Source organism: Cannabis sativa, chromosome 4 (assembly GCF_029168945.1).
Source record: "Cannabis sativa cultivar Pink pepper isolate KNU-18-1 chromosome 4, ASM2916894v1, whole genome shotgun sequence".
Taxonomy (NCBI): domain Eukaryota; kingdom Viridiplantae; phylum Streptophyta; class Magnoliopsida; order Rosales; family Cannabaceae; genus Cannabis; species Cannabis sativa.
This window is the reverse complement of record NC_083604.1, coordinates 63,116,152-63,188,240: the sequence shown is the minus strand read 5'-3', so window position 1 is coordinate 63,188,240 and position 72,089 is coordinate 63,116,152. Positions and strand designations below refer to the sequence as shown.

Below are 72,089 nucleotides of genomic sequence, written 5' to 3'. Positions count from 1 at the left end.
AGAATCGCAGAGACCCGTTGGGGTGAGGCTTTCACCAAAACAGAAAATGGTACATGGGGCAAAGAAGGCGTGCTTAAGGGAGCAGGAGAAGATGAACAATTTGGGAAATATGGGTCTGATATCAGTACCCAATTCTAAAAAACACCCTATGACTAAGATAGACAATAAGAGAAGAGATGAGGGTATCATAGCAAGCCTAATGGCTGACATAGGGCCCACACGTGATTAAATGGTTGATAAACCACATGAAGAGGTTTGTAAATCAAGAGTACCCCACCAATTTCCTGAGCCCACTTTCATTACTTGGCCCACTGATACAAACCTTGAAAAGGTTATTGATAAAGTCTTAAGCCCGACCCAAAGCAAAAAAGGGCTTTCTCAGGTTGTTGTATCCCATGACAACATTGAGTTCTCCTCTAATGGGCAGGCTTTTTCTGGTGCAAAGAAAAAAAGGCTTGTGTTAATGTTATTCCTGTGATTACATCGGGAGAAGAAGTGCAGGACCTGGGTGATAAAACCCCTCAATCGCCGGTGACCCTGTTGCCCAGCCTGGAAGTTGAAACCTTCACGTCGGGTAGTTTCAGTCGCAATGGTGAATGCTCCAAGAGGAAGAGTAACTCTCGTGGCCGTGGAAGGGGATCAACTGGGAGTAAAAGAGGCACTAAACACGGGAGTAGAAGTGCTGGCAGTAGGCTGGTGGAAAAGGGGAAGACCATTAATGAAGGTACGAGTACTCAAAACTTGGAATGCAATTTAGTGAATGTGTCAATTTCTGAGGTGCAAAATGTTCTTTCGGGTGGGGAGGCTGCCCTTATCAAGCCCCCCCATCCCCATGAGGCTTCTATCGTAATACCCCGGCAACCTAAGCACTTAAGTCTTGGGTAAGGCGCTATAAACCGGATTGCATCTTTTTAATAGAAACGAAAGAAAATGAGGAGGAATTATATGGTGCCAGCCGTGGGTATTGGAGGAGGGTTTGCTCTATTGTGGAATGAAGGTGTGGATTTGGAATTGATAAAAGTTAGTAATGGAATTTTCCAAGAGCTAATTAAAGAGCCTTTACGGAAGGTTCATTGGATGTTGTTTACGGTGTATGGGAGACCCTATGAAACAGAAAAACAATTATTCTGGGAAGAGTTGGAAAAAAGGATTATTAAAGTTCGTGTTCCCTGGGTGGTGATTGGTGATCTTAATGTGATTGCGCATCCTTGGGAGAAGAGTGGTGGTAGAAGAGTAACTGCTCGGGACACTTGCATCCTTACAAACTTCTTGCAGAATACAGGGGGAGTTGATCTTGGATTTCATGGTTGGAAGTTTACATGGCAAAATAACAGATTTGTGGGTGGTTTGACTAGAGAGAGATTAGACCGTGCAGTGGTTTCGGGGGATTGGATCACATATTTTCCCGAGGCAAAAGTCACTAATGCTCCAATCTCCGTTTCGGATCATGGATATGTGCTTTTGGACAGTGTCGGGGGAAGGAAGAGGGGGTTTAAACCATTTCTGTTTTTTTGAAGCTTGGTCTCGGGACCAGTCGTGTGAGGATATTATAAAAGATGCATGGAGATTGAGGGGAGTTAGGGGTAAGAATGTATGTGGAAGATTGAATGATACGAGGATTGCCTTACAAAAATGGAAAAAAGATATTTTCGGGGAGTGCGATACGATGATTAAAGTTGTGGAGGAGAGACTAGGTTGGATTCAAGGCTAGATTTCGAATGCCTCTCTGTTACTTGAGGAATCGGGATTACAAGCCAAAATTTCTGAGCTTTGGATTCAAAAAGAGTCTATGTGGAGGCAAAGGTCTAGGGAGATTTGGTTGAAAGTTGGCGATCAAAACTCAAAGTTTTTCCATGCGTCTACAATAATTCGGAGGAGAAGGAATGAAATTTCTGCGGTGAAAAATAATAAGGGTGGTTGGGAAACGAGTGAGAGGCAGATTGGGAATGTGTTTAATGAGTTCTTTAGTGACCTCTACAATTCTCAAGGGACGAGTCTGGATGAAGATTTCTATGCTCTTCTCTCCCCAACCATCTCGGATTAGGAGAACAGAATGATGAAGAGTGTTCCTACGGCTGAGGAAATATGGAATGTGGTGGCTGGCATGCACCCTTTGAAGGCCCCGAGTCCTGACGGAATGCCCAATTTTTTCTATAGAAGATATTGGAATATAGTGGGGAGTGAAGTGATTGAAATGGTCCAAGATTTCTTCCATTCTGGGCAGCTGGAGAGACAGGTAAATTACACCTATATTTGCTTGATCCCGAAAGAGGAAAATGCGAGAACGGTGGATAAATTCAGACCCATAAGTCTTTGCAATTTTGCTTACAAAATTATCTCTAAGATATTTGCGACTAGACTGAGGGAGGTTATCAACAAGTTGATCTCCCCGTTCCAATCGGCTTTTGTTCCGGGAAGATGGATTGCGGAGTCCTCCATTCTCACTCAAGAATTGGTCCACACGATAAAGAGGAAGAAAGGAAAGGGTGGGCTTATGGCGATTAAGCTAGATATGCTCAAAGCGTATGATAGAATCGAATGGAACTTTCTTCATGAGGTGCTTAAAGGTCACGGCTTTGACCAGCAACTTTGTAATCTGATAATGGAATGTGTACAAACGGTCTCCTACTCTATGTTAATCAATGGAGTACCGCAAAAAAAATTCTTTCCAAAAAGGGGATTACGCCAGGGCGACCCGTTGTCTCCCTTTCTGTTCTTACTCTGCCATGATGTTCTATCCAAATTAATCACCAAGCAACAAGCAAGAGGCCGGTTTCATGGAATCTCAATCTCAAGGTCGGCCCCAGCAATATCTCACTTGATGTTCGCGGACGATACAATCCTGTTCACCCGTGCTAATGTGAGTATGGCGTCCAAAATTTTGGACTCTGTTCATAAGTATGAGCTATGGTCTGGTCAACAATGCAGCTTGGTGAAATCCAGTGTACTCTTCTCGAAGAATGTGGAAACCCCTTTGAAGACCAATATTCTGAATGTGCTGAAAGTTAAGGAGTGCGATGGTAATGAAAAGCATTTGGGGAACCCCTTTGTATTCAAAAGGAAGAAAAGAGATGAATATATGTTCTTGAAAGAAAAGGTGTTGAAGCGGATTGAAGGCTGGAAAACAAAGTTGTTATCGTTTGCGGGGCGTACCACCTTGGTTAAATCGGTAGCACTTTCGATTCCATTATACGCGATGTCAACAAACAGGCTGCCTTTATCTACATGCCGGGACCTTGACAAGGTTATTAGGAGATTTTGGTGGACGGGGGACTCGGAAAAGGAGCGATTCATGGCCCTTGTGGGGTGGGAAAAGCTCTGCTCGCCCATAATGCAAGGAGGTTTGGGGTTTAGGAAGATGGAGGATATGAATAAGGCACTACTTGCTAAATTGGCCTGGCAGATGGCTTCGAATTTTAATAGACCGTGGGTCAAATGTTCTCGGAGAAGTATTGCAAGAAGGATTCATTTTGGAGTATACAAGCCTGAGATAATGATTCCGCCTTTTGGAAAGGCATTCTCGCTTCTGCTGATATTATTCGTTAAGGAGCCATGACTCTAGTTGGTAGGGGGGACACGATCGAACATATGGAAGCAGCCATGGGTTCCATGGCTTGATTACTGTGACTTCCTCAACCTCATGAATCAAGTTAGGCCGAGATTTTCTAACCTTCGATCCATTGCAGATATTACTCTGGATAATGGTAATTGGAATATGACTCTTCTCAAGGAGATGTTTGGGGATTCGGTGGGTGACAGAATTGGTAGAATTGCTCGTTTACCGCTTGACAACAGGGACGTGGTGGTCTGGAAAGAGGCCAATGATGGAATGTTCACCGTAAAGAGAGGGTATGAAGCGTCTCAAGGTAATGGGCAGAGAGTTGAGAGTGAACTGTGGAAGAAAATTTGGAGCTCAAGGGTGCATTTTAGACACTCGATCATGTTATGGAGAGTGATTTCGGATTGTCTTCCAACTAGAGAAAGGTTAGTTTTCTTACAGGATAAAACTTGCTCTATGTGTGGGGAAGCAACCGAATCCAATACGCATATCTTTTGGGACTGTCCTTGTGCACAGGCACTCTGGTTTAGTAGCCCCTTCTCCATTCGGGGAGGGATTGGTTCAGATTGGGTAATAAAGGATAGATTAGAGTGGCTGCTGGACAGAACCCCGAGTGAGCATTCTGCTAGCTTTCTTTCATTCATGGGCTGTCTATTCAAAGGAATATGGAAGGCTAGAAATGAGCTTCTATTCAAATGAGGTGTGGTGAACATCCAGCAGCTTAGAAACTCCATTATGAGATGATACTCGGAGTCCTTATTATCAATGGAGACGGATGCGGCTTTAGATGCAACAATGCCTGGTGCTGTCAGTAGGCAAACAATCTGCAATAACGTGGAAGTGTTTTGTGTCTCCGATGCGTCGTGGAAGGAGGATAAGGCAGGCCTTGCGGTTGGTTTGTTGGATAGACAACGCAACAAAACGGAGTGGTTTGCAAAGCAGGTGGCGGCCTCATCTGCGGCTGAGGCTGAGTTATTAGCAATCCAATGGGCGATGCAGCTTGCGGTTCAGAGAGGATTTAAGATTTATGCTGGTGCTTCAGATGCAAAAGTTTTAATTGATGCTTTGAAGAAACGAAGATGTCCCCCTATTTGGCAATTGAAACCTCTGGCTACGGAGGTACTGAATCTTTGTAAGTTATTTGATGAATGTAATTTCTTTTTTATTTCTCGTAGAGACAATATTGCTTGTGATGATTTAGCAAAATGGGCTAGACGAAATAGCCAGATTAGTCAGTGTAATGGCTACATTTTCAGGGAGGGATCCCCTATTGTGATTACCAACTTTTTATTGCAATGAACTCCCTTTAGTTCTTTCAAAAAAAAAAAATAATAAATAAATAAAAAAAAATAGATAAAAAAATAAGAGAGATTTATGAAGTGAAGAAAGAACGATACTTTTATTATATAGCCATATTTAATATAGGCTAATTAGGATTTTTACCTTCCAAATTTTAACATGTACCAAATCATGCTCCTTGAACTTTTCTGGCTGTTAAAAATTTCCCCTGAACTATTGATGAGATTGTTAGATTTAAGGACTTTTGTTTAATTTCATTCAATTTTACTATTTCAGCACTTTGATATCTACCAAATCATGCCTCTCAAACTTTGATATATACTAAATCATGCCCCCTGAACTTTTATCCATGTTAGACTTTTTTTACTAAAATTAGTCAAAAGTTCTTAAATCCAACAATCTCAATAGTTTAGGGGGTATTTTTAACGACTTTAAAAGTTCAAAGAATATTATTTAGTGCATGTCAATTTTCGAGAAGTAAAATTCCTAATTAACCTTTAATATAATATAAATATAAAAGTATATTCAGCCCATTTTGAGCGATCAAGAACTTAATTATATTAAAATTATTATTATTATATAATTTTTTTAACGTAGTTTATTCACAATTTGATTAGAGAATCCATTAGAAAGAGATCCTATAAGCTATAATATGCCTTGGTAGTGGAAACTACAACCTATTACAAAATCTTAGAATGTGTCCATGAAATATTTCGACTTTACATGTTTGAAAAGCTAAGCAAATATATGTACATATCCTTTAAGATATCCTCGGCCACTCACTTACTAAAGATATATACATTAAAATAAGCTTTCATTACAGCAATAATAAGAGCATGACATTACTTTTTTGAGTCTTTATTCTTGTGGTTCTTATAAGAGATGATTTGGTTCACAACTTCACATGTTTAATTTTGTATAAATTAAAGTGTTAATAGTTTATCAATACATATAGTTAGTGGCGCCTATTAAAATCCAGCTCTCTATGTTCCACCTAAGCCTTGAGTTTTTATAAATTTATAATTATTATGATTATTATTTAGACGAAATATAAATGAATATTAAAATAACTTTACTATAAAAAAGAATAGTTAAGATTGAGTCGATCTTTGAGTACAAATCACAATTGATTCAAGAATTGGTATCAATATAATTTTGCTGAGATATTGGGATAACATACTTTATTACCACTAAACTCGTCAATTTTTATTATTATTATTCTCAATTTTTAGGGCATGGTCTTGATTCATGTTAATTTTGAATTAGTTTATCTTTTTGTCCCATTAAATGTTTGGAGGGACAAAACAAATGTCCATGCTTACAAATTTTTAATGAGGAACGTAGATAAGGTTTCTTGTTTTTTTTTTTCTATTTTTTTTTTTGGTAGGAATGTAGATAAGGTTAACACTTGTTAATTATTTACCAAAAATATGTTACTACAAATATGTTGCTTTACACCCAACAATAAAGAGAAAAAGAGCTAGAAAAATAAACGTTTCTTTATCGCTTTTCAGTTCTGATGTACACATCATTACTTTCTTTTATTATTATAAAAATTTCTCCATACAACTTTAGAATTAATTGATCAGTTGGTTTGTTATTATTTATTGATAATAATTAAATGCGTGAGATGGCAGTGTTTTATTAGTGTGTTGATTAAAATTTATCAACGTGTTTTATTATGTTTTATAGTGTATTAATACGGAAAATTATAGCAAATATTTATATTATATTATTTTTTGTTATATATAAAAATCAATAATTTCTTTTCATATTATTTTTAGAATTTAGAATAAATTACTTAAAGATTATAGATTATGATATATTTATATTAATTATATTTATTTTAAAATTATGTAGATTTTTTTAATTTTGTATGGATTGTTGTGGGTTGTTGGCTAGTATATAAATTTTATTGTATAATTCTGTTTTGTTGTATGGTATATTATTATTTTTATATTATATATTTTTTTTTATTTTACTATGCATAATAATGGTATATAATTTTGTTAGTATAATATAAATATTTTAATGTTATATCATTTTATTGGCATGGTATATATATTTAAATAATATTTGTATATATTTTAATTGAATGATATAAAATTTATTTTAAATAATATTTAATTAGTTTCTATTTTTTTATATACAATGATGGTATATAATTTGGTTAATATAGTTTATATATTAATAATATATATTTTATTATTATTATTAATGGTTAGTATATATATTTTGGTGAATGATATATGTATTTTTTGTTATATATAGTATATACTTTTTTAAAAATGATATTTAAAAAAAAAATTTAAATTTTTTGTTGACGTGACATAAATATTTTTTAGTACGGTATATATTTTTATTTTTATTTTTATTTATTATTATATATATATATATTTCTATTTCTATTGTAAGGTAGTTTATTTAGAACCTCACTTTGAGGTGTGATCTCTCTATATAATTTGAGATGTTGGATTGAATTTTAAAATGCAAAAGTAGTTAAATCCTATATATGAATGATAATTGGTATAGGGGTAGAGTTTTTTATAAAATGGGTAACGGAATGATTCGTTTGGACTATTGTACTTAATTTAATTTAAGGGATAATTTCAATAAATACACAAAAACAACAAAAAAATTACAAAAATATGATTTTACAGAATTTTAAATATTTTTACGAATTTTTTGATTTTATTTACAGAAAATACGTTCTTTTTATATAGTTTTCTTGTTATTTTCGTGTTGTTTTTACTGGAAACCGTAAAAATGTAAAAAAAAAAAAAAAAAAAATCATTAAACGTAAAAATGTAATTTTTTTTACAAAAAATAGTGCCTTATATAATTATCCCTTAATTTAAATATAATTTTATTAAAAACATTATTGTAAGTAAACAAATTGTATTCATATCTATTTTTATTTTATTTTTTTAAATTTTACATAGATTATATAAAATAGACCAACTCAAAGATATGAGTAGTGTAGAATGGTGAGTGATTATTATTTTTTTTTTTTTACTTTTTTTATATGTCAATTTAATATGTTTTTAATCTTTATATATATAATGGATAATTATATATAATTTTGTAAATATTATGGTGAGAATCTTTAAATATCTTAAACGTATTTATTTATTATTATTTGTAGTTAATTATTTATCTATTTTTTATTTGAGTTTTTTTTCTTATAGTTCAAAAAGGTAATACTGGTCTAATAAATTTTTATCCAAACCCAAAAAAAAAAAAAATAACAAGAATACCCCTTATTCTTCCCTTGCAGCCGCACATTCCTCGCACTAGAGAAATGAATCCAACCTGTGATCGAAGGAGCTTAACAAAGATGAATCAACGCCGATAGATGAAGAAATACCATTAATTTCGATAAAATTACATGAGAAGGAGAAAATTATCAAACTCAAAATCAATCATTACCGATTGATGAAGGATTCTACAAAAAAAAAAAAAAAAAAAAAAAAAAAAAAAGCTAGTTTGGAATATACAAATTCATAATATGTAGACCTATAAGAAATAGATCTAGAGTTTATATATAATTGAAAAAAAAAATATGTATCACTACAATAGTTAATATTCTAATTGTTGCATCAACATTGTTTTTCAGAATTTCAATCTCGATCAGATAATTTATTCAAATCCGAAAAATAAATTAAATTCGCATTTATTTCGCATCATGGATATGGCCACGTTTTTTTTTTTTTGGAATTTTTGTTTTTATGTTGTTGCATGATAGTTGGCTGTCAATTTTATTGACGCTTCGATAATTGATGAATTAATAATTACACACTGATCATGCTACACTATTTTTAGTCTTATTTGCTGGTATTTCATGAAGACAATCCAATATAAAGCTCTCATAACAATAATTTTAATATGGTAAGATTGTTAATATTTTAATATTGATGGAGTTGACGTTGATTTATATGGTTCTTACAATTGTTTCTTTCTAAAGTATTCTCAAACTACAAGTCGTTGTTCATCAGTCTAATAATATTTTGTTAAATTTTTTTTTAACAATATCCAAGCACATTATTCAAATATAATTGTGACTATGCTATTTATGCGTTGTCCAATAATGGTGTTACTAAAATCTTATTATGTATAAAATTAGGGATTAAAATTAGAGTTGAAGTGTAGAGGAATAATATTGGTAAAATAAAAGAGTGTTTCAATTTATATGGGTTAATTGTTCATATCTAATGTATGTCATATATTGTAAGACGATTTTTTTTATATATATATTAAAATCTTAATAACATAATGAGAATTAGTAATGCTAATAGTTTCTAATCATTGGAAAAAAAAATATAATATTATTAATCAAAAATACAAAAATTATAAACTTGTTTTAAATATTTTCTTCATGTAATATATATATATAATTATCCTATTTTTTGTTATATGACGATTATTAATTTTATTTTATTTTTGTTGTCTGATTAAGAAAAAAAACAAAACAAAATAAAATAAAACCAACAAATATAATAAATACAAAATATTTGATGATTAAAACTTTAATATTTTTTGTAAAGATATAATTTTAAAATTGATTTATAGGATGTTGCTGAAGCGCGACTTAATTATATATTAATTTAAAATTTTAAAATTCGATATTTGATTACTTAAATAAATGTAAAATGTCTCATATTTATGTTGGGCAGTACTAGCTTTCTTTAAGCATTTAGCAAGTACGGATTATATTATTTTGATTCAGTTTATATCCCATGTGTATACAGCAAAATCAAAGGCACTTATTTTATTTAGATTATCTTTTAAGAGAATCTAAGAGACTCTTTTATTAATATCAATCAAATCCCTCCACAACCCCCACTCAATCTTACATTGATTCACTTCTTATTCAACATAACATTATAAAAATGCAACTAAGATAAAGCCTAGGGAAATAGAAGGGATATCCACTTGGATTGCTTTGTTATAATATAATCCTTCAAATATGTCATATCCACTAGCTAAAAAGTAATGCTATACACTATATATACCTCTAAACCCAATACTACTCAACATCAAAAACCAAAACCACTTCTCATTCTCTCAGGCTCAAACTCCCTTGCATTTAGAAAGAAAGAAAAACATAATGGGCATTCCACAAATTAACTCTTCCCTTAGTCTAGAGCTGAAAATTGTAGAAGCAAAAAGTGTAGAATCAAAACCAAGAGGTGACCTGTTTGTGAGATGTTATCTTCCAGTTGGAAGCAACAAAAGAAAAGTTGGGATCGACACTAAAGAAATCCCCACCAAAAAGGACCACGTTTGGAATGAAACTTTCTCTTTAGAGTGCTCTGGGATTGAGGACAACAAAGTGGACATCACCAAATTGATAAAGCAAGAGAAGTTGGTTTTGGAGCTGAGGTGGAGAAACAGAGTGCCAATTCTTGGGAGAAGTGGTTCAAAACTGTTGGGCAGTGCTGAGATCAGGGGCGGACCCACATTGTAGCGAGGGGGGGCAGTCGCCCCCCCTGAAAAAAAAAATCGAGAAAAAAATGTATATGCATTTTAATTAGTTACAACATATATTTGTATTAAAAGATGATATTTATAGACATAATAGTAACCTTGGTGTAATGGTTAAGGTAGTTGGTAAATAGGTTAGAGGGTAAAGGTTCAAATCCCACTAACTACACTTTATATTTTCTTTTTAAATTTATTTACGCCCCCCCTCACTTTAAATTCTGGGTCCGCCACTGGCTGAGATTGCATGGAAAGATGTTAGTGAGTCACCAAACATGGTGTTAGACAAGTGGGTGACCATGGCTCATTCAAGTGGTGAGCTTAAACCAGCTAAACTTAAAGTGAAGATCAGTGTGAAGGTTTTGAGTGAAGAACATATATTTGAGAATAAGAACAGCTCAGTCTCAGAGGAGTGTGGGTGTAAGGACAGTCATAATCATAATCATGCTTTATACGCATGTGATGAATACTATGATGTTCTTGCTCTAACTGCTGCTTTAGGCGCTCTTTAATTTGCCACAAAATTCTATATTAACCTTCTTTCTTATTAGGTTTACAAAATTCATTTTCTAATTTGGGTTTTAGTTGGATCATGGAGCTAACAATTCTTGTTGTTTGGAATACAATATTTGTACTTAATATAAGTTCTTATTTATTCAATATATACTTTAGATTTCCATTTATGATGCTGATCTTTTATTATTATTTTTTTTTGGTCCTGTTATTTCTCTCACAAATCTTTGGAGTACTCTTAACTGGTACCTCAAACATGTGTTGATAATATAATTATAACATTTTTTTTTAACAAAATATAATAAAATAAGGAGGTTTTTTCATTTTTACACTTCAAAACAACTGAAACCCACAACCATTAAATGATAAAAACAAATAATGAGGAAACTACTTATTAAATTTGGATTTATTTTAGAAATAGTGGAAACTCTACCAATTTGGTATGGATTGTTGTTTCCATTATTTGCAAGTGGTATGTATGTATAAATTTATTGAAGCTCTTATATTTGTTATTCAATTGTGGAGTTTGCATTTTGTTTATATTAGGAATACAATTTTTATTTAACAAAAATTAAAATTATTTATACTAGCTAAATTATAAATTGGATTTTTTTCAATTTTTTTTTAAGTCTAGAGTAGACTTCGATTTTATCAAAAACCTTGTGTTTTGATGGGAGATTAATGCTATTCTTCATCTGAGTGAAAGAATAAGGGCTGGTAAAAAGGCTAATAATTTTAGGTCATTGAAGAATTGTGTTGAGGATTGTGGTTTGTTAGATGTTAAAAGTTTTGGGTGTTTTTACACTTGGACTAACAAACAAGATAGCTCGTGTTTTTGCAAAGTTGGATTGGTTCTGGAAAATCAAAAGTGGTTAGATTGCTATCCTTCTGCTGCTTTTCACTTCTTCATTGAAGGGGATTTCGATCATTATTTGGTGTTGCTTACTGCCTACCCTGTCAACAATGAGGGGGCAAACCTTTCTGCTTAATATGTGGCAGGCTCACCCAAATTTTAAAGCAAAAGTTCAAGAGAGCTGGAAGGAACCTATCAAAAAAAAAAAAAAAAACAACAACAACAACAACAAAAGGCTTAAACCAGTTTTGAAAGAACTTAACAAATCTGGTTTTGGAGATGTTGATATCAAGAACAATGTATGTTGGAGCAACCTTCGTGAGATTCAAGAAGATGTGCATAATTACCCATTGAACCTTGCTCTAATAGAAAAAGAAACTGAGGCTAGGAAGCACTATATGCAGGCTCATAAACTTTATCAATCCTTCTTAAAGCAAAAAAAAAAAAAAAAAAAAAATTGATTCGCTTAAAGATGGTGGTATGAATTCTAAACTTCTTCATAGAAGTTTAAGAATAAGAAGATCCTAAAACACTATTTTTTTCCATAACTAATGAATAAGGAGCATGGGTAGATGAGCCAACGACTGTTAAAGAGGCCTTTATTTCTTTTTATCAAAATTTGTTTGGTGTAATAGAATGAAGCATAGGAGGAAGGTTCTGAATTCTGCTATTAAGGAGGGTCCTGTTGTACCTCCCTCTCAAGCTTCATTTCTCAATTGGCCTTATTCTAAGGAAGAAATCAAGAATGCTCTTTTTTCAATTTTGGAGGATAAAGCCAGGTCCTGATGGCTTAAGTAGTGGTTTCTTTCAAAAAAAATTGAAAGTTGGTTTAAATTGATTTTTCAGAAGCGGTCTAATTAGTTCTTCACTTGAGTGAGCTTTTGAAGGTAGAAAATGCTACAACTATTATCCTTATACCTAAAAGCAAATGTCTAATCATATGAATGATGATTGACCCATCTCTTCCTACAACGTGGTCTATAAAACTATAACTAAAGCTATTTGCAATAGGTTAAGGTATATTCTTCCTCACATTATTGCCAAAAATTAAGGTGATTTTGTGCATGGTAGGTTTATTGCTCATAATATCATAGTGGGCCAAGACATTGTGAGACATTGTTGAAGGAAGCATACCTCTCCATCTTGTATGGTAAATATGGACTTAAAAGAAGCTTATTATACTCTTGATTGGAGATTTATAGAAGAGTTGCTCACCACTCTTCAGTTTCCCCAAAAGTTCATTAAATTGGTTATGGTTTGCATTTATACTCTTAAATTGTTCATTCTTTTCAATGGTTTCATGAATGGCTATTTTGCTTCCAAGAGAGGTCTTCGCCAAGGAAATTCTATGTCAACTCTTCTCTTTGTTATAGGCTTGGAATACCTTTGAAGATTGTTGGCAAAGATTTTCAATCGTCTAGATTTCAGCTATCACCCTCAATGCAAAGATCTAAAACTTACTCGTCTTTGCTTTGCTGATGACAAACTTGGATATTCAATATATACTGAGCTTCGGGTTTTATAGTATGGCTATTTTTGCAAAAAATCTTTCAAAAGCTGATTGTGCTAGTATTCTTGAGAAAATAGTTGCGCGAATCAAAATTTAGAGTTCAAAAAATATGTCTTAAGCAGGTAGGTGTGTACTTATAAATTTGGTACTCATCTTAATTCATATTTATTGGGCTCAAATTTCTATTCTCCCAAGTCTATTTTAACTACACATTTGTAGAGCTTTTTGTGGAAAAGTAGCTATGATTATTTGGCCCCGAGTTGTATTTCGTGGGAACATGTGTACCAATGCAAGGCAGCAGGTGGAATGGATTTTTATTGCATTAAAAATGGAATCGAGCTGCTATAGGCAGATATGTTTGGAACATGGCCTTGAAAAAATACAACCTTTGGGTTCGTTGGCTGCACTCAGTGTATATAAAGAATGATGATTGGTGGGATCATGAGGTCCCATAAAGAAGTAGTTGGTATTAGAAACAAGTGGTGAGGGTAAAAAACTTGATTCAAGATAGAATTGATATTGCTGATTTTATGCACTAGAATTTTTCTATTGGAAAGCTTTACCCCAAAAGCTCTATCAAAATAGCCACGAAAAGAAGTGGAACAGATTGGAGTAGAATGAGTACTCCAAAGCATAGAATGATAGCTTGGCTTGCTATGTGGGAAAGACTTCCAACTAGAGACCGGTTATTGAAATTTGGTTGTATCAAAGAGAACTACTACATGATTTGTTATAGTGAAACTGAATCTCATGAGCATCTCTTCTTCAAGTGCAATTACAGCCAGAGAATAGTGAAGTTGTTGATGCATGGGTTGGTATTGGCTACAGGAATTAAAAGTCTTTTAAAGTGGATCAAAAGGTGTCAAGAGTGAAAATTCAAACGGGAAGGTGTATATTTCAATTCTTAATGTTGTTGTATACAATATTAGGATAGCTAGAAAAGATATTCTTTGGAACCAAAAAGTTCCGCTTGATAGGAAAATTGTTGTAGATGTAAAGAATACAATTTGTTTTAAATTTTCTCATTTTAGACATGAGAAAGTGAGTACTATAGAATAATTTTGGTTTGATACACTTGGAGAAAGTGAGTACTATAGATTAATTTTGGTTTGATACACTTGGAGAAAGTGTAAACTGTAATGTGGTTGTAATTGATTTGTTTGGAGCAATATAATTCATATCATTTAAAAAAAATTACTTAGATTTTTTTTTTTTTTTAAAAAAAAATAAATAACTACTACTTAGGCAAGAGCTTATAGATTAGAGGATTTTTTTAAAAGAAAAAAAGTATAACTAATTAATAAAATAAGACTAATTTTTTTTTTTTTTTTGACATGAAATAGATATGACTAATTTAATCAAATAGTCAATGGAAAAAAAAGTAAATTTTGGGACAAATTAAAATAGTAAAAAAAATATTTATTTTTAGTGTATATGTAATGTCTTACTATACTTTAAATAATGTGGGATTATTACAAAAAAAAATAAATAAATAAACTTAGTTGAATAATATATTAAAGAAAACTTTATAGAATGCTGCCAACACCTCTTATGTGCTTTTATATATAGATATAATTTTTTTTATTAAAAAGAAAATACATCAAAGCCCTTAAAAAATAATGAGAAAGAAGGGTATACTTGTAAAACAAGCATGATGCTAACAAGATTGTTATTATGTATTTGAAATAGAATAATTATTATTTTTACTTCCTGAATTTATGACACTACCTGATCCTATCTCCCAAAATAACAGTTTGTTAAAAATTTCTCATAAAATATAATAATTATATAATTATATCCCTTCTGCTAAGTTATGTTTCTTTTACTGTTAAAAAATAATATATTTACTCCTTGAACTTTGAGGAATATAAAATTTTGTCCCCTTTTATTGAAAAAAAAAATAATTTTAAAAATTATGAAGTTCTATTCATTCTGAAAAAAATAATAAAAATATTAAATTAATTAAAAAAAAACATTATATTTACCTAAAAAAACCTAAACTTTTCTTAAAAAAAATATTTTCAAATTTTATTTTATTTATAAACATGTATCTTAAAAAATCAAACTAAAATTATTGAAAATCTAATAAGTAATTCAAACAAATTATGATTTTTTGAAGAAAAAATCATACTTATTTATATATATAAATTCACATCTTAAAAAATTAAAAAAATAATAATAATAATAATAATATATAATTATTTTGAAAAAATTTATAAATTAAACTAAAAAAATATTATGTTTACTTAAACAAATATACTTCCAAAAAATAAACTCACACTTGTTCGCAGAAAGTTTAGTTTTTACCAAATTAAATTTTTAATACATTTTTTATATTCAAATAGGTTTCTTTATAAAAAAATAAATAATTTTTTAAAGTAATTTTTTTATTTTTACACTTTAAAACAGTATTATTTTTTTTTTTTTACATTTTTACGAAATTATTCTGTAGAGAAACTTTTATAGCAACTAATGGAGCAACATAAATCGCAACCAAAATCCGTGTAGCAACATACATAGAAACCACTAGATAAACCACTAGAACAACCGAAATAGTAAATTTGAAAAAAAAAACAATTAAAAAAAATAGTATATAAGGTAATTCTGTTATAAATAGTATTAATTGTGTGGATGTCCAAATCTTTTATTTATTACCATTAATGTAATCAAATTCCCTTTTTCTTAGTTTCCCTTTCTCTTAGTTTCTTAATATTTGACTCTTTTATGTGTATAAATAGGAGATCACCTATTAGAATAAAACACTCAGAAAATTCTCATCTCTTCTCTATTTTCTTTCTCTAAATTATAATATTACATAATACTAATATTTCATAATACGTTATCAGCACGAGCCTCTAACCAAGGTATGACAATGTTTTTGTTATGTGATCTCGAATTTCTTCAAAGTCATGATACACTAAATATATATATATATATACTCATCTGACTGAAACACATTCGAGTTAGCCATTTTTTTTAATGAATTAATATTTATACAATATATGTCTATGCTTATATATATCTATATAGATGCTTATATATTATATATGTGTGTTGATTTGTTTATCATATTATTTTGTTTAATCTTATTCTATATTGTACTATATTTTGTTGTATTTTTTTTCAAAGTTTATGTATATGTCTAATAATTTACACTTTATATTGATATAGTTTTATCCATGGCAAACCTTGCAAAACTTGATTTTGTGGCACTTGATATTTCTGGAAAAAAACTATTTGTCATGGATTCTTGATGCTAAAATCCATTTAGATGCTATGGGTCTTGGAGACACCATCAAAGATCAAAATACTGAAACAAAACAAAATAAGGCCAAGGCTATGATTTTCCTTCGCCATCATCTCCATGAGGGGTTAAAATCTGAATATTTAACCGTAAAAGATCCTCTTGTGCTTTGGCAAAATTTGAAAGAAAGATATGACCATCAAAAAACTGTCATATTGCCAAAGGCTAAGAATGATTGATTGCACCTGAGGTTGCAAGATTTTAAATCAGTAAGTGATTATAACTCTGCAATGTTTAATATCACTTCTAAATTAATGTTGTGTGGAGAAAAAGTTACTGACTATGAAATGTTAGAAAAAACATATACTACTTTTCATGCCTCTAATGTGCTCCTGCAACAGCAATATAGAGAGCGAAATTTTAAAAAATATTCAGAATTGATTTCATGTCTTCTAGTAGCTGAGCAGAATAATGAACTTTTGATGAAAAATCATGAATCTCGCCCAACTGGGTCTGCTCCATTCCCTGAAGTGAATGCTACAATTGCTGACAATCATAATCATAGTCGTAGTCGTGATCATAATCGAAGTAATAGACGTGGTCGTGACCATAATCAAAGTCGCGGTCGTGGTCGCGATCGCGGTCGAAGCAATGTTTGGCATCGTAATGGTCAAAATAAAAATTCATATACTCCAATGAAAAGCACAACTACTGAGAACAAGGGAAAAGGTCCTCAAAATAATAATCATAGAAATTCTGAAAATTTATGTTCCAGATGTGGAATAAAAGGACACTGGGCACGTGCCTGTCGTACGGCAAAACACCTTGTTGATCTTTATCAAGCATCTGTGAAAGGAAAGGAGAAAATAGAAGCAAATTTTGCCTATCAAGATGATGGTTTTCTCAAAGAGCCTTTGGATATTACGCACTTAGATGTTGCAGATTTTTTTAATGAAGATCTCATTAATAACAACATGAATATCGATAATGGAGATGAGAATGTCCACAAGTAGTCACTTTTCTTTGTTATGTTTTTTTTTATTATTATCATTTATTTACTTTAAGGTGTTTATTTTATTTGGCATATTTATGTAATGAACTTTTATTATTTAAGCATTTATATTTTGAACTTATTATGTTTTTTTGTTAATGAAGTAATGGACATTTTTCATTCTATACATGATTCTACAAATAATGGTGATGATATGTGTTTGGTGGATAGCGCAACCACTCGTACAATACTCAGAAGTGATAAATATTTTTCAAATTTATCAAGAATGAAGGTAAATGTTAATACAATATCAGGCACTGCAAATTTAATTGAAGGCTCCGGAAGAGCCATTATATTGATGCCTAGAGGAACAAAAATTATTATAGATGATGCCTTATTATCCACCAAATCAAAAAGGAATCTGTTGAGTTTCAAAAATATACGTCGTAATGGATATCATATTGAGACAATAGATGAAAATAATTTTGAATATCTTTGCGTTACATGTAAAGCCCGCTTAGTTTAATTTGGAAATTAGCAGCTAATTATGATTAATTATGGAAATTATTTATAGCTATTTAAATAATTTATTATACTGTTATTTATTGAATTCAGAAATGCATTGCTATGTCATTCAGTAGTTTTCATATTTTGCATTTCCGGTGTCCGGTATTTTGGAACTCGGTGTTTGGCTCAGTAGAAATCACAACTTAGCATGTTAGTAGTTTGGGACGGGTTATTAGACATTGGGAATGTCGGGAATGGCCGGGACTTTAGAATTTCCCAAAAATACCCCTTTAGTGTGTTTTATGTGGTTTTAGTGTGGATGGGCAAAATGGTCTTTTTGCCCCATTAGTATTTTGTCTTTTAGTGAATTTATTAAATGGAAAATAAATGTTATTTGACTCTTAGTGTTGCTGAAATTGTTAAGTTAACTCCTTATTTTTATTTTACAAAAACTCCATTATTTCAAAGTTAGAAAAAATATTCAAAAGAAAAGCAATTTTTCCTCTCAAGCTCTCTCTCTTTTCGGCCACTTGAGGCAGCAACTAGGTAGTGTTTTCTCTCCATTTTCAAGTGATTTTTCAGCAAGATTAAGTGATTTTAGTAGAGGTATTTCTTTGTTCAATCTCTTACTTTGTTTCCTTGAAAATTTTGATGAAAAGATGAATATTGCATGATGATTTTTGGTGATGTTGCTGCTGTTTATTTTTGTTGTTATTTCCTTGTTTAAAATGTTGAATTAAGTAGGTTTAATTAGATTGAATTGCATGCTTGAGTTCCTTGTTCTAGTTGGATAGATTTTTATGTAAAAAGCTTGGGTTTTCAAAGAAAAAAGGAGGTTTTGGTGGCTGTTATGTTTGCATGAGTTTGATTCTAGTTTCTGAGGTTGTAATTAGCTTGATTATGAGTTTGAAGCATAGTTTGAATGCATGTTAGGTGATTTTACTCAAGTTTGAGTTTAGAACTCAAAGCTTGAGCTTTAATGGTGTTTTTCGTATCTGTGATTTCTGGGTTGTTTTGATGCCTTAGAAATGTTGTAGGGAAGGTATAGAACAGGTCTAAAAGGTTTGAATCAATTTAGGGTTGATTTGTGCAAGTTATGAAATTTTGGGTTTGCTGCCTGCGAGGAACCGGAATTCCGGTTGTGCATCCGGAATTCCGGATGAGGGTTCTGAATTTTCCAGAACCGGAATTTCGGTTGGGCAACCGGTCTACCGGTTGGGGAAAATTCAAGGACCCGTGTTTTCCTCGTTTTTATGTTTTAGGGGGTATTGCCATGCTTTTTATCGATAGGGAAACTTTTAGTTCCTAGTTTAAGTCCACGGGAAGTGATTTAGCGTGTCACTTATAGCGTTGTGATTTTTATGGTTTAGGAGCCTGTAATCCGCCGCTCAGCTAAAGTTCCAGTCGGGTTGGCCGGCACACCCGAATTCGGAATCCGAGTAAGATTAGTATAACAGTATGCATATGTAGATTACATGTTTAGCGTGCATGTAGGAAGCCTATTAGATTACATTAGTTATGTATGTTGGCTTCGAACCATCCAACCCCGTCACGTCGGTACGGTGGAGTATGACCGACGGCGGAGTATGACCGGTTCGACCGATCAGGCTTACACTTGGTTTGTGGTTCCGTACTATTGACGTATCCCGCGGTACAGGCTGGAGTATGACCAGCAGCCGGAGTATGACCGGTTCGACCGATCAGGAGGATATAGTAACACGTCGGTACAGGCTGGAGTATGACCAGCAGCCGGAGTATGACCGGTTCGACCGATCAGGCTTTTACGTGTCAATAGTACCGTTCCTATGAACGTTCAGAACTCAGTACCATGTTGGACATGGCAGTAGTGGCTCAGTACCGTGTTCGACACGGCAGTAGCGGGACTCAGTATCGTGTTGGACACGGCAGTTAGGGTTATGATCAGGGGTACGGGCGTCTGATCATAACCTGGATTATGTATGAGTATTATTATGCTTTTCTTACTGAGTCTGTCGACTCACAGTTCTACGTTTATGTGTAGGTAAAGGCAAGGCTAAAGCTGATGGACCGTGAGCAAGCTTGTGAAGATTGTACATGTCGGGGCGGTTAGGCCTGGAGCGTACGATCATCGGGACAGCGAGGCTGATTTTGTAACTGGTCGCTAGGCGACATTTATTTTGTGTATCAGTTAAACAGTTAAATCTTTTTGTAAATGATTTTATAATCAGGATCCCGAGTCTTTTGTAATATTATTTTATAAGTTTAATTAAAAAGCAAAAATTTTAATTAATCACGTTTTTCCATAAACCTCGTTGATTAGCAACGAGCTGCACAGCATGTTTAAAAATCACGTAATACGCCTATGTTAGTTAGGTTGTTAGAATTTGGTATCAGAGTCGCCAGGTTGTCTTCCGAAGATCATCACGACATGTACAATCATCATCAGCAGTTAGCTCGTTTCACGGTTCAGTAAGCCTTTATTGCTTTAGTAGTTTATTTTATTCAGCTATGAAAAAGAAAAGCCTGTTAGGAAGCATGTTAGTAGCCTGATAGTAGAATAGGTGCATGTTTCGTTTTTAATTTCCAAATTAAGCGGCATTAGTAAGCTCTCCTTGAATACGACCTGATATGCCAACTCTTGGTTTCGCAGGCGGTTCTAATCAGATGGACGCCAGACGGACTACCAGGAGTCAGGGCAACTCAGTGGGGTCGAACCAAGGACAGGGAGCTCAGTTTCCCCCACCTGTTAGGGGCCGAGGTAGAGGTCCCCGAGGCAGGGCTCGTGGTCGGGGTGATGAGAACCCGCCACAGGCTGCCCAGGCTCCCCCAGCCGATCAGGGAGCCCAGAATTGGGAGTTACGGTTTGCGGAAATGCAAGCCCGGATTGAAGAGCAAGACCTCGAGATTCAGAGGTTGAGACAGCAGGGTGCTCCTGCAGGTAGTTCCAGTGGCACCTGCCCCTGCTGCCCAGGCCGAGATAGTGGTGGCGGCCCATAGATTGGAACCTTTGTACGAACGGTTCCGGAAGCAAGCACCTCCGGTTTTCCTGGGAGGTCCGGACGTGATGAAAGCCGAGCAGTGGCTGACGGTGATTACCAAGATTCTAAACTTCATGGGTGTCACCGGTAACGACAGAGTGGTGTGTGCCACTTTCAAGTTCCAGGAGGACGCTCTGGTCTGGTGGGACATGGTGTCTCAGATCCTTGACGTCACCACCATGACCTGGGAAAGGTTCCAGGAACTCTTCAACGCAAAGTACTACAACGAGGTGGTCAGAAGCGCCAAGAGGAAAGAGTTCGCTCACATGACCCAGCATGAGAATATGAGCGTCACCGAGTATACTACTCAGTTCGATTGGTTGGCGAGGTTAGCCTCGGGAATTGCCGACCGACTTCAGCAAGAAGGAGAAGTATCTGGACGGGTTGAATGCCAAGATCAAGCATGATTTGATGATTACCACGGACGACAGCACCACCTATGCTCAGATGGTGGAGAAGGCACTGCGAGCGGAGGGCGCAGTTGGGTGTATGTCGGAGTCAGCTAGTACTCCGGCGAGTGGCGGGGCTCCTACCCCTCCTGCATCAGGTTTTAGCAGGGGGAGTAGTGGTTCGGCCATTGATCAGAGGAAGAGAGCACCCACTGCTTCCGGTGGCTCGAGTCAGAACAAGAGGTTCCGGGGGAACCAGAAGAGAGGGAGTCGTCCTGGTGGTACTGAGACCCGATTCTCCTATCCCGAGTGCCCTAGCTGCAAGAGGCACCATCGGGGTGAGTGCAAAGGTCAGGGATGTTTTCACTGTGGCATGCCCGGACACTTCAAGAGGGACTGTCCCCAGCTCCGATTAGAGGCACCGAGAGCTCCAGCGATACCCACTCCAGCCAGGGTGTTCGCTATCATTCAGGCTGATGCAGATGCCAGCCCATCAGTTGTCACAGGTCAGCTTTCTATTAATAACTCGCTATATTCAGTGATGTTTGATTCTGGGGCTACACATTCTTATGTAGCGGCCAGAGTCTTTAGTAAATTGGATAGACCGTACGATAGATATGAATCAGGGTTTGGAACCCTATTACCTAGCGGAGAATTGGTTATCTCCAATAGGTGGATTAGGTCTATGCCGATCAGGATAGATGGTAGAGAGTTAAGTGCTGATCTGATGGAGATGAGTTTAGTCGAATTCGATATTATTTTAGGAATGGATTTCCTATCTAAATATTCGGCGAGCATTGATTGTAAAAAGAAGATGGTGATCTTACAACCGGAAAGTGAAGAACCATTTGTGTTTGTTGGTTCAGTTCAGGGATCTCGGATCCCGGTGATTTCGGCCATGTCAGCTAGAGATTTATTGCATGGCGGATGTTTAGGGTTTCTGGCCGTGGTGGTGGACACCACTCGGCCAGATACCATTCGGCCAGAGGACATCAAAGTGGTTCGGGAATTTTTGGATGTTTTTCCCGAAGTACTTCCAGGGTTACCACCTCAGCGGGAGATTGATTTCGTGATAGACTTGGCACCAGGGGTGGAACCGGTTTCCAAAGCCCCGTATAGAATGGCTCCAGCTGAACTTAAGGAATTAAAGATTCAGCTCCAAGGGTTGCTTGACATAGGGTTCATTCGGCCCAGTGTGTCACCCTGGGGAGCCCCCGGTTTTATTCGTTAAGAAGAAAGATGGATCTATGAGAATGTGCATTGACTACAGAGAATTGAACAAGCTGACGGTGAAGAATAAATATCCATTACCTAGGATCGATGATTTGTTCGATCAGCTTCAGGGGAAGACGGTCTTTTCTAAGATTGATCTCCGTTCGGGTTATCATCAGTTGAGAATCCGAGAGGAGGACATTCCGAAGATGGCTTTTCGCACTAGGTATGGACATTACGAATTCCGGGTTATGTCATTCGGACTAACCAATGCTCCTGCAGCATTCATGGACTTGATGAATAGAGTATTCAAGGATTTCCTCGATATCTGTGTTTATGTTTATCGACGACATCCTCGTGTACTCTCAATCAGAAGAGGAGCATGAATTACATCTTCAGATGGTACTGCAACGGCTTCGGGAACATAAGCTTTATGCCAAGTTCAAGAAATGTGAGTTCTGGCTATCTCAGGTGTCCTTCCTAGGGCACATTGTGAGCAAAGATGGGATCAAGGTGGATTCCGGGAAGATTGAATCCGTCAGGGATTGGCCGAGACCGAAGACAGTGACAGAGATCATAAGTTTCTTAGGTTTAGCTGGGTACTACCGTAGGTTCGTGGAAGGGTTTTCAAAAATTTCAATGCCCCTAACCGAGCTTACAAAGAAGAATCAGCGATTTATTTGGTCAGACAAGTGCGAAGCTAGTTTTCAGGAGCTAAAGCGGAGGTTGATTACCGCACCAGTGCTAGCCTTGCCTTCAGACAAGGAGAAGTTCGTAGTTTATTGTGACGCATCCAAACACGGTTTAGGGTGTGTGTTGATGCAAGCCGATCGGGTTATCGCTTATGCCTCCCGTCAGTTAAAGGATTATGAGCAGCGATACCCGACTCATGACCTAGAGTTGGCCGCGGTGGTTTTCGCATTGAAGATTTGGCGGCATTACCTTTATGAGGAAAAGTGTGAGATCTATACCGACCATAAAAGTCTCAAGTATTTCTTTACTCAGAAGGATTTGAATATGAGACAAAGGCGTTGGTTGGAATTAGTGAAAGATTACGACTGTGAGATCCTATATCACCCCGGAAAGGCCAATGTAGTGGCCGATGCCCTGAGCAGAAAGGGTCCCGGGCAAGTAGCTAGTATGGTTCGGATCTCACCTCAGCTAGCAAAGGATATGGTTAGATCCAGCATTGAGTTTGTGGTAGGTCAGCTTCACAACTTAACGCTGCAATCTGATCTGTTGGAAAGAATAAAAGTCGCTCAGATGACGGATCCAGAGTTAGTGAAGATCCGAGATGAGGTGTTGGCTGGTCAAGCCAAGGACTTTTCAGTGTCAGACAGTGGGATGCTTTTGCATAAAGCCAGGGTTTGTGTTCCGAATAGTGTGGAACTTAGGAATGAGATCTTTGAGGAGGCTCATTCTACCCCGTATTCTCTGCATCCCGGCACCACTAAGATGTACTAAGATTTGAAACCGTACTTTTGGTGGAGCGGTATGAAGAAGAATTTGGTAGAATTCGTATCGAGATGCCTCACTTGTCAGCACATTAAGGCTGAACATCAGAGACTAGCAGGGTTGTTGCAGCCTCTAACCCTACCAGAATGGAAATGGGAAGATATTACGATGGATTTTGTGATCGGGTTACCTAGGACCACGGGTTTATTTGATTCCATCTGGGTAGTGGTGGATCGATTTACGAAATCTGCTCATTTTCTGCCGGTTAGAACAACATTTACAGTGGATCAGTTGGCAGAGTTGTATGTCAGAGAGATAGTAAGACTTCACGGGGTACCGAAGTCGATAGTTTCGGACAGGGATCCGAAGTTCACCTCCAAATTTTGGCAAAGTTTGCAACGGGCAATGGGTACAAAGCTGAAATTCAGTACAGCATTCCATCCTCAGACAGATGGTCAGTCCGAAAGGACAATTCAGATATTGGAGGACATGTTGAGAGCCTGTGTTATGGACTTTGAAGGCTCATGGAATAAATATCTACCGTTGATAGAATTTTCTTACAACAACAGTTACCAGAGTACGATAGGGATGGCTCCCTATGAACTGTTATACGGTAGGAAATGTAGATCTCCCATCCACTGGGATGAGACAGGGGAGAGAAAATACTTTGGTCCAGAGTCAGTGCAACGGACCAATGAGGCGATAGAGAAGATAAAAGCTAGAATGCTTGCCTCACAGAGCAGACAGAAGAGTTAGGCAGATCCGAAACGCAGAGATGTTGAGTTCCAAATAGGGGACCATGTGTTTTTACGGGTATCCCCGATGAAGGGGATTAAACGTTTCGGGAAAAGAGGCAAGTTATGCCCTAGATTTACAGGACCTTTCGAGATTCTCGAGAAGATAGGTCAAGTGGCATATCGGTTAGCATTGCCTCCAGCCTTATCAGCAGTTCACAACGTATTCCATGTCTCGATGTTGAGAAAATACGTTTCAGATCCCTCTCATATACTCAGTTATGAGAGCCTTAAGCTACAGCCAGACATGACTTATGAGGAACAGCCAGTGCAGATCCTGGATAGAAAGGATAAAGTCCTTCGGAATAAGACCATAGCATTAGTCAAGGTTCTCTGGAGAAACAGCAAGGTGGAGGAAGCCACCTGGGAGCTAGAGTCAGATATGAGAGCTCAATATCCAGAGTTGTTCAGGTTAGATTTCGGGGACGAAATCCTTTTAAGGGGGGATAGTTGTAAAGCCCGCTTAGTTTAATTTGAAAATTAGCAGATAATTATGATTAATTATGGAAATTATTTATAGCAATTTAAATAATTTATTATACTGTTATTTATTGAATTCAGAAATGCATTGCTATGTCATTCAGTAGTTTTCATATTTTGCATTTCTGGTGCCCGGTATTTTGGAACTCGGTGTTTGGCTCAGTAGAAATCACAACTTAGCATGTTAGTAGTTTGGGACGGGTTATTAGACATTGGGAATGTCGGGAATGGCCGGGAATTTAGAATTTCCCAAAAATACCCCTTTAGTGTGTTTTATGTGGTTTTAGTGTGGAGGGGCAAAATGGTCTTTTTGCCCCATTAGTATTTTGTCTTTTAGTGAATTTATTAAATGGAAAATAAATGTTATTTGACTCTTAGTGTTGGCTGAAATGGTTAAGTTAACTCCTTATTTTTATTTTACAAAAACTCCATTATTTCAAAGTTAGAAAAAATATTCAAAAGAAAAGCAATTTTTCCTCTCAAGCTCTCTCTCTTTTCGGCCACTTGAGGCAGCAACTAGGTAGTGTTTTCTCTCTATTTTCAAGTGATTTTTCAGCAAGATTAAGTGATTTTAGTAGAGGTATTTCTTTGTTCAATCTCTTACTTTGTTTCCTTGAAAATTTTGATGAAAAGATGAATATTGCATGATGATTTTTGGTGATGTTGCTGCTATTTATTGTTGTTGTTATTTCCTTGTTTAAAATGTTGAATTAAGTAGGTTTAATTAGATTGAATTGCATGCTTGAGTTCCTTGTTCTAGTTGGATAGATTTTTATGTAAAAAGCTTGGGTTTTCAAAGAAAAATGGAGGTTTTGGTGGCTGTTATGTTTGCATGAGTTTGATTCTAGTTTCTGAGGTTGTAATTAGCTTGATTATGAGTTTGAAGCATAGTTTGAATGCATGTCAGGTGATTTTACTCAAGTTTGAGTTTAGAACTCAAAGCTTGAGCTTTAATGGTGTTTTTCGTATCTGTGATTTCTGGGTTGTTTTGATGCCTTAGAAATGTTGTAGGGAAGGTATAGAACAGGTCTGGAAGGTTTGAATCAATTTGGGGTTGATTTGTGGAAGTTATGAAATTTTGGGTTTGCTGCCTGCGAGGAACCGGAATTCCGGTTGTGCATCCGGAATTCCGGATGAGGGTTCTGAATTTTCCAGAACCGGAATTCTGGTTGGGCAACCGGTCTACCGGTTGGGGAAAATTCAGGGACCCGTGTTTTCCTCGTTTTTATGTTTTAGGGGGTATTGCCATGCTTTTTATCGATAGGGAAACTTTTGGTTCCTAGTTTAAGTCCCCGGGAAGTAATTTAGCGTGTCACTTATAGCGTTGTGATTTTTATGGTTTAGGAGCACATGTCCGTAATCCGCTCGGCTAAAGTTCCGGTCGGGTTGACGCACACCTGAATTCGGAATCCAGGTAAGATTAGTATAACAGTATGCATATGTAGATTACATGTTTAGCGTGCATGTAGGAAGCCTATTAGATTACATTAGTTATGTATGTTGGCTTCGAACCATCCAACCCTGTCACGTCGGTACAGGCTGGAGTATGACCGACGGCGGAGTATGACCGGTTCGACCGATCAGCCGACACTTGGTTGGTGGTTCCGTACTATTGACGTATCCCGTCGGTACAGCGGAGTATGACCGGCGGCGGAGTATGACCGGTTCGACCGATCGGGAGGATATAGTAACACGTCGGTACAGCCGGAGTATGACCGGCGGTGGAGTATGACCGGTTCGACCGATCAGGCTGTTACGTGTCAATAGTACCGTCCCTATGAACGTTCAGAACTCAGTACCATGTTGGACATGGCAGTAGTGGCTCAGTACCGTGTTGGACACGGCAGTAGCGGGACTCAGTATCGTGTTGGACACGGCAGTTAGGGTAATGATCAGGGGTATGGGCGTCTGATCATAACCGGGATTATGTATGAGTATTATTATGCTTTTCTTACTGAGTCTGTCGACTCACAGTTCTACGTTTATGTGTAGGTAAAGGCAAGGTTAAAGCTGATGGACCGTGAGCGAGCTTGTGAAGATTGTACATGTCGGGGCGGTTAGGCCTGGAGCGTACGATCATCGGGACAGCGAGGCTGATTTTGTAACTGGTCGCTAGGCGACATTTATTTTGTGTATCAGTTAAACAGTTAAATCTTTTTGTAAATGATTTTATAATCGGGATCCCGAGTCTTTTGTAATATTATTTTATAAGTTTAATTAAAAAGCAAAAATTTTAATTAATCACGTTTTTCCATAAACCTCGTTGATTAGCAACGAGCTGCACAGCATGTTTAAAAATCACGTAATACGCCTATGTTAGTTAGGGTGTTACATTACATCTATTGTTTCAAGTAAAAAATGCATAATAGAAAAATTACCTGGTTTGTCTTCAGGTTTGTATGTTACACGTATAAGTACAATAGAAACTCATGTTATTGTGAACGAGAAGTTCACAAACCAGAAAAATTTATTTGTTATTTGGCATGACCGGTTAGGCCATCCCGGTTCAATTATGATGCGTAGAATAATAGAGAAGTCACATGGTCATCCATTGAAGAACCAAAAGATTCTTTTATCCAGTGAGTTCTCATGTGCTGCTTGTTCTCAAGGAAAGTTAATCATTAAGCCCTCACCGGTAAAGGTTGGAATTGAATCCCCTGGATTTCTTGAACGAATTCAGGGCGACATATGTGGGCCTATTTGCCCACCATGTGGACCATTCAGATATTTTATGGTATTGATAGATGAATCAACTAGATGGTCACATGTTTGCTTATTATCTACTCGTAATGTAGCATTTGCTGTTGGGTTTTATGCCCTAAATAAAACTCTTTACAATCTGATTAGTTATCCATATAAGAAATTTGAAGTGATTGATGTTTGCATGAATTCTACATGCTAATGGTTTAATATGTTTAATATGTTTATTACTATTACACACACAAAATCAGTTAAATCCAGATCATATGTTTATTCACAATTACAGTATCGTCAACACAATGGAATGTGATTGTGATCATATGAATCAAAAGTTTTGGTCCCTGTTTCATCAGTGTTATTGGATTTACACTAATGTGATAATCAGCGATGACGTGTACTTGCACTTGGAGTAAGTGTTATGTTCTTTCCAGGACATTAGTAAAGTATACTAGTTTCGAATGTATGGAGTATACATTGGACTGGACCGATATTGCAACTAAGTTAAGATATTACAAACTTACCGTTATACATATCTTTCCAAGTCAATATCAGTAGTTGATCTTAAGATTAAAAGAATCTAAATCCTGATATGCTTAGGCTCAACTCAGGAGTACTATTCATGTTCTTAGATTTATTAGTTAAGCCTACTTTTGGGTCAGGGTGATACGTATATTTTGAGAACATGATAGTATGATTGAGTGGGAGTGATGAACATAAATATGGAATCTATAGCTTCTACTGGTGTATAGAAGTCAAGTGATGATTCCCTTCGAGCTTAGCAAATAGAAGTAAATGGATGAGCTCTTGTTTAACTGACTAATTATTAAATCACTAAAAACCATTTATAGGTAGCTAAGTGTTTTAAGGGGCAAAATACATTGAGGGGTGAGAACGGTAAAGAAATCCCATCTCGATGTAGATCATCTATATAGAGGATCTTTAAATCACAATAAGATTATAACAATGGTTAAATGAGATAGTATATTGATATCGTGGAACATACAATATGCTCTATATAAGTCTGAGAGTGCAATTCTAAGTTCTAAGAGTGGATTCAACGAAGAATTAATAAGTAGGAATTTACTTGGTAAATTTGGTTCACTTATTGGAAGCTCAGCATATAGATCCATGGTCCCCATTCTAGTTGAGAACATTCTTCTTGTAAGACTCATTAATTGATTCGTGATTGATCAATTATAATTCTAAAGTTAGACTATGTCTAATTTTATGAATTTTCACTAAGCAGGGGTGAAATTGTAAAGAAAAGAGTTTCTAGGTTTATTTATTTATTAATGGACTTTATATGTCTAATTAATAATTAAATTAAATGACAATATTATTTAATAATCTATTTTAGTTATTAAATAATTAGTTTTGGCATTTAAAAGGTTAGAATTGGAAAATTGGCGTTTTTGAGAAAATAGAGATAAAATTTGATAAAATTGCAAAATTAAGTGAGGCCCATTACAACACCATGGCCGGCCACTTAAGTTGATTTTTCAAATTAATATTTTCATTATTTTAATGTCAAATAATTCTAAACCTAAACCTAGTAGTTGCCTATAAATAGAAAGTGATGGCTCAGTCAAATACACATCTTTGAATAACCTTTTCTGACAGAAATTTCTCTCTTCAGAAAAACTGAGCCTTCCCCACTTTCTATACCTGGCCAAAATCCCTCTCTCTTTTCCCTTCATCTTTTCGTGACCCTAGTGAAAGAGTAAGTGCCCACACACAGCAAGCAGTAACTCAATCATAGATTGGAAGACTGTGAAGGATCAAACTTGAAGAAGAAGGACATTCGGGCTCAGATCTTGATTATACTCTGCTACAGAAAGGAATCAAGGGTTAGAGATCTGAGTGGAAGGAGACATTAATTTCGCTGCATCAATGTAAGGTTTTCTTAACTTTATATGTGTTAAATTTATCGTTTTAGAAAGTTCATATTTAGGATGTTTAAACAACATACTTGTGAGTAGATCTAAGATCCTGGTAAAATAATTTTCAATAACTGGCCTCAGAGCCATGGTAATTGATTTACTTACATGAAATTTGGACTTTAAAACGATTGTTTGTTTGTTTTTGGATGGTATCATGTTGTATTGAGTGTTATTTGATGATTGATTGATGTTTGTAAATTTTCGTGAAAAATAATTGCGATTTTGTTTCTGGAATTATTTTTATTGGATAGTATGGAAAAAATTAAGCAAGTTAGCCTTTTACAGAACTCAATTTCGATTTTATTTGAATTAGTTATGAATTTTTGAAGATTTGAAAAAATCGGGGCTGTGCTGAAATTTTCTTGCGATCGCAAAACTGTCCGTACAGTTCACAATTTTTTCGTTTTTCTTCGATTTTTCCTGCTTTTTCATGGAATTAACTTCCGATTTTTTGTATAGTTTTGTATATATACTATTACTATTCCTAATTCAATTCTAATTATCATTTTGAATTAATTTAATATTTTTTAAATTTAATTCAAGATATTAGTGTAATTTGAATTTGAATAGAATTAGTATTTATCTTTTTGCTTAAAAATCTATCTTATTTTTAAATTTGATTATATCTTATCTTATTTTTAAATTTAAGGTCAGATTTTATATATATTTTTTTTTAAAATTAAATCTTTTTTAGATATTTTGACCTTATTTAAATTTAAAATAAGATATTTATAATCATGTAATTTTAAATAGATGTAAGATATTTTGCTAACTTTTAAATTTTGTTATTTTATTTATTTAAATTAAATTTAAAATCTGAAAAGATATTCATTTATCTTTTCTAATTTTTATTTCATTTTTATTTTTAAAATAACATTTAATTTTTAAAAGTAGTTAGCAAATTTTTGAAATGATATTTAGGTTGGTTGAAACCTAATTTTTCAAAAAGTAGGTGTAATTTTAAATTTCGAAATTTAAATTTTTTTTTATTTCCGAAATTAAATTTTTTTTTAAAATTTTATTTTTCGAAAATTAATTTTTTTTATTTATTTAATTATTTATTTTTCGAAATTATTTATTTAAAATTAAATAAATCCTACTTCCAACTATCCAGCTAACCTTGTTGCAGGAGTATGTGGTTTTAACTTGTGTGTAAGTTTTTAAAACCTATTATTACTTGATTGCAAATAGCCATGGTTACTTTTTTCCAGATCTAATGATCTGATGGCTCCCTTGGTCAAGTTAATAATTTGTAACAGGTAAATTTTACAATCTTCTTTCATCTGTGTATGACCTAGCAACATGATAGGATCCATCCAAAGTGTGCCTGTGTGAGCCTATATGTTTATTTTGTTTTAATATATATACATATAGGTTGTTGCTAAATAAAATGTCACACCATGATAGATTTTATTTAGGTCCATTTAGTTATTGGACCTATTCAATTAATAACAGTTATTTATTTTAAGGTTAAATTCCTCTCTTTTGGGCCTTGTGTGAGAGTTGGGAGCCATAGAAGTGGGTACGACATACTGAACCCAGCACCCCCTCACATGAACTACCCCAATTGTGAAGGCCCATTTGCCTGATTTGAATAACTGTACTAGGTTAATTATATTAGTTTGACCTAATAAAATTGAATTAGCAACATAATTAACTTTTAAAATATATGAAAATTTATTTTTCATTTTAATATTTTAAAGTTAATTTTAAGAAAAACACTTTTAGTTTAGATATTATTTCTAGACAAACTATTTGTATTTTTCTTGTATTTAATTAAATATAGAATTTTAACTAACTAAGATTCTTTCTGGAGCTTATTTAATTAAATATTCCTATTTAAGTTATAAATTAGTTGTATCAAGTGATTTTCCTAATCTAACTTAAATTTGAATATTTGATTTAAATTTTAAATCAAGTTGAGGAATCCTAGGCATTAGTTATTAAAGATTCTTAAGATATTTTTTAAGTTAATATCTTTTCAAATATTAACTTAAAATGGAATATTTTAGATATTTTTTGGTTAATATCTTTTCAAATATTAACTTTAAAAAGATATCTTCAAATTAAGTGGTTACAACTTAATTTTGATATTTAATTAAATCTAAATTTGAAATTATTTAAGTTTTAGATTTTTTCTATCTAACTTAAATTAGATATTTTTCAAATTTTTGAAAAGATACTTAGTCAAATAAGATATTTTCTAGATAGTAATTTCTAGACTACTTATTATTTCTAATATTTAAATAGGAAAATTATACTTTGTGAAATTAATTATTTAAATAATTAATTTTGGTACAATTTTATTAAGTATATTTTTCCTAGTATTAAACTAGACATAAATAATTAAGCCTTCTCTACACTTAATTATTATTTCTTGAATTTAATACATTTAATTAACTTGAAGAATCTAAATATCTAAGTTGATTTTCATCATGATACTTAATATTTATTGATTTTTCATGACACTTAATTAAATAGAAAATTATTTTTAGGTTGAAATTTAATTTTTCAACTTAAATTTAAATAATTTTCAATATATATATTTTTCTTTATTTTATTAATCAATTTCGAAATTTGCATTTTATTTATGCAATATTTTCGAATTTTTTATTTTGAAAAATAGATTGAGTTGTAAATTAATTATTTATTTTAATTAATTCTTGGACCAACTACAATCAATGATTTTTTCATTTAATTGATTAATTTAAAATAAATGAATTTAAAATATATATATATTATTAGAAATTGAATTAACTAGTCAAAAGAATATCTAGATAGGTGATATTTTTGCTTGAAGTATTTCTTTTCTATTTTTTATTATTTTCGAAAATTGTATTTTTATATACTTTAAATTTTCGAACCCAATAAATATATTCTCAAAGGAAATTTTTAAGTTGCTAATTATTTATTTAATTCAACTTAAATTAATTTCCTTAATATTTATATTTAAGATTATTACTAAGATGGAAATAATTAATTTTATTTCAATCACCATCTAAGTATAATTTTATAAATATTATATTAAATTCTTATTTTTGAATTTTAATTCTTAATTTAGAATTTAATGAGATTTATTTATTAGAATAATAAAGAAAATCCATTTTAAATAATGAGCTTTATTATTATTAAGATATTCGATCTCCATTGTCGGTTTTACACCGCGTTTGTTTTAGTGAGTAATCCTCCCTAATGGAGGAACGTTCATTAGCAATTTCGCACCGTTTAATCTCGCATGATAAGTGGTTTGTAAGTGTTTTATATGGTATAGATCACCCTAATGGTGGCGACCATATTTGACTTGCAAATTGCGAAACAATGGTAGAAGCTCATGAGATAGAATAGCCTTGACTCTTGCCTAAACGGGACAACGCTGGATTCCAATCTTGATCGAATAAAAGGTTGCTAGAATGTTTAACATTTTAGATGAGCTGAAAACTCTATTCAATGGATGGTAGCTTTGACTCTCGCCTAAACGGGACACTGATATCAGTTTGTTGAAAACCTTGGAAATTATTTAGGATTGAATTTTTTAAGTATTTTCTCATATCATTCCTACTTGCTATGTGCTTATAATTTCTGAATTGATTTTGTGTTAAACCATTATTAATTTCTATTTGTTGATTTCTATTATTTTGTAGTATCCTGTTTTGTCAAAATGAATCCCATGTTATCACTGTTGACTGAAAACAAACTGAATGGATCTAACTTTAATAAATGGAATGAGAACATTAATATTGCTCTCATAGGAGAAAGTGCCTTGTTTGTTTTAACTGAGCCGTCACCTGAAGTGCCTGGGGACAATGCTTCCAAAGCTGTGAAAGAAAAGTATGAGCGTTGGCAGAAGGAAAATGACAAAGCTCTATACTTTATGCTTTCTAGCATGGTTGACACCCTCAAAACTCGGTTTTCTAAAACTGAGAAGGCTGCTGAAGTTATGACGAAGTTAAATGAGCTATTCGGTAAGGCATCACTTCAGTCACGCTTTGACGCGACTAAAAAGTACATTAATGCACGGATGGAACCTCATCAAAACGTGCGTGACCATGTTCTCCTCATGTCCAGTTATTTCCAAGAAGCCCAGGATCATGGTGCTGAAATGGACAGTGCTACTCAAGTTAGTCTTATCTTGAATAGCCTGACTCCAGCTTTTCTACCATATACATCAAATTATGTCATGAATAAGAAGGAAATTGACTTTCATGAATTAGTCAATGACCTTCAAACTTATGAAAATTTGATTGGAGGACCCCAAGAAGAAGGGGAGTAAACCTCATAATCCTGGTAATGGTAATGGGACGATAAAACCTGAAGCAAATGTTGCCTCTGCTTCAAAGCCCAAATCGAAGAAGAAGTGGAAGAACACCAAGAAGCGAACAAAAGCCCTGAAAAAGGCTGCTCCTTCTGGTGATGCTACACTTAAAGGAAAGTGTTTCTACTGCAATGAGAAAGGTCATTGGAAACCCCAGTGTCCTAAACTTCTTGCAAAGAAACAAGGTATTTCCATTTATAAACTTTAAGAGTTTTAGTGAATTATTATCCAATTAGATTTATGATTCTGGACTAACTTTGTTTATTTGTTTTTCTTCTTCTTATAGGCCAAGCTAGTTGAACTCAATTGAGTTAGATCAGAAAGCTGGATCAAGGGTGAAATCGTTCAGATGAAGATGAAGCTCTTCAATTTTTGAATTAATTGTTTTAGTTTAAAGACAATTTGGATTTCAAATTTTAGTCAGGGATATTTATCCCTGTTTCTCTCATATTGTTGCAATACATTTTTTTTATTAATAAAGTATTTTTTTCGAAATCAATATTGCAAATTATGAGATTGAGCTTCATTCATTTTATCTTCATCTATTATTACCACATTATATTTGTATGTTTGTATGTGTAAGTGTTTTTATTATTGATACAAATTCTATAATATTTACAACTCTTCATAGAGTTATATTATATAAACACTAGAAATTATTTCTATGTTTATCAATAATTGTTAATTCTCATACAATTATTAAGAATTTGTTTAATAAAAGTATCTTATGATCTGATAGGGGTGGAGAAAAGTTAAGAAAACTATGCAGTTCAATGATCTTTTATATCTAATGAACTCTGGATAGTATTCAACTCCACATAAACTCTATCACACTAAGAGAATCATGATCTTTACTACCTTTAGGGGTGGATCATAATCTCTATATACTTAGGGGTGGAGGTTATCCAAAAGTACCCTATATGTATATTCTTAGGGGTGGAGTCTATTCCACAATTCCCTATGTAACACATATCTTCTTTGAACATGGAAGTAATATAATGAGTCAGCTATTGTCAATATAAATTCTTGATTTTGATTGTATGTTCCATTTCGATTTTACTGTTGTAAGTAAAAGTTTGATACCTTTGAAAGTTCTTTGTTAAAGTTTCACACTACCTTAATTGAGTGGGAGAATTTTAAAGTTCTATACCCATCTTCATTAGGTTGATAATTGTGATAGGTACTTAAGAACACTATTGAAAAGCAAATCTAACCATTCACATGGATAGTTATAGCTTATCAGAATTATGAGAATAAGATAAAGAACTCTAGTTCAGTCCATTCGAATGACTTGAACCAAGAATTCTTAATCCTCATAAAATTTGATGGTATCTTAATTTTGATTACTTTATCTCTGGCATGTATTTTTCACTTCAAAATACTAGTCTGCTATGTTGATGACTTAGTCTTAACTTAAAGTTTCAGACTAATACAAAAGTCACAAATAGGTAACTCTCTAAACAATCAGAGGTTAAAAGTATTATTTAACCAGACATCTGCTATTGAGTGGGAGCTATCTGAGATGTAATCAAATAGGGAACATTAGAAGATATTCAAGGATTTATGAAAGTGATCTATATGTTAGATATTAAGGAACTGTGTATCAGTTGTCCTTGTATCTCACCATCTAATTTCGATTTCTATGAGATGGTGCTTACTTTGGGGGTGGAGGAATTATTGTATAATAATTCAAGCTCTACCAGAGAAGAATTATAACTTTGTGTATTCGAAATCCAAGAAAGTTATATCACTGAAGATAAGTCTACACTGTATTATCTCAATTACATATTTTAAAATATGAGAGATATGTCTTCTGTTAATTTAGATGTACTTTTAAAACAGTAAAGATTTCAGTATCCCTTGATGAGTAAAGCATATAGTAAAGGATGTTTCATAAGTGTATTTATGAACTAGTTTCCAGAAGTTTGGGTGGATTCAAATATACTACACTTGATCTGAAGATCAAGACATCAGGTTGACCTATTTGCACAGTTTGTTTTATATTAGTGCAAGTGGGAGTTTGTTGGGTTTTATGCCCTAAATAAAACTCTTTACAATCTGATTAGTTATCAATATAAGAAATTTGAAGTGATTGATGCTTGCATGAATTCTACATGCTAATGGTTTAATATGTTTGATATGTTTATTACTATTACACACACAAAATCAGTTAAATCCAGATCATATGTTTATTCACAATTACAGTATCGTCAACACAGTGGAATGTGATTGTGATCATATGAATCAAAAGTTTTTGTCCCTGTTTCATCAGTGTTATTGGATTTACACTAATGTGATAATCAGCGATGACGTGTACTTGCACTTGGAGTAAGTGTTATGTTCTTTCCAGGACATTAGTAAAGTATACTAGTTTCGAATGTATGGAGTATACATTGGACTGGACCGATATTGCAACTAAGTTAAGATATTACAAAGTTACTGTTATACATATCTTTCCAAGTCAATATCAGTAGTTGATCTTAAGATTAAAAGAATCTAAATCCTGATATGCTTAGGCTCAACTCAGGAGTGCTATTCATGTTCTTAGATTTATTAGTTAAGCCTACTTTTGGGTCAGGGTGATACGTATATTTTGAGAACATGATAGTATGATTGAGTGGGAGTGCTGAACATAAATATGGAATCTATAGCTTCTACTGGTGTATAGAAGTCAAGTGATGATTCCCTTCGAGCTTAGCAAATAGAAGTAAATGGATGAGCTCTTGTTTAACTGACTAATTATTAGATCACTAAACACCATTTACAGGTAGCTAAGTGTTTTAAGGGGCAAAATACATTGAGGGGTGAGAACGGTAAAGAAATCCCATCTCGATGTAGATCATCTATATAGAGGATCTTTAAATCACAATAAGATTATAACAATGGTTAAATGAGATAGTATATTGATATTGTGGAACATACAATATGCTCTATATAAGTCTGAGAGTGCAATTCTAAGTTCTAAGAGTGGATTCAACGAAGAATTAATAAGTAGGAATTTACTTGGTAAATTTGGTTCACTTATTGGAAGCTCAGCATATAGATCCATGGTCCACATTCTAGTTGAGAACATTCTGCTTATAAGACTCATTAATTGATTCGTGATTGATCAATTATAATTCTAAAGTTAGATTATGTCTAATTTTATGAATTTTCACTAAGCAGGGGTGAAATTGAAAAGAAAAGAGTTTCTAGGTTTATTTATTTATTAATGGACTTTATATGTCTAATTAATAATTAAATTAAATGACAATATTATTTAATAATCTATTTTAGTTATTAAATAATTAGTTTTGGCATTTAAAAGGTTAGAATTGGAAAATTGGCGTTTTTGAGAAAATAAAGATAAAATTTGATAAAATTGCAAAATTAAGTTAGGCCCATTACAACACCATGGCCGACCACTTAAGTTGATTTTTCAAATTAATATTTTCATTATTTTAATGCCAAATAATTCTAAACCTAAACCTAGTAGTTGCCTATACATAAAAAGTGATGGCTCAGTCAAATACACATCTTTGAATAACCTTTTCTGACAGAAATTTCTCTCTTCAGAAAAACTGAGCCTTCCCCCACTTTCTATACCTGGCCAAAATCCCTCTCTCTTTTCCCTTCATCTTTTTCGTGACCCTAGTGAAAAAGTAAGTGCCCACACACAGCAAGCAGTAACTCAATCATAGATTGGAAGACTGTGAAGGATCAAACTTGAAGAAGAAGGACATTCGGGCTCAGATCTTGATTATACTCTGCTACAGAAAGGAATCAAGGGTTAGAGATCTGAGTGGAAGGAGACATTAATTCCGCTGCATCAATGTAAGGTTTTCTTAACTTTATATGTGTTTAATTTATCGTTTTAGAAAGTTCATATTTAGGATGTTTAAACAACATACTTGTGAGTAGATCTAAGATCCTGGTAAAATAATTTCCAATATTTGCAAGATTGCTTGCTCAAATAATCTGATTACGAGCACAATTCCCAGACTATGCAATCAAGAAAATCCGCCTTGATAATGCTGGTGAATTTACATCACAGGCTTTTAATGATTATTGTATGTCAATAGAGATAAATGTTGAACATCTTGTTGCTCATGTACATACACAAAATGGTCTAGCAGAATCATTTATTAAGCGCCTCCAATTAATCGCAAGACCATTACTTATGAGAACAAAACTCCCAATTATAGCTTGGGGACATGCTATTTTACATGCTGCGGCACTTGTACGCATTAGGCCAACATCATATCACAAATTCTCCCCACTACAATTGGCTTTTGGTCAGGAGCCAAATATTTCCCATCTAAGAATCTTTAGTTGTACAGTATATGTTCCGATTGCTCCACCACAACGAACAAAGATGGGTCCTCAAAGGAGGCTGGGAATATATGTTGGGTATGAATCTCCATCTATCATTAAATATCTCGAACCCACAACTGGAGATGTATTTACAGCACGTTTTGCTGATTGTCATTTTGATGAGACAAGTTTCCCAGCTTTAGGGGGAGGGGAAAAGAAACAGCTGGAAAAAGAAATTATATGGAATGCACAATGATTATCTCAATTTGATCCTCGTACAAATCAATGTGAACTTGAAGTTCAAAGAATAATTCATTTGCAAAATATTGCAAATCAATTACCAAATGCATTCACTGACCCAAAGAAAATTACAAAATCACATATTCTAGCTGAAAATGCTCCAATTCGAATTGAAGTCCCAGAAGGACAATTAATTAATGATTCTAAAGCACGTTTGAAACGTGGTAGACCAGTCGGTTCCAAAGATAAAAATCCTCGAAAAAGAAAGGGAGCAAATAATCAAGATGGCCCTAATGAAGAAATTTGAAAATTTCGAGGAAGATGTTGACATAAACAAATCTCTTGAAGAGATTCAAAATTCGAAAATATTAGCAATAATGAGATCTCAATAAATTATGTCAATACAGGAAAAGAATGGAACCGACTCGAAGTAATTGTCGACAATATTTTTGCTTATAATGTAGCGCTAGAAATTATGAATGAAAACGAGGATCTTGAACCTAAATCTATCAAAGAATGTCAAAATAGAAAAGATTGGCCAAAATGGAAAGAAGCAATTCAAGCAGAATTGAATTCACTTGCTAAACGTAAAGTATTTGGACCTATAGTCCAAACACCTGAAGGTGTGAAACCCGTTGGATACAAATGGGTATGTTTACGTAAAAGAAATGAGAAAAATGAAGTTGTGAGATACAAAGCAAGACTTGTAGCTCAAGGTTTTTCTCAAAGGCCAGGTATTGATTATGAGGAGACATATTCTCCTGTGGTGGATGCAATAACATTAAGATATTTGGTTAGCTTGGCTGTGAGTGAAAAACTCGATATGCAATTAATGGATGTAGTCACAGCTTATTTATATGGATCACTAGATAGTGATATTTACATGAAGATCCCTGAAGGATTTAAGATGCCTGATGCATATAATTCAAGCAATCGAGAAATGTGCTCAATTAAATTACATAGATCATTGTATGGATTAAAACAATCAGGACGCATGTGGTACAATCGACTTAGTGAATATTTATTAAAAGAAGGATATAAAAATGATCCTATTTGCCCATGTGTTTTTATAAAAAGTTCAAGTCCTGAGTTTGTTATCATTGCTGTATATGTTGATGATTTGAATATTATTGGAACTCCTGAAAAACTTTCAGAAGCTGTGGAATATCTAAAGAAAGAGTTCGAAATGAAAGATTTAGGAAAAACAAAATTTTGTCTTGGTCTACAAATTGAGCATTTAAAATGTGGAATTTTCATTCATCTACTGAAAAGATTTTGAGACGGTTTTATATGGATAAATCACACCCATTGAGTAGCCCAATGATAGTTAGGTCACTTGATGTAGAAAAAGATCCTTTTCGACCTAGAGAAGAACATGAAGAGCTCCTTGGTCCAGAAGTACCATATCTTAGTGCAATAGGAGCATTGATGTATCTTGCTAATTGTACAAGACCTGATATAGCTTTCTCTGTCAATTTATTAGCAAGATTTAGTTCTGCTCCAACATATAGACATTGGAAAGGGATTAAGCACATACTCCGCTATCTCCAGGGTACTATTGATAAAGGATTATTCTATTCTAATAATTGTAGGTCACAACTTATTGGCTACGCAGATGCAGGATATTTATCTGATCCACATAAAGCCAGATCTCAAACTGGCTATTTGTTCACTTGCGGTGACACTGCTATATCCTGGCGATCAACAAAGCAAACTCTGGTGGCTACTTCCTCAAATCATGCTGAGATACTTGCAATTCACGAGGCAAGTCGAGAATGTGTTTGGTTAAGATCAATGACACAACATATTCGAGGAACATGTGGATTAACATCTAATAAAGAAGTACCAACAATTCTCTATGAAGATAATGCTGCTTGCATCGCTCAACTTAAAGGAGGGTACATTAAAGGAGACAGAACTAAACATATTTCACCAAAATTCTTCTTTACACACAATCTTCAAGAAAATGGTGATATCGATGTTCAACAAATTCGATCAAGTGATAATCTTGCAGACTTATTCACGAAGTCATTACCAACATCAACTTTTGAGAAGATGGTTCACAAGATTGGAATGCGTCGATTAAAGGATCTCCACGAATGCCAAAATGAGGGGGAGTAATTTCATACTGCACTCTTTTTTCCTTGACCGAGTTTTGTCCCACTGGGTTTTCTCGGCGAGGTTTTTAATGAGGCAGTTATTATGGACATCCAAGGAGGAGTGTTATAAATAGTATTAATTATGTAGATGTTCAAATCTTTTATTTATTACCATTAATGTAATCAACATTCTCTTTTTCTTAGTTTCCCTTTCTCTTAGTTTCTTAATATTTGACTCTTGTATGTGTATAAATAGGAGATCACCTATTGGAATAAAACACTCAGAAAATTCTCATCTCTTCTCTATTTTCTTTCTCTAAATTATAATATTACATAATACTAATATTTCATAATAATTCCTCTTTTTTAAATCACTTAATTAATTTTAAAATTTTAATATTTTTTTTAATTTACTAAAAAAATATTGAATCTTTCTTTTTTTCTTGTTTTTATGAATACAATTTAATAGTTATCAACATTTAAAGGGTAAATACCATTTTGGACCCTCTGTTTTGCAAAAGTTACCAATTGGATCCTCTGTTTTGTAAAATGACAAAATGGACCCTGTATTTTCTAAAATGGTACAAATAGGACCCTGAATTGATTTTTTTGTCAAAATAAAGTTTAATTATAATCCGATCTAAAAGTGCTGTGATAAAACTGTTTACATTTTTTGTATCTATTCGTATTAAGCATTGTCTTCAAGTTGGTTGTATTAAAAAAAAGTTGTCAAAAATTAAGCTGAGTGTCCTATTTTTACTATTTTAGAAAATGCAGGGTCCATTTTGTCATTTAACAAAACACAGGATCCAATCTGTAACTTTTGCAAAACACAGGGTCTAAAATGGTATTTACCCACATTTAAATAGCAAAATTATTATTTTAAAAAGATGGTCCGTATTTAAATTGAAATAATAGAATTGAACTTACTACAAACACTAAATTTTTGTAAATATAAAAATTCATAAATTATTTTTAACAAGCCACATATTTTAACAAATAATCAACATCGTGGAAAATTAAGGATGTAAAATTACTGAAATAATAATTGACTTACTTACGTATTCAGTGACGTAAGTAAGGAATTGTTTTTGTTTTCTGGTAGGGAACAAATACAGTGATACTACTGACATTTCATGTTTTTTTTACACAAATAATAATAAAATAAAATAAAAAAAAGTTTGATTTTGTGTGAACCAAATAGTGACAAGTAACTAGAAAAATTATGTGCTCACATATCCATGTTTAGCTAACTTCTTTGGCTGTGCTAATTTAAGAAAGTGGTCCAATAAATAATACATAGTACAAATAAGAAAAACTTTGGGAAATTTAAAAAAAAATATTATTTTATTTATAATTTTAGAGTCTAAAATTTTTATATATAAAAATAAATTTGTAAATTTTTAAAATTATAAAAATATATTTTACTTAATAAAAATTAAAAAAATAACTAAAAAATAATAAAAAATTAACCTCACACGAGAACTATACATAAAATGTAAATAAATTATAAAACTACTAAAAATAACTAAAAAAATATTCTCATAACAACTATAATATAATTATAAATGAATTGCAAAATAACTAAAAAAATAATTTATTTTTTTTAAAAAACTAAAAATGTATTTTTATAAATAAAAAATTTAAAGTGTAAAAATAAAACATTTTTTGTGTTGATGTATTTTTGTAATTTTTTTTTTAAATTTTTGATCTATGTAAAATTTTTAAATTTGTTTACTAAAAATACGTAATTATTCCCAATAATTTTTAGTTTGTTACTAATTCAGATAATAAGAGAAATTTTAAAGGTATCATAACAAACAATAAATAAAATTATTATAATTTAATATTGTAATGTTACCCATTATTTTTTGTTGTATTGGATATTTATAATACTAATAGCAATGCTCAATTACAAAAGCTTCCAAATGAGGAATTACAAATTATTTTATTGTTATTTTCAATTTCTATCAAAGAAATAGTTGAGATATATAAAATTATAATACAGCAAACTTTGTTAATAAAGGTGGGTTCATCTCTGATACAAGATTTAAATATAGTGTTAAATTTAGAAAAAAAAAATAATAAATGTTACATTTATTATTTTACTATATGTATAATACTATTTTAATAAGTTGGCAAATTATATAAGTTAATTAACACAAAAAATAGAATATCAATAATGATTATTGAAAAATTAAAAGATAGCTAGTAGTAATATTTGTAATTAGAAATGTGTATTAAATCTAAAATTAATGATTAATGATAAATCTGTAATTAAAAAAAAAAGTTATATTTATTGTTATCGATCCATAAAAATGGTCCACATGTATCTATTGATACATCTCTATAATCAATCTACAATAATGGTTAGCTCCGGTCTTAGTTAAAAGAGGGTTAGACTTCTGTCTAAGATCCACCTAATTTAGAGGCTTAAAAAAATTTATCTCTTTTCTACACATTTTCTTTATTAATTTTGAAAGTATTATAATTTCTCTAAATAAGAGTCTAAAAATATTTTTTTCATAAACTTAGGCTCCGTTCGGTAACTATTTTAAAAATAGTTTTTTGTTTTTTTAATCAAAAATTTAAAAATTCAAACAGAAATCATGTTCGGTAAAAAATTTTACTTTTTGTTTTTAAAATTTAAAATTAAAAAGGAGTAAATTTTAAAAATAGATTTTTGATGAATTTAAAAAATTTTAAAAACACTTTTTCAGTTTTCAATTTTGCTTCTCTCTCTCTCTCTCTCCTCTCTCTTTCTCGTTAGTCTTCCATCTGAGCCTCGATGAGTCTTCCATGGCTTCACCTATTCCAGGTACATCTCTTCTTTTTTTTTTTATCTCTCTATTTATATATATAGCTCTCTTTGTTCCTCTCTTTATATATATTGCCTCTCTTTCTCCCTATTTCTCATTTTTTTTTTATTCCTTCATTCTCAGATTTGAAAATGAAAAAAATGAGAAAAGCATGACAATGAGAGTGGTTTTTAAAGAGAAAGATCTTTTGCTATTACAGGTATGATTTCTCTTGTATTTTATTTTATTTTTTTGATTTTAGGGTTTTTATTTGAAAAAAATTGTTCTTAGCTTTTATTAGGTTTTTAGATTTAATCTTTCAAATTGGTTTTGGGTTTAATATTTGAGATTTTGTAGCTTAATTTTAGAAAAAAATTAGTGGGTTTTGAGTATGTGAGTGATTTTTGTCATTGTTTAATTAAATTTAGTTTTGTGTAGTATTTTATTGCTACTGTCATTTTTGGTTCTGGATATAAGAAAATTCTTGCATTATTATGCTTGCTGAACATGAATTCAAAAGACATTTGAGTAGTAGGAAGGAAAAGTTTGAAAAAAAGGGTCTCTATAAATGAGTTCTTAAGTCAACACAATTAATTTGAATTATAATTGGTTTATTAACTATTAATTAAGAGAAGCTGATGTTGGTTATTGTTTCTTCTGGTTTACTCTCACCCTTGTCTCTTTTTCCATAAAAATTCTTGCCAAGGATTTGATGAGTTTGAGTGCAATAATTGTTTGAGAAGTATTATTATCAATGAGGTGTGTTAAGATGTTTAGAAGGCATTTACTTATTAGCCACCTTATCTTGAGTGTGCAATTACTTTGTATGAAGCAGGCATCAATGGTGATCATTGGTGAGGTGTTCTCTAATTTCTTAAATATTTCAATAAGTGTCATCACGGTACCATATATAGTTTAGGAAAAATATAATAAGTGTAGCTATTTTAGTTTGGTATTTGATGACTTAGTAATCAATGGCAACCATATGATGATTCTATATGGATTAACTTCAATGTTGAACAGAACACCACTTCCTTGGCCCTCTCCTTTCTTGTTGAACAGAACACCACTTTTCCCCGCTGGAGGATTATTTTCTATAATATGTATATATATTTCTTTCACTAGATGTAGAAAAAGTTTAAGGACATGCAACTCAAATTATAATTCAAGGATAAAAAATTGTATGTATTATTTCTTTTCATTTGTTGTTTTCTTGGTTTGTTAGAAAGAAAATTAAACCGACCCTTTGTTTTCTAGTGAAAAACATAGGAATTATAATTATAGGATTAAAATAAATTGAAAAAGTGGTGAGTGTATGTCTATATGACATTAAGTATAAATTGACATATGCTACAAATATTTAATATTTATCTAGCTATGATGTAACACCTTAACTAGCATAGGCGTATTACGTGATTTTTAAACATGTTGTGCAGCTCGTTGCTAATCAACGAGGTTTATGGAAAACGTGATTAATTAAAATTTTTGTTTTTTAATTAAAACTTGTAAAATATTTATACAAAAGACTCGGGATCCCGATTACAAAACCATTTACAAAAGTTTACTGTCTATACAAAATACTTGTCGTCTAGCGACTAACTATAAAAATAGCCTCGCTGTCCCGATGATCGTACGCTCCAGGCCTAACCGCCCTGACATGTACAATCTTCATAGGCTCGTTCACGGTCCATCAGCCCTAGCCTTGCCTTTACCTACACATAAACATAGCACTGTGAGTCGACAGACTCAGTAAGAAAAGCATAATAATACTCATACATAAATCCCGGTTATGATCAGACGCCCATACCCCTGACCATAACCCTAACTGCCGTGTCCAACATGATACTGAGTCCCCCTAACTGCCGTGTCCAACACGGTACTGAGTTCTGAACGTTCATAGGGACGGTACTATTGACAAGTAACAACCTAATCGGTCGAACCGGTCATACTCCGGTTGCTGGTCATACTCCAGCCTGTACCGACGTGTTACAGTATCAGCCTGATCGGTCGAACCGGTCATACTCCGGCTGCTGGTCATACTCCGGCACATGTCAGACGTGATACGTCAAATAGTACGGAACCACCAACCTAAGTATCGGCCTAATCGGTCGAACCTGGTCATACTCCGCCGTTGGTCATACTCCGGCTGTACCGACGTGATACGGTGTCGGCCTAATCGGTCGAACCGGTCATACTCAGCCGCTTGGTCATACTCCGGCACATACCGACGTGACACAGTTGGATGGTTCGAAGCCAACATACATATCTAATGTAATCTAACAGGCTTCCTACATGCACGCTAAACATGTAATCTACATATGCATACTGTTATACTAATCTTACCTGGATTCCGAATTCAGGTGTGCCGGTCAACTTGACTGGAACTATCTGCGCGGTGGATTACAGGCTCCTAAACTATAAAAATCACAACACTATAAGTGATACGCTAAATCACTTCCTGGGGACTTAAACTAGGAACTAAAAGTTACCCTATCGATAAAAAGCATGGCAATACCCCAAATAACATAAAATCGAGGAAAACTAGGGTTTCTGAAATTTCTCCAACCGGTAGACCGGTTGTCCAACCGGAATTCCGGTTCTGGGAATTTTCGAAACCCATCCGGAATTCCGGATGCACAACCGGAATTCCGGTTTCTCGCAAGCAGATTTTCAAAATTTCATAACTCAACCAAATCACACCCAAACAACCTCAAACCTTCCAGACCTGTTCTATAGGACCCAAATAACATATCCAAGGCAATAACACAACCCAGAATGCACAGATACAAAAAGTGCCATTAAAGCCCAAGCTTTGAGTTCCAAAACTCAACCTTGGTTAAAATCAACTAACATGCATTCAATTCAGCCCAAATCAACTTAATCATGCATAGAATAACCTCTGAAAACAATAGCAACCATCTACAGCAAGCAATTAACAGATTGAACACATTTCTTTGAAAATCATATTTTGAGCTAAAAACTTCCAAGCTTGAAATCAAAGCAATTATCATGCATTAACTAGCTCTAACCTACTTAAAATAACAAGACTAAACCTCTGAAAATAACAACAAATCACAGCAGCAAGAACATATCAAAATCAAGCATGCATCATCATCTTTTTCATCAAATTTTCAAGAAAACTAAAAGAAGAGCTAGAGAGAACATACCACAACAAGAGTTCACAAAATTTGACTAGAGAGAGCTTGAAAAATCAAAGGGAACCCAGCCATAGAACCCCATGCAGCCGAGAGAGAGAGAGAGAGAGAGAGAGAGAGAGAGAGAGAGAGAGAGAGAGAGAGAGAGAGAGAGAGAGAGAGAGAGAGAGAGAGAGAGAGAGAGAGAGAGAGAGAGAGAGCCTTTTTGAAAAATTTTCTATTTTTCTAAGTTTTGAATGAAAATGAAATTTAAGGCACTTAACACATTTTACTTCAGCCAAAAAGGAATAATTAAATAACATATATTTTTCAATTTATTAAGTCACAAAAGACAAACTAACAATGAGGCAAAATGACCATTTTGCCCCTTCACACTAAAATCACATAAATAATACTAAAGGGGTATTTTTGGGAAATTCTAAATTCCCGGCCATTCCCGACATTCCCAATTTCTAATAAACCGTCCCAAACTACTAACATACTAAGTTGTGATTTTACTGAGCCAAACACTGAGTTCCATGATACCGGGCACCGAAAATGCAAAATTATGAAAACTACTGAATGACATAAAATGCATCTCAGAATTCAATAATAACAGTATAATTAATTATTTAAATAGCTATAAATAATTTCATAATTAAACATGATTAACTGCTAATTTCTAAATTAAACTAAGCGGTCTTTACATATGAGATTTGAGAGGAAGAATTATGTTCAGATAAATGATATTCTATAGCAACAACTTTAACCCCAGATGAGGAACTAAGGCAATTATGTTCTTGGTTGATTGAATTTGCACCTTTATGTACTGACTTTAATTCCCTAGTGGAAGAACTACTGATGTTATCAAATTCAGATATCATTAGTTCCTGGACAGACTTCTCTCTCTCAGCAATGTAGTAGTATCATTTGGTATGCTATGATATTGTGATGATGTGCAACAATTTTACCAACTTTTCTTGGAGAAGGCTCATATGGCGGTTGTTGCTCTAAATCTTTTCCTAATGAATCAAGATAAAAGAGATCAAGACCAAGGTTTAAGCTCACCTTGCTAGCTGATTTGTTAAAACTTACAGACTTGGATCTGCCTCCGTTTTATATACACTGAAAATTTTTCTTTTTTGCTTATTTTGATCTGTTCTGTACTTCTTGAAAGCCCATATGAGACCAACAACACCAAATTTGAGTATATATAAACTAGTTTGAATAAATATTTTTGGTTTACTTGGTTAAATCTATGCAATTTTTATGGTAATTCTGGTTTAGATAAATATACATCATATTATTATACTGTTGTATCTTTTTATATTTTCTTGGTAATTATCTGCAAGTCTTTAGTATATATAACTTAATTATAATAGTTGTGGCCAATTGTTTCTCTTAGTTTTGGATAATGAGTTTTGTGATTTCAAATTACTTATTTTTCTTAAGATGCTAATGAGTACTTTTTATTTGTTTTTTTTTTATAATTTTTATATATTTATTTAAAACTAAAAATAAATGATATTCATAATTTTTTTTTTTAAAAAAAAAGGGAAAAAAAATCAAAATTTATGTTTTTTGTTTTTAAAATTGAAAAATAAAAATGATTACAGAACACACTTTTATTTTTTGTTTTTAAAATTATAAAACAAAAGTAGTTACAGAACACACTTTTGTTTTCTGTTTTAAAAATTTAAAAACAAAAGTGGTTATAGAACACATTTTTGTTTTTCAAAAACAAAATTTTAAAAACAAAAAAAATTACTTTTATTTTTCTATTTTTAAAATTAAAAAATAAAAGTGTTACCAAACGCTACCTTACTAAATTTCAGAACCAATCTTAATGATGTATATAAGAGCATCTCCAATAAAAATACAAATTAGTGATATATTACTAAAATACAACTCACCTTGTGTGAAAAATGTACTCTAATAATTTGTCATAATGTCAAATTTAGTTTAAAGAAAAAGTTTTGTGAAATTAATTTTCCACTGAATAACATAATGTAAAATTCAACAAAATAAATGTTTTAATACTTCTATATCTTTTTATCATTTTTATTATTTTATAGTTACTTAATTATAGTATTAATTTATAAAAAAAAATTGTTTTAAAAAAAATCATAAAAATTTTATAATAATAAAATATTAGAATAATTATGTAAGGCACAATTTTTTGTAAAAAAAAAATACATTTTTACGTTTAAAGAATTTTTTTTATATTTTTACAATTTTTCATAGAAACAATACGAAAACAACAAGAAAATTACATAAAAGTAATACAAAAAATAACATCTAAATAATATTAAAATAACAACAAAAAAATAACATACAAATAACAAAAAATCAACAATACAATAACAAGAGTACAACATAAAAAGACCGTATATTTTCTAATAAAATTAAAAAAAATTGTAAAAATATTTAAAATTTCGTGAAACTATATTTTTGTTATTTTTGTGTATTTTTGAAATAGTCCCTAAAATATTGTTATTTTATATTTTCAATGTTACATTTTGCATCAACTATTGTAATTGTGTAATGAAATTTAATTTTAAAACTTGATAGAAATATAGAGTAAGGTAATTATTAATTTTTTTTGCTAAATATAATATAATTTTGGAAAATGCTTTAGTCAAGGTATTTAAATAATTTTACGTAGAGTCATTTTTTTAATTAATATGTGTCATGCATTACTTTATTTTATGTCCATATTTAATGTTATTTTCTTATTTATTTATTTCTATAATTATTTATTAAAAAATACTATCATTCTTTTTGTCACTTCTCTCCTCTTCTTCTCCCCCTCTCTCTTTTTCTCTAAAATTCTTAAAAGTTGCTCCTCAAATGACCCAAAACTGTAACAAAAAACTAAGAGCTTTGATATTTTTTTTCAAAAGAAAAATAGAGGTTGAGACTCAAAAGTTCTCTAATAGTAAAGTCAAAGAACAATACAAAAGAATATTTTTTTGTGGATATGATCTGAGAAGAGAGAGAGTTATAAAAGCTTTTTGTGCATTGTTTTTGATTTCGCTATTAGAGAATTTTTGAATCTCAACCTCTATTTTTATTTAAAAGAAAATATCAAAATCTTTTTTTTTTTTTTTTGAAAAGAAATATCAAAATCTTTAGTTTTAGTTACAGTTGGGTCCTTTGAGGAGCAACTTTTAAAAAAATTTAGAAAGAGAGGGAGAAGAAGAAGAAAGAAGTGGCGAGAAAAATAACAGTATTTCTAACAAATAATTATATATATATATATAAAATAAAGAAATAATATTAAATATATGTATATAGAAAAACAAGAATTATTTGCATAGAAAATACATGCATTTGAAAGTAATTATATAAATGCGCTTTGGTATTTTATTATTCAAAATACTGCTAGTTTTGAATAAGGCTAATTAGGATTTTTGCCACCTGAACTTTGACATGTACTCAACCATGTTCCGTAGACTTTGATATTTAAGGACTTTTGTCTAATTTCATTCAATTTTACTATTTCAGTGATTGTTTATGTACTCAACCATGTTCCGTAGACTTTGATATTTACCAAATCATGCCCATTGAACTTTGACATGTACTAAATCATACCCCTTGAACTTTCATATCTTAAATTGTTTTACTAAAATTGGTAAAAAGTTCTTAAATCTAACAATCTCAATAGTTCAAGGAGTATTTTTAACAATCTTAAAAATTTAGAGAGCATGATTTAGTACATATTAAAATTCAGGGAGCAAAAATGTTAAGTAACCTTTGAATAATAATATTGCTAGTGTTATTAATAATAACACTGATTCTCTGATAACATAATTTCCTATCTTTTTTTCTTTAATTATTTTGGTCCCTTTTTCTTAAATACAAAACTTATAATCTTTTTCACATTTTTTTCTTTTGTTTTTTTTGGTCTTTTCCTACAATTATTTATTTATTTATTTATTTCAGTGAACTGACTATGTGTTACTATTCCTTTGAGTTTTTTTTTTTTCAGCTTTATACCTATATATTTTTAATATTAAATATTAAAAAAGTACTCTCTATTTCTTTTATTAGTTTAAAATAGATTTTTTTTACTACACCAATAATTATTTAGCAGCACATTATATTTTTTTTTTTATCAAAAATTTACAAAGTTTTTTCAGCCACACTATTTATTATTTTTACTCAAAAATTGTACTATTGTAATCTTTTTTTTTATGATGATCATTTTAATATGTGGGAAGCATATGTATTTTTGCCGCTACAGAAATAAATGACTCAAAAAAGTAACTTTTAAGTTTTTTTTTTTTTCTGTGTGTTTAGTTAACAAAAATAATCAAACTTTTAGCTTAAAGGAAATTTAATATATCAACCAATTTTATAAGGTACTAAGACCATCTCAAGGTATCTTAAACAATAAAATAATATAATATAACTTAAAAATATAAAAAAGAAACAAAACAGTTTCTTTTAATATTAGTCATCTTCTTTTGGAGATGGAAAAATATATGTTTCTCACATATTAAAATGATTATTTTATTATTTATAGATGTGTAAAATCTGAAATAAATTTTTTACTAAAAAAATAACAACACTACAAGAATTCCCCTCAATAGCGGCGGGGACATTAGCGGCGGAGCTCCTCCGCCGCTAATAATGGCAGTATTAGCGGCGGAGCACAGTCTCCGCCGCTATTGGGGGGCTGATATTTTTTTAAAAAAAAAAATTATTAGCGGCGGGCTGTCCGCCGCTAATGCCCGCCGCTAATAAGTGGACGGGAAAAATCCCGCCCGTTGTGATTCAAAGTATTAGCGGCGGGGTATTAGCGGCGGACCCCGCCGCTAATAGTATTTTATTTTTAAAAAAAAATAAAAAAAGAATTAATTGTTATTAGCGGCGGGGTCCGCCGCTAATACCCCGCCGCTAATAACACTATATAAACCCCATCAGACCCCTCTTCCCCATTTTTCCCTTCTTCTCTAAAAATCAAAATCCCTAACCCTAACCGCCCCTCCCCTTCTCCTTTGCACTGAAAAATCCCAACCGCCTCTCCCCTCTCCGACGCACCACCAGTCCGTCGCACCACCACTCCGACGCACCACCACCCCGACGCACCACCACCGACCACTACCACCGGCTATTTTTGGTAAGTATTGTTTTTTTTATTTTAGATTTGTTATTATATAGTTTTAGGTTTTAGATTGGTATATATAATGTGTATTTAAATTTCGAATGTTATATATTTTAGGTTTTAAATTTTTGAGTTTATAAATGTAGGTTTTTATATAAAAAAGTCTGTGTATATATATATGTTTTTGTATATAAAATTGGGTATATTTATATATAAAAATATGTTTATATATATTTGTGTATATACAAATATATAAATTTTGATTTTTTTTATGTGTATATATACTCTATAAAAACTGTATATTATATATATATTGTATATAACAGATTATATATATATTGTATATAACAGTGTAGTATATATATTGTATTGTATTATTATGTAAAATATAAAAATCGTACATTATATATATATATATATTGTATATAACAGTGTAGTATATATTGTATATATTAATCTGTATATATATATTATATTTATATATAGGTTTATGATTAATGTGTAGAAATTCTATATATATATATAAGATTTTTATTTTTTTTATTTATATATTTATGTATATAAAATATAAAGTATATTTTTTTTTTTTGAGAAAAATATATAGTATATGTTAATGTATATATAATTTATATATATTGTAACAATGTTGTATATTATATTGTTGTTATTTGTAGGTTTTTTAATTAATTTTAGTAATTAATAATATGATATACTTTTTGTTTTTAGATTGGTATTATTAGTAATTTGTATTTAATTGTATTTGTTTATTTTATGTTAGATTTTATTGAAATTAAATTAATTTGTTGTTAAGTTTGCTAAAGATTTGAAAAGTAAATTTAGTAAATTTAGAATTATGAAAAAAAATTTAAAAAATTAGAAAAAAAAAATATTAGTTTATAGCTTAATATATAAAATGAATTTGTTAATAATAATAATTAGTTTTTTTAATAACTTAATAAATAATATAAATATTAAAAGAAAAAGATTAATTAGAAGATTTGATTTATTTTTTTAATTTAAATTAAAATTTAAAGTAAATGAATAAACTTTTATTTAAATTTTTAAAAAATAATTTCTATTGTATTTTTAAGGTGGTAAAAAAAATTAAAAATAATGAATAAATAAGAAAATGGTAACTTTTTTAATAAATTTATTTTATAAAGATTAATTTATAAATTTAGGAATTAAGCATATAATTAGTAGAAATTTTAATAACTAATTATTTTATAAAATTTTTAAATAATAATAATTCATTTAAAAACTAATTATTTTATATTTATTTTAATTTAGAAAATAAATTTATTTTTATATAAATGATGAATAACTCAAAAATTTAAAAATTAGTAATTTAATGAATTTTTATAGTGTAATATGTAAAATGAATTTTTTTATAATATAATTAGTTTAAATTTTGATAACTAATTTTAAGTTTCAAAAAATAATAATTCATTTAAAAATTAATTATTTTATATTTATTTATATTTAAAAATTAATAATAAAGAACAATAATAATTTATTTAATAATTCATATTTATAATTATATTTAAAAATATATCATAACTTTTGTATAGTTGCAAAAAAGTCTAAAACAAAATTGTTCTTCTCTTTTCTTGCAATATACAGGAGCGATGGTTATACATGGCATAATTTGTACTCATAAAATTTCATAAGACTTTACAAATCATTCAAATATTTAATACTTCATTTGTCGCCTAAATTGTAGATGGCGACAATCGATAAGTCTTGGACCAAAATCAGAAATCGTGGTTGCCATGAATTTTGGAATGGTCTACAAGCCTTTTTAGCAATGGCATCAGAACATAAGGATTGTGATGGACGAATTCAATGTCCTTGTGTGAGATGTATAAATAGTAGGTTTGAAAAAATAGATAGGGTTAGAGCACACGTATTTGATCGAGGTTTTATGCAAGGATATGAGAAGTGGATTTATCACGGGGAGCCTGAGGATGCCGTCGATGATGTAGCAGTTGCCGATGTTGAATCAGAGGATGAAATGATTCCTATTTTAGAAGACTTCTTTCCCTCGACAACTGAGGAACGACAAGGAGAAGATGAACAACCAACCACGAACCCACAATTTGATGACTTATTTGAGGAAATTGAAGCTGAATTGTATCCCGGTTGTGATTGGATTTCGTCTCTTAACTTTTTAGCAAAGCTATTGCATTTAAAAGTTAGGGGAAAAATTCGTAATAACATCTTTGAAGAATTATTGAAGCTTTTAAAGTTTGCATTTCCGAAGGAAAATAATATTCCATCAACTTACTACGAGGCAAAAAAGAAATTGAAGAAATTAGGCTTGGGTTATGATTCTATCTATGTCTATTTGTATAATTGTTGCTTATTTTATAAGGAGAATGCATCCAAGGAGGCTTGTCCAGTTTGCGGAACTAGTCGTTGGGTTACTTCCGAGAACGGCAAAGGAAAAAAAGTTCATTGCAAAGTCATGCGATACTTTCCGTTGACACCTCGGCTTAAAAGATTATATAGTTCGAGGATTACAGCGAAAAGCATGATATGGCATCATACTGGAAAATCAAAAGATGATGGGGTGTTGCGACACCCGGTCGATGGTCTCGCTTGGAAAGACTTTGATGCAAAACATCCCGAGTTTGCAAGAGACCCAAGAAATGTTCGACTGGGGTTAGCTGCTAATGGATTTAATCCATTTGGCAACATGAGTCTTGCAACAGCATGTGGCCAGTGGTGTTGGCTAATTATAATCTACCACCTTGGTTATGTATGAAAGATAATTATTTTTTGCTATCTACCCTTATTCCTGGTGCAAAATCTCCGGGTAAAGACATGGATATATTTTTAAGACCGTTGGTGGATGAATTAAAGGAGTTGTGGAATAATGGGGTACCAACGAGAGATAGTTCGACCAACTCGATGTTCACCATGCGTGCTGCGCTTTTATGGACAGTGAATGATTTTTCTGCTCGTAGTAGCTTGTCTGGGTGGAGTGGTCAAGGTTATAAAGCTTGCCCTACTTGTAATGAAGACACGACGTCCATTCGAGTGATCGGGAAGACATCATATGTTGGTCATAGAAGGTTCTTGCCAAGTAACCATGCAATGAGAAGGGATACTCGATTTGATGGTAAAATTGAAAGAAGACCTCCTCCAAGACGATTTACTTGTGAAGAGATATTATCACAAAATTGTAAAGTTTTAATTCATAAGAAGGTATAATGACAAAATTGTAAAGTTTTAATTCAACCATTTATATTCCTCTCATATTAATACATTTTATGTATTTAGATATATGAGTTGCACAAGCTTGGAACTTTACAAAATGGTGATGAGTTACTCGCTCTCGCTTCCGGGTCCGATTACTTAGCAACATTTTACGAAGGTTGTGTAGTGAATGGTGTTCGGTTTATTGCATCAAAGCGAGACCAAAAGCGGATGACACAAAATAGTGGTGTTACTGTTGCTGGAACTGAAGGGTTTAATTACTACGGCACACTTGAAGATGTAATCACTATATCTTATACTGGTGCATATACAGTGACATTGTTTGAATGTAAATGGTATAACACTAATCCATTAAGAAAGAAGACAATCACTGAAAATAATATAACTAGTATAAATACTCGTGGATATTGGTATCAAGATGAACCGTACATCCTTGCTAACCAGGCGAAGCAAGTTTTCTATCTTGAAGATCCACTCAGAGGTCGCGATTGGAAGGTTGTTGAAGATATTAGCCATCGACAAATTTGGGACATTAATGACAACGAAGATGAGACTGATGTAGATGTTGTTAGTGATTCTAACTCTGCCAATTTTGTGTTGACGGTTGATCTTGGAGAGTTGATTATGCAATCGAATGAACCTCCAGTAATTGTTGAATCGTCCGATCAGTTAGTGGATTCTGAGATAGAGAATAATGAACTTGATGAAAATTATGTTGCTGAAGAAGTAGATGATTTACTAGTTGAACATGTGGATGATGAAAATGTAAACTTAGTGAATGATGGAAATGATAGTGATTCGTCAGTGTAACTTTTATTTTGTAAACATTTGTTACTAAAATTTTTTACAATTAAAGGACTTTTTAATTTCTTTCGCATTAACATTTGTGTGATCTTTCAATTATGTGTTTCACATTTGTGAATTCTTACATTTTTTTCCGTCTTCAAAGTAAAGTAAAATGTCAGCTACGTTAGCGACATACCATGGTGGGGATGGTGATGGCAGGGATCCCCCTGATCCTTCTAGGGCACCGTCGTCTTGCGAATCAAGTTTTCATATTTTTTCGAATCTAAAATTGTTCTGAATATAAATAGTGAATGTATGATTTACTAATAAAATTATTTTTCCCTCGAATATATATAGTTCCACCTCCGGTCAGAAAGGGTCGTGGGGTTGCCGCAAACGCTAATCTCAAAAAAAAAAAAGGAGAGAAGCTGGTAAGCCCTTACCGGTGGAGGTAGATCTTGAAACTGGCAAAGTTGTTGGCACTGAAGCAAGCAATTATGTTCGATTTCTTGGCCAACAAGTAAGCATGCTGTGCTCGGGTGGTCATCTAAATTTTTCTGATATACCCCAACAATACAAGGATCAAGTGCTCAATCGAATTAGAGTGAGTGATTTTTAATTATTAAAGGTTGTAATAATTTTATGTCCTCATTTATAAATTAACATAATTTTAAATTATTTTATTACATAGTACTATTTTGATATCGATGGGAATTCCCATCGAGACCTACTTATGGGGACTTTATATTCGGTGATGGCGGAGCGGTATAATGAGCGAAAGACACTCAGACACAAGCATTTTAAACAACATTATAAAAAACTAGAAGATTGGGAGACAGTTCTCAAATTCCCCCCTGACTACTTGAATACCGAGACTTAGAAACCGGTTTGCGAATCGTCAGCGAGGCATTTTTGAATCGTTCAACTAAAAATAAATCGAATCGGCAACTAATGAAATATCCAACAACGCAAGGCACAAAATCATTGGCGTCCATATGCCACGGAATGGTATGTATTAATTCTTTAATTGTTAATAATATTTTTCTCTTATAATAAACTAATTTAATTGTTTATGTTCGTATAGGGGGGTCCTCCTGGAGAGCATGTAGTAGAAGCATGGAAGGAGATCCATGTGAAAAAACCGTCTGACACTTTTGTTAATGAATTAGCTGCAAAAGATTATGTAAGTGAATAAAATGATTTATTATTAAAATTTATATTTTATATTAATTATATATTCTAATAATTTTGATTTGAATAGTAGGAACTGATCAAGGAGCTTGATAGGAAGCGACTTGAACGACAATCCCAGAGCGATGCGGGCCCGAATGCGAATCGATGCGGTTATCAGTTTGACGTTTTGGAAACAGTTCTAGGCCAAAGATTTGACTATCAAAGAGGCGTGGGTAAAAGGCTAAGAAACCAATCCCTCAAACTCAATCGACGGTGCCTCCCCAACCAACTACTGAAATGATGAGCACTGTGGCAGAAATATTCTCAGCTATGCGTGCCACTTGGGGGGGTAATTTGACGCCTGAACAACGTGCTCATATATTTAACCCAACGTTTTGACAATTTTATTCAAACGTATAGTCAGTCGCAGTCGCCTGGTGGTTCGTCTTCTCAGAGTTATGCCGCTCCTCCGGAACAGCAACAACAACCTCCTCAACCACAACAGTCGTCTTCGCAACAACAATTCCAAAGTTTGTCACAGCAGCAATTTGAAAATTTTTTGCAGCAGCAACCCCAATCTTTTCCTCAGCAGTTTCCTCAGCAGCAACAACAGTCTACTCCACCATTGGGAAATCAGTTCTTATACCGAACCCCATCAGAGTCTCCTTCGCTCGGCTCAAACTTTGCTGATTTTGGATTATTTGGGAGTTCATCGCAGGAGAACTAATTTTATTCAACTCCCATTTTCAACCAAGCTGAGCTCGGTACTTTAACGCTGGGTTTATCATCAGACCAAGCGTATGTGCCTTCTCCGCCACGGGCTTCGGGGAATTGTACCGAAAATAATCCAGATCAAGACTTCATAATTAGAGACCTGAATGAAGATGTTAATGAATAATTTATTTATGTTTTGTAATAATTTAGTTTAATTTTGAGACAATATTTTGTTAGGATTAATATGTTAAAGTTAATTACTTTGGAGACAATTTTAAATTATTAATAAATTTTATTAAATTTTTATAATTATATTAATTAGATTTTATTTATTAAATATTTATATAAATAATTATTTATTTAAAATTATTTATTATATATAAATATATATGTATTTTTTTTTATCTGAAGGGCATTAGCGGCGGACATCTGTTTTGGCCGCTAATACCTTTAATAGCGGCCAAGCATTAGCGGCGGACCAATAGCGGCCGAGGTCCGCCGCTAATGCCCTTTAGCGGCCACTTGGTGGACCAATAGCGGCCGAGGGGCCCGCCGCTATTGGTGCTTAATGTTGTAGTGCAAATTAATATTTTATTCACATCAAAAGTAACTAAATAGTTGTTTTTTTTTCAACTCCCAAAAAAAGAAAATTTCTGGAAATAGGATTTTTCCAGTTTTTTCTATTTTCGGTAATTGTTTGAATTTCGGTATGTATACTGAACTGACATGGCATAACGATATTGATGCAAATAATTTTTTTAAAGGTATTTTTGTAAATAAAATCAATTTTAGTATAATATTTAAAAAAATCTAAAAAACAATAACATATATTAAAAAATAATTTTATATAAAGTCGTTTTTAATACCTCTACTTAATACTTAAGCATTATCTAAAATTTTTACTTCTCTTCTTTAAAATAATTTAAATGTAAAGTAAATTTTGCACAATCTATTTTTTTTTAATTAAATTTAACACAAAATATAATTGAAAAATTTAACCCCATTATTTCTAAAAGGAAAGATTTAGCCACAATTAATGTCACCACCTTTTAAATTTACTCAAATTTATACTACTTATTATTATTTATATGTTTTTCTAAAAATTATAATCTGAAAAATGTACGGATTCTATGATGTACTAGATATTGATGATTAGTTATAGAGCATTGCTATTAGGCACCAGTGGTGCCTAACACCCTTAAGATGTGTCGTCTTGCGATTGACTAGCGATACTCCCTAAAAACTATTATATTAAACTATATGAGACCCGATACTAAACTAGTATTAAAGACTAAGTGTTAGTCTAAGTTACTCGTTTTGTATCTTACTGCCAGTCTTGTACTGAAGGTTCTTACTGTATGTTCGATTATCGTTTTTTACTCAATTCCTTGTTTGTAATCTGTTACTAACAGATAGGAATGTTAGTTGGTATTGTTTAGGAAAGTTAGTTGGTATTGTTAAGTTAGTTAGTATTGTTAAGTCCTGTAGGTCGGTTGGTTCCTAGGCTATATATACTGGTTTCTTGTCTTTCTCTGTAATTGAATTCAATTCATTCAATCAATAAAGCTCAATTCATTTTTCTTCATTCCGCAATATGGTATCAGAGCGGGAAAGGAATGCTTTCCCTTGATCCAATCTCTCGCCGTGCTTCTTCTCCGGCGACGTTACACCAAGAACCCTATTCAGTTTTGTTCAGTTCTGTTCTCTCTTCTCAGTTTCTATTCGAAAGTTCTTTCTACTGAAGTTGCTACGAATCTTGAATGGCAACTGATGATCAAAGCTCAAATCAAGGTATCGACAATGATGGATTACCTGCCATGGTTGGAGATACCTCCAATTCGACTTTTCAAGCTCACCTAAATCAACAAGTGGTTCAACAGAAAAGCCACCTTGAAGATCCTTCACATCCGTACTATTTGCACCATGGTGACAATCCTGGTAATGTGCTGGTGTCTCAACTTCTTACTGGCCAAGACAATTACATGTCTTGGAGTAGAGCCATGATCTTGGCTATTTCAGTCAAAAATAAACTTGGCTTCTTGGACGGTACCATCCCTAAACCCTCTCCTTCTGAAACTATTATGTACAATGCTTGGTTTAGGAATAATAACATTGTAATTTCTTGGATATTAAATTCTGTATCTAAAGAAATTTCATCTAGCATTTTATATGATGAATCCGCTGCTGCTATATGGTCTGATCTTAAGGTCCGATTTCATCAAAGAAATGGTCCTCACATATACAATTTAAGAAAAAGTTTGATGAACTTGAAACAAGAAAATCAAACTGTAAGTATGTACTATACTAAATTGAAGACCATCTGGGAACAATTGTCCAACTATAGACCAGCCTGTGTTTGCAATGGGTGTACTTGTGGTGGTGTCAAGAAACTTCAAGAACACCATCACATGGAACACATAATGGATTTTCTCATGGGACTTTCTGATTCCTTCTCCCAAGTTCGTGGAAGTATATTGATTATGGATCCCCTTCCAGAAATCAATAGGGTCTTTCACCTTGTTACTCAAGAGGAAAACCAGAAGGGAAACCTTAGCACACATTCTGAGCCTAATCCTGGAGTTGCTTTTGCCTTTCAAGGAGATAAATCCAACTCAAACAGATCTGATTCTCAAGGAAATAAATCTCATCCACCCAAGAAGAATAGGCCATTTTGCACTCATTGCAACATCCTTGGCCACACCGTTGAGAGGTGTTACAAGATCCACGGGTATCCCCCTGGATACAACAAAAACAAACCAAAAGACGCTGCTGCTAATCAATTACAGACCAACCAAGAAATCAGCAGCAAACCAGTAGAAAACCAGACCCTGCTGCCTCAATTAACGGCTGTGCAATAGCAACAGCTCCTCAATTTGTTGGCTGGACAGCAAGCTAATATTCCCAATCCTGAAACTAACAATGGTACAGGTAACCAAGGTATTGTGATGTCTAACATAATTAATTTTTAAATTAATGATTCATGGATCTTAGACTCGGGGGCAACTAGACATATTTGCTCTAACATAAAATTGTTTCAATGTGTATGCAATGTCGCCCCTACAAGGTTACTTCTTCCTAATGGGAATTTTATTTTTGTCCATCAAAGTGGATCTGTTGCTGTCACAGATCAGATTACATTGCAAAATGTTCTTTTTGTGCCAGATTTCAAGTATAATATAATATCAGTAAGTTGCTTGATAAATGATAATCATGTGAAGGTTAAATTTACCATTGATGAGTTCATATTGCAGGACCTTGCCAACAAGAAGAGGATTGGCAGAGGTAATTGTACAGATGGTCTATACATCCTGGACCAAAATGCTGCTGGTTATCCTATTCTCAATGTCACGGCTGAAACTTGGCATGCTAGGCTGGGACATCTATCTGATAAATACTTGAAATTGTTAGAAAATAATCTCAAATGTAATACTTCTTTGTTGCATAAAGACTCACCATGTTACATTTGTCCAAAGGCTAAGCAAAAGAAACTCCCATTTCAAAATAGTGGTAAATTTGCTTACAAAATCTTTGATCTTGTGCATTGTGATATTTGGGGTCCTTATCATGTACCTTCTCATTCCAATTTTAGATTCTTTCTTACTCTTGTGGATGACCACTCTCGATTTACTTGGATTTATCTTTTGAAACATAAGTCTGATGCTTTAAATGTTATTCCTCAATTCTTATCTTATGTTCAAAATCAATTTGGTTGCATGATTAAAACCTTTAGATCTGACGATGCTCCCGAGCTAAGTTTTAAAGATCTTTTCCTAAAAAATGGAATTTTACATGATTTTACTTGTGTTGAGACTCCTGAACAGAATACCATTGCTGAAAGGAAACACCAACACTTGCTCAATGTTGCCCGAGCCTTATACTTTCAGGCTCATATGCCCATAAAATTTTGGGGAGAATGCATCTTGACAGCTGCCTTTTTGATCAATCGCACTCCATCTCCAAATTTACAAAACAGAACTCCCTATGAATTATTATTCAAAAGACAACCTGATTATCAACATTTAAAAGTTTTTGGTTGTCTGGTTTTTTCCTCTACCCTCACTGCTCATAGGACCAAATTTGATCCTAGAGCACGCACTTGTGTCTTTCTTGGATATCCTCAAGGAGTGAAAGGTTATAGACTTTATGACATTAATAATCACCAAATTTTTATCTCAAGAAATGTTATATTTCATGAGCACATATTCCCTTTTCTTAAACTAAATATTGATGAGACTAATGTTGATCCTTTCACTACCACGGTTGTCCCCTCTAATAATGTTTCAAAAACTATTGTTGAGGATTACCAACACATTACTACTGATATACCTGAGTCTAGTTCATGTGCAGAAAAGGAAAATAATACGCCTACTGGTGCAGAAAGCACACCAGCAGACACTGCAGAAACACAAAGAAACACCAGTGAAAATCGCAATGATACAGTAGTGGATGTCCCTCGCAGAAGCACAAGAACCACTCGACCTCCTTCCTACCTTAGAGATTTTGAATGCCATTCTGCAATACAGGAAAAATCATCTACACCTCATGCTTTAAATAAATACCTTTCTTATGCTAGACTAACCGAATCATATAAAGCATTTATACTTGCAGTCACATCTTTGAAGGAGCCACAAACATATAAACAAGCCATTCATTTTAAACAATGGCTTGATGCTATGGATGCTGAGCTCACTGCCCTCAGAAACAACAAGACTTGGAGTGTTGTTCCTCTCCCACCAAATAGAAGAGTTATTGGTTGTCGTTGGGTTTACAAGATTAAACTCAATAGTGATGGTTCCGTTGAAAGATTCAAGGCTAGACTTGTTGCTCAAGGGTATACGCAACAAGAAGGCCTTGATTTCTTTGATACTTTCTCACCTGTGGCCAAAATGGTCACTTTTAAACTCCTCCTTGCTATATCCACTATTAAACAATGGCATACTTTACAAATTGACATAAACAATGCGTTTTTGAACGGAGACCTCAATGAAGAGGTTTATATGGCCATACCACCTGGTCTAACCGTGTCTAATTATGTCCCTACAGGTACTAATCTAGTTTGTAAACTTCACAAATCCATTTATGGACTACGACAATCGTCTCGACAGTGGTACAAGAAACTCACATCAGCTCTTTTACAAGAAGGTTTCACACAATCAAAAGCTGACTATACTCTCTTCACAAGAGGCAAAGATGAAAAATTCATTGCTCTACTTGTCTATGTGGATGACATTGTCATCACAGGCCCCAACATTGAAGTCTTACATCAACTTCAAAACACTTTACACCAGCAGTTTAAACTCAAGGCTCTCGGTCAGCTGAAGTACTTCCTTGGCTTCGAAATTGCCCGTGCTTCTCATGGTCTTTTCATCTCTCAACGACAGTATACTTTACAACTCCTTGAAGACAATGGATACATTGGTTGCAAACCTGCCAAGGCCCCCATGGATCCGAGAACTCGACTTGATGACCAACAAGGAGAACCTTTGACTAATCCTTCAACCTATAGGCAATTAATTGGGAAATTACTCTACCTCACACTTTCGAGACCCGACATTACCTAAGCTGTCAACACATTGAGTCAATTCATGGCCAATCCTAGAACTCCTCATATGCAAGCCGTTTCTCATCTCCTTAGGTACCTTAAAGGGAGTCCTGGACAAGGGCTGCTATACGCCAGAAATTCTTCTCTTCATTTAAGAGGATTTTCAGACTCGGATTGGGCATCTTGTCCAATTACACGAAGATCTACTACTGGATTTTGTGTGTTCATAGGAGATTGCTTAATCTCTTGGAAAACTAAGAAGCAACCGACTATTTCTAAAAGCTCTGCTGAAGCAGAATATAGAGCTCTCGCTGCCACGACAAGTGAACTTACATGGCTTTATTTACTGTGACAACCAATCAGGTATACATATCGCCAAGAATCCCACTTTTCACGAACGTACCAAACACATCGAGTTAGATTGTCACTTCATTCGAGACAAAATCAACAATGCAACTATTTGTCTAATTCCTGTCTCCAGCAACTTGCAATTGGCTGATGCTTTCACCAAACCATTGCCTTCCACAACCCTCACAACACACATCAACAAGATATAATCTATACAGTCCATCTTGAGGGGGGAATATTAAAGACTAAGTGTTAGTCTAAGTTACTTGTTTTGTATCTTACTGCCAGTCTTGTACTGAAGGTTCTTACTGTATGTTCGATTATCTTTTTTTACTCAATTCCTTGTTTGTAATCTGTTACTAACAGATAGCAAAGTTAGTTGGTATTGTTTAGGAAAGTTAGTTGGTATTGTTAAGTTAGTTAGTATTGTTAAGTCCTGTAGGTCGGTTGGTTCCTAGGCTATATATACTGGTCTCCTGTCTTTCTCTGTAATTGAATTCAATTCATTCAATCAATAAAGCTCAATTCATTTTTCTTCATTCCGCAATAACTAGTAAACATCCCGCGCTTTGCGGCGGCGGATATATAAAATATTTTAAATTATATATATAAAAAAATAAATTATGTATTTTAATTAATAATAATTACTTAGTAAAATTATATTAAAATTTTAATTTTACTATTAAAAAATTTGTGACATAAATACTTAAAATATTAAATTTATTGTTAATAAATACCGAAATTAAAAAAATAGTAGCATAAATCCTCATTTATGGTTTAATTTTTATTCTGATGTGTGTGTTAAGTTCTAGGTTCGAATATTATTGTATGTGTTTTTTAATGTGAGTTTTAGTGTTTTACTGGGGTTCTAATGCTTGAGTTTGTGTTTATGAGATCTATTTTTATTTATTTATTTTTATAAATTTTGAGAACTTGAAATTTGATGTTGTTTCTATTGATTATTGGGATTGAGATTTTGATTTTTCATACAAGAATTAAAGTTGCCTTTTCGTTTATTAATTGAAAAATATTAGTAGTAAGTTTATGGAATGAGAATTTTGAATATATGAAAATAGAATTGAAAAATAACATTTGAATCGAGAATTAAAGTTTATTGTTAATCTCCTTAAAAAAAATTATTGTTAATCTGTAAAGATATTATGACTGGAAGAAGATGAAAAAATTGATTTTATTTCATTTAATATGTATACAATGTTTTTTCCTTTATTTTTTTTGAATAATATGAATTTATTTTAATTAATTTTTGTTTTTTAAAATTATCTTTTCTAAAAGAATTATTAGTTTGGCCAATGCTATATTTACATGTGATACTTTATTGATCAACTAACAGGACGTTAAATTGAGTGTTAAATTTAAAAATTTGAGGATATCAATAGGAACTATACAATGATGACATCAACTTTATATGATCGGGATATAAAAATAATACATTATAAAAAAAATTTGATTCATAATCTCACACGTGTTTCTTTTTCTACATAATCTCACACCTGCTTTTTTTGTTGTTCCATTCATAATGTTTGATTCATATAAATTCTTTCTATAAAAAATAAAAGCACTTTTTCTATATTCTGTAAAGTAAAAAAAAAAAAACTTCACACATATATATGGTTATTAATACAGACATATAAATAATTGAATAATTATTTAATTTAATATTATTAATTTAGTTTATATTTATTATTATGTATTTTTTAAAAAATAATTAATTTGAAATAGATATTTTTATAGAAAATTTATTAAAATAATAGTAAAATATTAATTTGTAAATTTATGCTCTAATAAAATATTAAAAAATTGAGAGAATTAAGGAGAAAAAAGAAAAATAGCTTTAGAGAAATTTTAGACCGTCACGTCACCGTCTCATATTTCTTCTTTACACACACACACACACACATATATATATATATATATAGACTAGAAGAAAGTTACGTGCAAGGCACGTATACTTAGTTTTATGTTAGGTACTTTCTAATTTAATTAAAAATGATACAATAAATAATTATATAATTTAATATATTATCATAGTCTAAATGTATTTTTTTTTTAATAAAGTCATTAATTCAAGAAAAACTAATTTAAATTATTGTGTGGAGTTTATTTTTATGTATTTTCAATAGACATTAAAAGGTAAAAATTAAATAATCAATTTAAACTTCTTAAAAGAAAAAGCTAAGCTAGATTAGAGCAAAAAGGAAGAGCCATTAGTTTTAAAAGACTATCTATAAGTTTATCAAATTAAATAAAATTAGTTAAAAAAATTGAAAAATAAATATGATGACAGAAATAATGATTCTATCTAAAAAAAAATGTAATTAATAAATATATTAAATTATATTATACCAAAAAATATAAATGTTATATAAAAAAAATGAGTAAGTACAAGTTAAATGTATAATAATATTACGACAACCAAAACATAGGTAAAAACTAAAAACAAAATAAAAAGAAATTATCAATTAATGTTATTAAAGATTGAAAAAATCAAACAATTCAAATGAAAACTAATGACATTTTTCAATCACATTAATATTATTAATTAAGAAAATTACCCATAATAAAATATTAATATCATTGATATTAATAATTAATACTATAAAAGATAGTTGACTAAAAACAAATTAAAAACAAAATATTAAATAAATATATATAATAGTTTCATACATAAAATGAAATTAAATAATATTATTATTAAAACAAAATAAAAACAAAAAAAAAAAATAGTTAAAACTTTTAAATAAATAGCTGTCTTTTTTCTTGAATAAAAAACTTTAAAAAAAAATACCCAAACTCTTTCTCAATCTTCGACGGCAACGATTGGGAAAAATTGAATTATATATAAAGATATTAAATACATATAATAATATTATAAAATTATTAAATAATATTTTGTTAAATAATTGGGATATTCTGTTAACCTTAGCCAAAAAACTGTTATTTTTGAACGAAAAACCTTTTAAAAAAAATCACCGAATAATTTTTCATAAATCAAGAATTCTGTTATATAGCCACATTTTATATAGAATAGAATATCATGTCACCTCTCATACTTCTCCTTATTATCTATTCTAATTATTAGATTTTGCCACGTAAAGGGTCAGAATTCATGTAGTTAGTTGAATCTAAATATAATTAATCCACCTAAAGTATTGCCATTAATAATAAATTTGTTCATATCGTTTATTTTTTTTATTAAAAATTATTTTCAAATTTTGATATTTAGAATTAGTTAAATTTTAAATTAAATTTGAATATTTTGATAGTTTAACCATAACCTTTTCATTAATTCCGAAGATAAATTTAGGACGAATAATAATTTTTTTTTAATTACTATTTACAAAGTATAATAATAATTTTTATTTTTATTTAAATCACTATTATGCTTTCAAATTTCAATGATTATCACTACATTGAATATTATTAATTTTAAAATTATGATATTAAAAAAAAATAAAAACTAAAATAAAATTAACATACGTAACTTGGCATGTAACATCTATCTAGTATATATATATATACACTAGATTAAAGTTACGTATAATGTACGTATATTTAATTATATTTTAGTTAACTTTTAATTATTATACTGTACAATATTATTATAGTTTAATTAAATAAATAATCTCAAGTTAAAGTAATTATTTAACATAAAATAAAAATCATAATGATATATTGGGAAAAAAATAATGTGTAAAATTTCAAAACTAAACTCTTATTTCTTGTTCATAATGTAAGATATTTAGGGCTCGTTTGGAACGCCGTATTAGGTCGTATTGTATTGTATTGTATTATATTGAATTGTCTTTTATGCAATATTTTTATGTAAAACTATATGTGGTATTAACTTTTATGGACACCTAAATATATAATATTTTAGTATAAATTAAAGTTTAACATAGTATTATATAAAAATATAATATATAATCCAATTCAATATAATACAATACAATACAATACGACCTAATACGGCATTCCAAACGAGCCCTTAATGTATTAGCTTTGATAAATAAATCAACAATCACTAAGAGCATCTACAATGAAGATACAAATAAGTGGTGAAAAACTAAAGTGTTATTCATTTAACAAAAAGTATACTCTAAATCTAAAAGGAATGTAAATTTAACACGTAAGACTATTTTCCATTGGTAATAAAATTGATAATAAAGTTATTAGTTTTTATTTTATTATTAATAAAAAAAATTAATTAGATATTAAATTTTATATTTTAGTAATTGTGCATTAGAGCATAATACTAAAATTTAATTTAAATCTACCACAAATTTATTTTTTGTGCCAAATATAATTTGATTTTTACGTCATGTGATATTTTGTTAGCATAATAAAATAATAATCAATAAATAATAGTAAATAGTCGATAAATTTCATTCAAAAGACGACACATGAATCTCCACATAGTCCTCTGTAATGCAATAATGATGAGCTTATAAACACATTTTGTACACATAATTGAACACAATCGTAAGGAATATTATGTAAAAAAAAAATAATCCACGTAGATTTGGATATTACATTCTTAATGCTTTGAAATATACTCACATTTCAAAGATTTTACACAAATAATAATATAATTGAACATGAATCCACAAACAATTGAGTACAGAGAGTCAATATTTAAGCAACATAAATTTAGAATTTTTAATATGGGTGTAATGAAAAATGAATAATATTAAAGTGTATAGATAATTTATGGAGTAATAAATATCTGTGCATGTGAATCTAAATTATGCATAAGCATGTGATTCGAACAAATATAGTAAATACAGTAAAATGTATGTATATCAAACGATAGAGCATTCCGAATATGATTCATCGTTGGAGGGATTGAAAATTCTATACGGAACTAGATTTAAAGAATTGAATATAAATTTGCTTAGAGGATGTTTGGAGCAGTTCAAAAATATTTACGTGATGATATTTGTGAACTTTCTGAGATGAAGATTTTTCATTATATTTATCATCGCAAGTGGATGCGATTCTCCACCTAATCTTTAGCTTTTTTTTTTTAGTTAAAATAACAAATATTTACTGTTATTAATATTATTTAATTGGGAAATTTACAAAAGTTGACTAAAAAGTCTCTTGATTTACTTTTTTATTTGGATACAATTTTTTTTTCTTTTTTATTTTACTCTTTTCTTCTTTTACTTTTATACGGTGTCAGGTACTTTAGGAGAGAGAATGGCTGATGTGTGTGGGCCCCGCCTGCTGCTGATGGGAGAGGACGCGCCATTTGTCGCGTTGGGATGTCACTTAGTGAGCAATGTCAGAATTTTGTTTTAAAAAAAATTAAAGAAGTAATTGGAGAAAGAAAAAAAATTCTTTACAAATTTTACTATTTTATTTTCTTAAAAAAAATCTTTACTTTTTTTTTGGTACCGTAAGTCTTTATTTTAATTCTAAAGAAATATCTCATATTTTTTTTTCTTTTCTTTTTCAAATGTATGATAAATGTTATTGATTATTATTTTTTTTTTTATGTATAAAAATAACTAACACAAAAACTATTTTCAAATAAAAATATATCATATTAATTTATAAAAATATTAGATGAATTTAATTTAATTTTTTATTTTTACATATAGAAATATGTATTTTTAAACATTTAACATAACCTCCAACTAGATTATTACTAGTTTTGAGCAATTCAAACAAAAATAAAATATATATATATATAAAGAAAATTTACAAAAAAAAAAAAAAATTACTTAAAATATATATATATAAAGAAAATTTACAAAAAAAAAAAAATTACTTAAAATTAGGCTTTTTATACAATTTTTTTTTTTTTTTTTTACATTTTATCAGATTCTATTCTTCACTTTTTTTTCAAGAAAAAAATATTGGTTCTCATAGCATCAACATAAAAACAACGCAAAAATAATTTTTTTCATTTTTTTTTTTTTTTAAAAAAAAACCTATAAATTTGTAAAATGTAAACTTTTGTCATTTGTTAGTATTTATTAATAATCCCAAAATATAACCAAAATAAAATATCAAATCAAATTATACTTAGTGTGAATTTAGTTTTTATTGGGTACATACTTTTTTGAGTTGTTGTATAATTAATTTGTAGTTATTTTTAAGTTTGTTTTTATTTGTTAAGATTATTTGTTTGTGTGTGTGTGTGTTTTAAGTTAACACAATTTGTTAATTTCTAATAATTTTTCATATTAAATTAGGGTTGTTATCTCATTGTTATTTAGTTGTTCAACCAAGAGAAAATTAGTATATATTTAGTTTTCCATAGGTATGTAAGTTTTTGAGTTGGTGTTCAAGTGTTTTATAGTTGTTTTTTCATTTTTATTTTTGTGATTATTTGTGTCTTTTTTTTTTTTATGAGTTTATGCATTGTGTTGATGTTTGTTTAATTTGCATATTTTTATTATTTTTACATTGCTTTTAGATTGTGGACAATATTAATTGATATTAGTTATTTTTCTTATTTAATTAGAAAAATTGTTATGTAGTTGTATTTTTGTAGTTTTTTGGTTGACCAAAACATTCATTAGAAAAAAAAAATTATTTTTCACAATTTTGATACAAAATAATAATAATAATAATAATAATAATAATAATAATAATAAATAAAATTATACTATTTAAAATTAAAGTAAATATTTTCAAATATAAATAATAATAAAAACACACCTCGTAACTAATGAAATATTAATAAATTATAATAATGCTTTTGAACTAGAAATAATAATAAATTAAATTTTTTATTCAAATATTTTTTGACCAGTACATAACACACCTAGTAACTAGCTTATTTATACCTTCTAGAAATTCAAACAAAATAATATATTTTGAAAATGAAATATCAAATCAAATCATACTAAATGAGTTTGAGTAAAGCGACACAAAAAAAAAAAATATATCAGACACTTTTTAGACACAATAATGTGTATTAAATTTCAACTATAGATAATCATATATGGAAAACACGTCAATTTTATAAACAGTGAGTGTGATTTGTGTGTGTCAGAATGTACAATTTGTTGATGTCCAATATTGATTTGTATATTTATGTAGTGTTGTCATTAATTGTTTCTTAGTTGTTATTAAGTTGTTCAACAAATAAAAAAATGAGTATGTGTTTAGTTCTTTTATGGGCATTATTGAGTTGACACACACGTGTTTTGTAGTTGCTTGTCAATTTATTTTATACAGCAGTGGTGTTTTTTCTTTTCTTTGGAGTTGATGCACTCTGTGGAATTGTTTGCATGTCTATGTTATTTGCATATTGTAGTGGAGTTGTTATACAGTTGTTCATTTGTTGGTATTTAGTTGTTTATTCAATAGAAATGAATATATATACACATTTTTTTTATATGTATGTTTTTTTTTTCATTTTTTTTATGAGAAATTTTCAAAAATATTTTTTTTTATATTTTATTAACAATTTTATGACCTAAAAATTTTATTTACAAAATACACTTTTAAAGTTAAAAATTACACATGTTTAAAAAAAAGTTAAAAATTACACTTTTCTCAACAGAAAATAAGAAAACAACTAAAAATAATGGGAAAATAACCTCACGACAACTATAAATCAACTAAATAAATTATAAAACAACAAAAATTAACTAAAAAAATAACCTCATGACAACTATAATAAATACTATGTTCAGTAAAACAAAAAAAAGAACAACTAAAGCAACTACAAAATAATTATTCAACACTAAGACAACAACATAAAAATAACTGTGTAAAACAACAATAAAACAACTACAAAAAAGCAACAAAAAAGTTTACGATTTTTTTTTTTTTATATATTTACGAATTTGTAATTTTTTAGAGGGAAAACAACGTTGTTTTCATGTTGCCGTAAAATTATGCTATATTTTCACAATTTGTAAACAACGGTCTTTTCTAGAACAACCTAAAAACAACAGTTTGTAAGGGAAAAAAAAGTCGATAAAATGTAAAAAAAAAATTGTAAAAACGTAAAATTTTTGTTGTTTTTGGGTATTTCTAAAATAATCCTCTTAAATTATATATATATATGACTATATTATGATTACTATTTTTTTTATTCTATTTTAATTAATTTATTTAATTATAATCATCGTACAAAAATACATATCAAAATAATAATATAATAGTAACAATAGTATACATGAAAAGTAATTTCAATCCAATTTATCAAAAAAAAAATTGAATATAATATTATTTTTTGCATGTTATAAAATAAAAAGTATTTAATAAAATCTATGGTGAATAAAGTTTTTGACACCAATCTTTTAAAAACAAAAAAGTCCCTGACACTACATTTTATCTCAATTTAAATAAAATATATTTTTTATGTACATTTTTATAAAATTAATTCTTT

At 31.6% G+C, this 72,089-nt stretch overlaps 3 protein-coding genes and 2 long non-coding RNA genes across 5 annotated transcripts; all 5 read left to right on the top strand.

The window, feature by feature from the left end:
• Positions 1-930: 930 nt before the first annotated feature.
• On the top strand, positions 931-1,515 carry LOC133037059 (uncharacterized). Its single transcript, XM_061113868.1, has one exon. The coding sequence runs from the start codon at positions 931-933 to the stop codon at positions 1,513-1,515; it is 585 nt and encodes a 194-aa protein (XP_060969851.1).
• Positions 1,516-9,965: 8,450 nt separating this feature from the next.
• Positions 9,966-10,325, top strand: LOC133037057 (uncharacterized). Its single transcript, XM_061113867.1, has one exon. The coding sequence runs from the start codon at positions 9,966-9,968 to the stop codon at positions 10,323-10,325; it is 360 nt and encodes a 119-aa protein (XP_060969850.1).
• A 29,706-nt stretch (positions 10,326-40,031) lies between these two features.
• Positions 40,032-40,840, top strand: LOC133037056 (secreted RxLR effector protein 161-like). The gene is made up of 2 exons (XM_061113866.1): positions 40,032-40,687; positions 40,804-40,840. Exons 1-2 carry the CDS (start codon positions 40,032-40,034, stop codon positions 40,838-40,840), a joined length of 693 nt encoding a protein of 230 aa, XP_060969849.1.
• Positions 40,841-43,470: 2,630 nt separating this feature from the next.
• LOC115712588 (uncharacterized) lies at positions 43,471-48,075 on the top strand. Its single transcript, XR_009687415.1, has 3 exons — positions 43,471-43,706; positions 43,831-45,068; positions 47,535-48,075. It is a non-coding gene; the product is annotated as an uncharacterized LOC115712588 (long non-coding RNA).
• A 3,603-nt stretch (positions 48,076-51,678) lies between these two features.
• Positions 51,679-57,261, top strand: LOC133037288 (uncharacterized). The gene is made up of 5 exons (XR_009687414.1): positions 51,679-51,945; positions 56,296-56,542; positions 56,630-56,946; positions 57,023-57,121; positions 57,200-57,261. It is a non-coding gene; the product is annotated as an uncharacterized LOC133037288 (long non-coding RNA).
• The last annotated feature ends 14,828 nt before the right edge of the window (positions 57,262-72,089 follow it).

Coding starts and splice junctions, on each gene's coding strand:
- LOC133037059 (XM_061113868.1), top strand. CDS start 931: ATGAGGAGGAATTATATGGTGCCAGCCGTGGGTATTGGAGGAGGGTTT.
- LOC133037057 (XM_061113867.1), top strand. CDS start 9,966: ATGGGCATTCCACAAATTAACTCTTCCCTTAGTCTAGAGCTGAAAATT.
- LOC133037056 (XM_061113866.1), top strand. CDS start 40,032: ATGTGGAATTTTCATTCATCTACTGAAAAGATTTTGAGACGGTTTTAT. Junction 40,688..40,803: donor ATCGCTCAACTTAAAGGAGG/GTACATTAAAGG, acceptor ATAATCTTGCAG/ACTTATTCACGAAGTCATTA.